Source organism: Nicotiana tabacum, chromosome 6 (assembly GCF_000715075.1).
Source record: "Nicotiana tabacum cultivar K326 chromosome 6, ASM71507v2, whole genome shotgun sequence".
Taxonomy (NCBI): Eukaryota; Viridiplantae; Streptophyta; class Magnoliopsida; order Solanales; family Solanaceae; genus Nicotiana; species Nicotiana tabacum.
In genome coordinates, this window is record NC_134085.1 from 206,419,511 (window position 1) to 206,491,599 (window position 72,089).

At 36.7% G+C, this 72,089-nt stretch overlaps 4 protein-coding genes and 1 long non-coding RNA gene across 7 annotated transcripts; 3 read left to right on the forward strand and 2 right to left on the reverse strand.

Annotated features, from left to right (window-relative positions):
• Positions 1 to 1,613: 1,613 nt before the first annotated feature.
• On the reverse strand, positions 1,614 to 19,684 carry LOC107772884 (uncharacterized). Of its 3 annotated transcripts, XM_075256539.1 has the most exons (5): positions 16,196 to 19,684; positions 7,488 to 11,555; positions 7,172 to 7,211; positions 3,220 to 3,306; positions 1,749 to 2,798 (listed from the first exon to the last, which is right to left on the reverse strand). In XM_075256539.1, exons 2-5 carry the CDS (start codon positions 7,619 to 7,621, stop codon positions 2,727 to 2,729), a joined length of 333 nt encoding a protein of 110 aa, XP_075112640.1. In that variant the 5' UTR covers positions 7,622 to 11,555; positions 16,196 to 19,684; the 3' UTR covers positions 1,749 to 2,726. The 3 variants fall into 3 exon arrangements, 1 of the variants encoding a protein (XP_075112640.1); XR_012711141.1 differs by lacking the exon at positions 7,172 to 7,211 and having other exon boundaries at positions 1,614 to 2,798; XR_001645175.2 differs by lacking the exons at positions 7,172 to 7,211; positions 7,488 to 11,555; positions 16,196 to 19,684 and adding an exon at positions 7,414 to 7,468.
• On the forward strand, positions 3,313 to 20,465 carry LOC142182313 (uncharacterized). Its single transcript, XR_012711142.1, has 3 exons — positions 3,313 to 5,685; positions 5,945 to 6,011; positions 19,681 to 20,465. It is a non-coding gene; the product is annotated as an uncharacterized LOC142182313 (long non-coding RNA).
• Positions 20,466 to 20,840: 375 nt separating this feature from the next.
• LOC107764895 (glycine--tRNA ligase, mitochondrial 1-like) lies at positions 20,841 to 25,876 on the forward strand. The gene is made up of 9 exons (XM_075256550.1): positions 20,841 to 21,314; positions 21,545 to 21,927; positions 22,051 to 22,168; positions 22,685 to 22,879; positions 22,987 to 23,211; positions 23,429 to 23,488; positions 23,599 to 23,679; positions 23,768 to 24,173; positions 25,530 to 25,876. Exons 1-9 carry the CDS (start codon positions 21,135 to 21,137, stop codon positions 25,745 to 25,747), a joined length of 1,866 nt encoding a protein of 621 aa, XP_075112651.1. The 5' UTR covers positions 20,841 to 21,134; the 3' UTR covers positions 25,748 to 25,876.
• A 151-nt stretch (positions 25,877 to 26,027) lies between these two features.
• Positions 26,028 to 32,240, reverse strand: LOC107774346 (floricaula/leafy homolog 2). The gene is made up of 3 exons (XM_016593842.2): positions 31,767 to 32,240; positions 30,578 to 30,981; positions 26,028 to 26,554 (listed from the first exon to the last, which is right to left on the reverse strand). Exons 1-3 carry the CDS (start codon positions 32,227 to 32,229, stop codon positions 26,171 to 26,173), a joined length of 1,251 nt encoding a protein of 416 aa, XP_016449328.1. The 5' UTR covers positions 32,230 to 32,240; the 3' UTR covers positions 26,028 to 26,170.
• A 19,232-nt stretch (positions 32,241 to 51,472) lies between these two features.
• LOC142182295 (uncharacterized) lies at positions 51,473 to 52,045 on the forward strand. Its single transcript, XM_075256512.1, has one exon. The coding sequence runs from the start codon at positions 51,473 to 51,475 to the stop codon at positions 52,043 to 52,045; it is 573 nt and encodes a 190-aa protein (XP_075112613.1).
• The last annotated feature ends 20,044 nt before the right edge of the window (positions 52,046 to 72,089 follow it).

Consider the following 72,089-nt stretch of genomic DNA (forward strand, 5'->3'; position numbering starts at 1 on the left):
CCTGCCACGAGATATAGGAATCAGAATCGGGTTGCACGCCTGCAACAATATGTGTAAAGAAAGTGAAATCTGTCTTTGTTTTTCCTCATTCTTGTTAATGGTTGATTTTGATTCCTTTATAATTCTCTTGATATTCTGTTTTACCTGTTATTCCCCGAAGCATGTTTCCCCTTCCCCAGCTTTAATTTGTTTGTTCCAGTTTATTTTTCCGCTGTATATACATATAATTGCACAAGTTTATCTGGAGTCTGGTCCTAGCCTCGTCACTACCTCGCCGGGGTTAGGCCAGGCACTTACCAGCACATGGGATCGGTTGTGTTGATGCTACACTCTGCACTTATGTGCAGATACCGGAGAAACACTGGGTCACCAGCAGTAGCTTGGGAGCGAGCCTTCAGTCCATCGAGATTTTGAGGTAGTCCTGCAGGCGTTTGCAGGCCCCGCGTCTCTTCTATCTGTTATTTGTTCTGTTATCATTGTATCCGAGACAGACAGTGTTCCTTCTTTCAAACGTTTGTATATAGTAATCATAGATAGTCCGTGAATGTTGTGACACCAGTTTCAAGGTAGAGACATATGTTGATTTCTGAATTATTTTGGTTTATTTTGTTTAAGTTTTCCGCTCAATCTCATATTCCGCCATTATTTAAATGTTTATCACCTGTTAAAGCAGGTTGTTAAAAGGATTAAAACAAAGAAGTAAAGAATTTTCTAAATTTCGTGGCTTGCCTAGCTTCTACGAGTAGGCGCCATCACGATTCCCGAGGGTGGAAAATCCAGGTCGTGACAACTAATGTCCAAATTAATAATCTTACGATCAAGAACAATATTTAGATTAAATTATAAGAAACTTTACTCTCATTATCATGATCTCCATCACAATGTCAAGTCTCAAAATTTAATCAAGGACCTTATCAAGTTAATCAAACAATTAATTATAACTATGATAAAAGAATATCAGATGCCATATATTTTTATATCAAATAATATTCACAAAAATATGTTCAAATCATCAAATATAAAATTAGAAATATTCACAAAAATATGTTCAAATCATCAAATATAAAATTGGATCTAGGGCATATCTACTATATCCGTAACACCCAAACTAGAAAGTAAAGCTAATATATTAAACAGGCACGACATCCTTTAATACAGGTTATTATCCCAACGCCCATGTCCTGTATTGTCAAACTCTTCGGCATTATTTCTATCGACCTTAACAGCTTCTTTGGATGGTAGTTACCTGTTATATTGTTACTTTAAATATAATATTTGTTGTAATTGTTATCTAAATTTTGTTATATCGTATCATTAGATCCGTTGTTAATGACGAAATATGTCACTTCATGTAATGACCAATTTGGTGTGATTGCATCGTTACATTGTCTTTTTCTCTATCTCACCATTTATTATTATTAAATAGTTTTATTTTATCATTTACCTTACCTTTTTATATAATAACTTTATCCCATATCATAATTTTTCTTTATAATATTGCAAGTTTAATCTTCATATTGCCGGTGCGTGATATCATGAAACGACGTCAAACGACACAATCCATCCAAACATTGCATTCATCAAACAATAGAATACAATACGATACATTGTGAAACGATACTCTTCTTCTTAAATTGTGACATCCTAGTCAACTTGCATACCAAACATTCCACCTACACAACAAGTAGCTCTACCCATCAAGATTTGAATAGATTTGAACCTCTTATCCTACTTCGAAAAGCAAAAAATAAAACAAAACACCACGCATTTATCGCTCTAATGCTTATACACGTTGCACAATACCTGAAAGTTCTTCAGCATTTCAAGTAGTACCTAATTTAACTGAAGAAACCAGTCAACCAGATACATAAACTATAAAGTAAGAAAATAAAATTTTACTAATACATGGCTGTCAAGTTTATATCAGGGAGGGAATACCCAGACGCCCAGCATTATACTGTAAATGGAACTACGCCTCTTCACAAGGGTGATTAGAGTGCATAAAAACCCTTGCTATATCTACCCCTGCGTGGGTCATTCCTCAAGCTGCTTCTCCCTTTCTCCTCTCACGTTTCATCATGGACTCAATCGAACAGCTAAAACTTACAAGAGATGAAATCTTACACCAATGACAAATTACCAAGAGGCATTCTTTTACTCTTAATTTTCTAACCACAATTCAAAGTTCCTCCACCAATACCAGCGGACATATCGCTTCATCACACTCGCAAGGTTTTAGCGCCATAAGCACATGAAACAATAATGAAGTGTGGGTTTGAGCCTAAAGAAAACCAGAGCTAAGGTAAATTACACAAATCATTAATTAAAATGCTTCTACTTAAAGTGAAGTAGAGCGTCCACCAGCCAAAATTGAAAATAGATACATATGGAAACTTTTACTGGAAAAATCTGGTGACTGGAGTAATGCTCTTCTGCTAAACATACTCCTTCAAAGACCAGGAGAATCTCTACTAGAAGCAGAGCAAAAATAATACTCCAATTTACTAATTTGGACCCTGTGCTTTACCCTGGCAACTTGTTTCTGAGGACTCTTTGGCACTATGAACATGGAAGATGAAAACTCCAAGTCTTTTGCATCTCTCATACATAAGTAAACATACCTCTGGCGAAAATATAGATAAAGAGAAGAATTCAAGTGCAATGCGCTTCAGACAAAACTGCAACATGTCGTCCCATGATGAATGCTCCGTGAACCAAGAATTTGCCTAGCCTCTGATATTTTGCTTGCTTATTGATATTGTGTATTGCTTCATGGGCGGCACTGATTCTTGAGGCATCTGCCATTAACCAAACACGTTTTAGATTGTAAATTAAACAAGGCAATCAATAAAGAGGCAAAGCTTCGAGCATATTTAATCATCGGGGTAATTGAGTCATCAAGCAAAAATACAATCTACTTAATGGTACTGTAATTCGAAGGTCCAAAAACTTGTTCCTGCAGCTGTGCACCATTAGATGGCAGATGATTTCCATTTGCACTTGCTTTCACTGCAGGAACACCTAGCTGGGGTTGTCAACAAATAGTACCCTACTGGTTTTGCTCAAGTATGAATTAGTAAAGCCCAATAAATTTTTTCATTAAAAAAAAAAACCATTTTTTTTTCCTTTCCTTCTTTTTGGGTATAAAATGCTAATGTAAACTATTGTAAAATTAAGAATCAATTCAACAAATCGGACATATTGTCCATGAAAACTTACTTGCAAGTCCTGATGACATGCCCAAGCAAAGGCCCTTACCACTATTCCAGAACCCATAACAATCACATCTGCAAGAATTCTCACACCCTGCAATTAAGAAGACAGAACAGATGTCAAGCAACCAACAGACTTATGTGAAACATGAGTGTTCTCCCAGATAAACTTAGTTCCGCATAGCAAAGAAACTACATAAGAAAAGTCTAACTGATACCAAAAATTGAAAGTAATATTCCTCCTAAACAATAACACAACTTCTGTTCCAATAGTATAATGAACCTAATAAGTTGTTCATTTTTTCCCCTTTTTGGTTGGTAGTTCTTCTACTTATTTTTCCTCCTTTTTTTGGCAATAGAGGCTCAGTTCAAAACAGGACTCTATCCTCCCAAGAACCTCTGCGAAATGAGTATCAGTAAGCGCATTATTCTTTTTTAACCATCCAAATAGCAGTATTGCCAAACCAAGATATCATATGGTAGCATTTAACTACATTAAGATTACCAAGATCGGTGCCTAGGGGAAGCAAATACAAAAGAATAGGTTGCAAGGCTATGGAAGTCAAAACTGTTTGAAGCCAGCAGGATACCGAACTAGTTAAATATATTCTTTAAATCTCTCTAAAAATAAAATAACAAACTCAGGCGAGAGCAATTCAAATGAGGCTTTTTCAGTATTGCAAAATCATTCAGAGGTTTTCATACATTACTCAACCAGCTACCATGGCACACTCATCATTTTTGTGACAGTTTTTAACAATTTTCTGCTTATTAATTGTTGTAGACCTAAAAATTAATAAAAAAGAGTGTCCTTTCTCTAACAAGTTTAAACTTGTAAACTAGCCGGCCACACAATTCAGTTAACTTTGTAGATTAGATAGTTCATACACTTCAATATTATATTAGATGATATTAGAGCATATCAGAATAGACTGAAGTTCCATGTTCGAGCCTCACCATCACCGATCAAGAAAAACACAGAGAGGGAGTGTTGCAAACCCAAAACTATTAAATCGAAGCTTTTACACGATACAATACACACACTTCAACAGTAACAATCCTATAGATTGCTACAATTTTAAGTGAATTTATGTCAATACAATTTTTGTCTCTTGGAGATAATGGGACAAAAAGTGGGAGATGTAGATACTGTGGAGGCCGGGGCCTTATTAGTAGTATAAATTAAATGAATTTGCTTATTTTCTTTATGACCAAGAAAGATGAGAACAAAAAGAAACACCTCTATGTGTTCATTTCAGGCGCTGAACATTTGGCATAAATTTGCATTACACCACTTGCCTGAAAAACTGATGCAGTTCAACTTATATGATAGTTTACCTATTGCTAAAAAAATTAATCATATGGGACAAGTCTCCACATTTTAGTGGCGCACAGTTCGAAATCCCTGCGGCTAGTGGATAGTGGGCCTGACCCTATACCCATCTTCACCTAAATACCAAACCTTTATCTACGTAAGGGTTTGATTTACTAATTCTTATTCATATTTGCAATTTATCTAAGATCTTTCACTTATATGAACTGTATCCCTTACTTGAAGCCATCCAATGTTAACATTTTCTTTTTCCTTAAGATTGAATAGGTTGATTACATAATCAACAAATTAAATATAGGAATTTTAAGAATGAGAAGAAAGGCAAACGGAAAACAATAATCTCAAAAGGAAAAAAAGACATCATTTCCATTGCCAGAAAAGGGTCCATTCCATTCCATTTCAAAAAGACATCATTTGGTGGTTTAATAGCAGGTTCTGCATCAGTTGGCTCAAATTAGGTATTTTTCCAGGAGAAGATTGAAATGATTACTCTAAGCCAATCAAAGATTAGGTACATGAATCCTTACGAGAAAATGGGAGGAAAAAGAAAAATGGAACATCAGCAACATCAAGCCAACCAAAATCGTCCACCTATACACTAAACCATCTGATAAGATAAATGGAAAGACTAGTCTCGCATGGGTCACAAAAATAAATTGAACTAGCCACATATGAGTAATACAAATTCATAGCTACACATGTTCTGAATCTCCTCAGTCCTCACAAGCATGCAAATGCATTAAGGGGACAACAACTACTTATGTTTAGCGGCATAGTAATGCAACAACCAAATACAGTTTCGCATTCCGACAAAAAGAGTCACGAGAAATGCAACAAGTTTACTTTAACAGCAGATTAAGGCTCGTACGTGTCAAAAATCAACACAAACATGATAGCAATACACGTCATTTACAGCGCATCCTGACAGCTTTCCGTTAATATCTGAGCTTTTTGAGTAATTTGTTAAAGTTAACAAGGGTGATTTAGTAAAACTGACAAAACTGTTAGAGCCTATAAAATCTCGCTTCCAATTGGCAAACCCTCACAGCCGTTCCTGCCCTATCGCTTTCCCTACACATTGGTCTCTCCGCCTACTTTTCTCCTCTTTCATCTAATTCACGGCTGCAACTGAGTCCTCAGGTGACTTTTTCCTTCCCTCTGATGCATCCTTGCTAATCTCAATTATTCTCATATAAAGAGTTAATCTTTTGTCCTGCCGCCATTGGTCTTTCCTTTATTTTTTGACAACTGACTATGTATGTATCAAGCATTTAAGAATGTCAATCTGATATCTAACTTTGTTTTCATTATTTTCCATTTTAAAATTTGAAGTCAAAAATTTCCACTAATAAGCCCCAGATTTAAGCATGTATATCTCAATTCTAATCTTTGTTTTCAGGATTTTCCCTTTCGGGCTGCAAAGCTAAAGATATACACAACAACTTCAAGGAGTAGCGCCATTAAAGGTCAGCGTTCTTTATATCTGTCTCTTCTTTGTTCTGGGATAGTAATCACAATTCCTTTAACGCTCTCTCTATAAAATTATGTATATGTGAAGACTCTGTTGAAGGATGTTGCTGGTTTTATGTGTGTTTGTCAGGGGTTCTCTTGTTTTGATAATAGACCATATAACAAAATGAATTGCCGGCCTTAGATAACACTTGGCTCTTTTACCTTGGACTGTCCAACATTGTCCCTCTGTTGCCTCAATCTCAAACTGACAGATCTCTCATCTCATACAGATGTGAGAAGTCTAAACCCAAAAAGAGGGAAATTTAATTTAATAGGAGAATCAAGAACAGGAGCACACACATTATTAGTACACACATAATTAGTAATGAAGTGCCTTTTTATGTACAGACATAATAACCGTCTGCATATAAATGTTTAACAGACAATAAAATTCAAATTTTATCTCTGAAAAGGAGTGTCTAGACTTTCAAATGAGCATTCCTTAGTAGGAAGTTGCTCACTCAGCACATGTATATGGAAAATAAGAAAAAATAATCAATAACTTGAAGTAATTCATCTTTTTCTTCGGTAAGTAATTAGTATCCGTTTATATCAAGAGAATTTACTAAGCCAGACCCAAAAAATCTACAAGTTGAACACGTCGTCCTTAGCGCTCCAAAATCCACAAAAAGCCAAATAGATCATGGAATGTGCCATGAATCAAAAGAAAATATCAGTAAGAACTATTTCTGAATCACATATACCAGTAGCGAATCTGGTCAGGTGGCAGAGATATACCTACAAATCAAGTCACTTATGACACGATAAGCATGTTGATAAATTTCGTGCAAAGAACAAAATATAGCACGCGAACGTGGAAAGATAAATGTAAATGCATTTCAATACATAGCAGAGAATATTATTTTTACTTTTCCAATTAGAGTGAAGATCATAATTACACAATATATGTATTCCTCACCTAAAGAACAAATCATAACTATATTATAGAGTGCAAATAAAAAAAAATCACTACCATAAAAAGACTCCTCACTAAAAAATTTATGTAGTTAAGTTTCCAACCATATATAGGAGTAGGTTCTCAGCATGTGCTCATATGTTTCTTAAAGAGGTTAGCTTATGCCTATGTTACTGTATATCTATGCAAGGTACTTACCAATTCAAATATCCTATTAAATACAGCTACAAGAAGGTCCCTGTAAAGCAAAATACTAAAATTACAATTAGGCAGGAGAGTGAATTTCAATGTATTCAAGAAAACACAGAGCACTTCGTCTGAGGATTTTCACCGAATAGAAAAAGACATAAAAGGATTCATCAAATAACCAAAAGGAGGTGCAGATTAACAAAATATGTCTTAGTTTGAACAGAATCAAAAGGATTAATTAACAATTTCACCTCATTAAACTACAAAACTTTTAGGTTGTTGCAAGAAATTAGAATCAGATAATGAGAAAGAGGGGAGAAAAAACCTGGCTACGGCGAGGGTGAGACAAGTAAGAAGCAAATACTTGGGAAACAAGCAACCCATGAAAGAGAGTGTAGAATTTTGTTCGACCAATTTACTCAGTATTCCGAGTTCAAAGACGGTTATTTTACAACCCATTTCTTAAACTGGGCCCATTTCTTCGACGGGTTTAGACTGAAGACCCGAACAAATTACTTCAACTGGCTATTTCCGCAAAATCACTTCGAAGGTCTGTATTTAAAGGTTAGCCACGATTTTAATTTTTTGCAAACCTAACATCCTATTCACTCTCTTAACAAACCAGGCATCAGTGATCAGACCAATATTTTTTTCAATGGCATAGCCCCTTTTTTGTCTATTACAAAGTTAATCATTAGTTTAATAGAATTGCAAATATAACAACCTTTTGTTTTAGTTGGCCGATTACGACCTCTTTCTACTTATTATTTTATCTTTACGGTTTCGAACAAGCAATTTTTGTACTTATAATTTAAATTGGTTGATCATCTTCACAGTCAACCTCCTAATTATCCAATTAAAAGGCGTCAGACATTTTATTTATCTAACTAGCTTTTAAGGTAGTTTAATATTTTTCTTTCCAACATCTCTAGTATAGCATATAAATTAAATTAATATATAAACTTTAAAAAGGAAGAAAAAAGAAAAAAACGAATCAGCAAAATGATACGTTTTTTCTTAAATTAAAAAGTTCCTCAATAATCAGGACATCACCTAATTATTACCATCAATATTTGTTGAGCTTTCCCCAGCTTCAATTTTCTTTTTCTTGTTTGACTTCTTATCATTTGAAGGGATCTCATCATCATTAGACATTCTATTTTCTGGATTCTCATTATACTCTTTAATTATAACCTCTTCCTTTACATCTTCAATATCATCATTATTGTCTTTTTCATCAAACTCCTCTTTTTAATTTCCCAATGGCATCCTCCAGCTCTCTATTAACCTTAGGATTTTGCAAAAACTCAGATATGTCAAGTGGGCAAGCTGGGCATTTCATTAAATTCTTCTTTGTCCGAAGCTTTCGCCCATTTTGGCATTCCCTTTCCTTTATAAATGCTTGTCCTTTAAATGCTTTCAAGGCAACCTTTGCAAAAGTTATGAGCGCAAGGAGTTGTCACAGGGAGAGTTAACACATTCTTGCAAAGTAGACAGCTGAACCCTGCATGCGTCAAATTACAAATTAATTAATCTTACTTGCATATATAAGATGTATCCAAGAAATTGAAGGGAAATTAAGGGTGAGATATATACTATATATAGTACTATACTAGTATTGGTTTTGCTTAACCTTTTAAAAGTGTCTTGTTAATAGATGTTTTCTGAGCTTTCTTTGGTGTCTTCCTTGCTCTCTTCCCATCTTAGAGCTTCCTTCAATTACTCTTTGTTGGCTGGGCGGTGGTGGCTTCTTCCACTTCCACCTACCTTCTTCCTCCTGTCCAGACATGATTTTTTTTTTAAAAAAAAATTCAAATAAAATTTTAACGAAAAAATAATCTGCTTACTTTTTAGGTTATAATTAATCCGATTGTTTTATGAACAGTTACGTATAATTATCTTTACATGACTTGATATTAAAAAAAGTCTTTCACATTGTCAGCATATACAAATTAAACTCCTTGAATAGTTGTAGTGTGTACTATATATATAGATACCCGAAAATTTTCTAAGAGTTAAGTTAATTTGTGATGGAGAACTGAAACAAATTAAAATATTGCATGCTAATTAATTAAAGTACCCAAAAAGTTTACTATAAGCAAAAGAATATCATACATCATAATCCCATAAAGGACTGCGGGTCCTCTCAAAAATGTCAAGTGCCTCTTCAAGTTCAGGAATTTCTGGCAAGGGCCGAGGCCTATCCCCAAGCTCATCACTGCATAAGAATATAATTAATCTGCAGTTAAGAATTAAACAGTAGTAGAGTAATCAATTGGGAAAGTAAGAAAACATGTACAAACCTCGTCCACGGGGCAGGTTCATTGTCACATCTCACAAATAAGTACCTACACATCTTGTACCCCTGATGATACAAATACATATGATGTCTCAAATTCAGTCAGCTGAATTAGAGTAATTAATTTTAACAAATAAATGGAATCTTATAAAAGAAATATTTTTACCTGTTTTCCCATTTTCCTCCAACACTTCTCTATCCTGTACACACCATTATAACGAAGACCATCCTGTGGAGCATAGGATGAACGCTTTTCTTTGTGGGATCTGACCACAAAAAATATGTATGAGTCAACTTTAATAAAAAAAAAATATAACATTAATTAATTGTTACTTCAGTTTTAATCGTGGTATTTAAACAATAACTACAAGGGAGTCACTTGCTTAATGAAAAAAAATATATTACTCATCAAATTCTATGATATATTACCTAACAACACGAACTGGATAACCTTCTTGGCAGCTGACTCGCAAAGCTTCGTTGGAATTGGTGAATGTTTGATCAAATGATTGATCCTTAGTCGTTCGTTTGTTGCCACTTAGATCCCTTCCCCCACTGCATATACATTGCAATAAGAGAAGGAAGAGTCTTAATTAAGTTCTTGTAACATTAGAAAGAGTCACAGCAAATTAGATCGAAGAGGGAGTATTCGAGATAAGCAAAGTCTCAATTGCTTAGATTGTTATTCCCTCCTATAGCTTAAGGCGTCAGTTAGGAAGAGTTACAATATAATAAAGTTTTAAGTTAAATACATCGTCAGGAATTTGCAAGGAGAATTATAAATCATACCTCAAGTCTAAAATACTATCTTCAATTAAACCAGAAATGTTGAAAGCTCATATATAGAGATAATTAACACATACCTTCCAGTGTAGAGAAACCATTCTCCATGGTCCTCGTCATCTTCGTATCCACCTGAGAGCACCACAGATTGCGCACCATATTTTGCTTGTCCAGCAATTCCGGCCACATGGGGCCAGTGCACACCCCATTGCCTGCAATTCAAGCGATGTGTCCACGACTCCCCTACTAAAACACCTTGATTTCTCTCCGGATCATTCTCGGCCAATATTGTGCCAAAATGATCCGAAGGGACGGTCACAAATATTCTCCCGCTTGATGCATTAGCCATTCCAGCCCTTTTAGCTGCCCCTTCCCTAATAAATGGGTTATCAGGACGGACTTCCTCGCTCACCTGAAGAAATATATTCAAAATTTAAATTTAATGGGTCAACCTTAAAAGGTTCCTAACACTTCATTATTATTTTATAGTAGTACTATTTAAAATTAATTTTAGCTATTTTTCATATAGATATTTTTGTTATATGTCAAAATATTAGTTTCCGTTGAACTTATAGACAATATATATAACTCCATTCATCATATCTGCTCACCTGATGATAGGCTGGTTGAGACCTTCTGGGGGCATTATTCGTTCTCGATTCCTTCGCCATTCTTATGGCAGTCACTAATGCCGAGTTTATACAAGGCTGATCAATCATTTGGCGACTAATTTGAGAACGGCACCTGACACATTTATCTTTACCTTGACCAATCCATTTCTTAAAGCACTTTAAGCAGAAGTTATGGCCACAGGATGACTGAAAAAATAGGGAAAAAAAATTAACTATTATGACATAGAAGCTTCAGTACTATATAACAGAAACCCTGAAATGATTATAGACGTGTGCATCTGTATATTCTTCTCATGCATACATAGAACCAGCCGCCTAGGTACATGCGGTGAAGGGGTTTAATTAATTGAATCTCTTTCATCGAAAAATTATATTTTGCAAATAAAAATACATATCGATTAACTTTACATAAGGGAAGTTTCTAGTGAAACGGCAAAGGTGGTCAAATTTAAAAATAATTTTAGATTACACAGATTTAAATCCTAAGTATGACATTCTTGCATTTTTTTAATACCCTTGATAGGATTTACCACCTTGGAACTGCATAGAACACATATCAAAATAGTTATATGAGATCTGGAAATGGAAACCTATATATCTAGAAAGGATGGAAGAAAGTAGACATGAGAAGTTAAGGAATCATTTACTAAAAGGTGATTTTAGATATACCGTTACGGGCCTAGGGCTGTATTTTGTCCCGGGCCCGGGCCTTAGTGGGCCTAACGGGCCGGGCCTCGCGGTCCCGGGCTTCGTGGTCCCGGGCTCTGGCGGTCCCGGGCCTGGCGGTCCCGGTCTTCGTGGGCCTAATGGGTGGAACCGGCCCGTGACGGGCCTAAGCCCACATGGTCCTGTGCTTAACGGGCCGGGCTCGTGGGCTTCGCGGGCCTAGCGGGTTTTTTTTTTTTTTTTAAAGACAATTTCTTGTAGTATCATGGCTATATTAATATGTAGTATATATGTATATCTAATTATTAAAGTGCTTGACGAAAAAGAAAATAACAAAACAATAGTAAAACACTAAATTGTCATGCATAAATATCACTTCTTGATATTATATTGTATCTTATGTATATATATTCTCTTATATATTTTCTTTTAGTATATATATTGTATCTTATGTATATATTGTAGCTTATAAATATATTTTCTTGTAGTATATATATTGTATATTATGTATATATTGTAGCATAATATATTTTCTTGTAGTATATTATATTGTATCTTATGTATATATATTCTCTTATATATTTTCTTGTAGTATATATATTGTATATTATGTATATATTGTAGCATAATATATTTTCTTGTAGTATATATATTGTATCTTATGTATATATATTCTCTTATATATTTTCTTGTAGTATATATATTGTATATTATGTATATATTGTAGCTTATAAATATATTTTCTTGTAGTATATATATTGTATATTATGTATATATTGTAGCATAATATATTTGCTTGTAGTATATTATATTGTATCTTATGTATATATATTCTCTTATATATTTGCTTGTAGTATATTATATTGTATCTTATGTATATATATTCTCTTATATATTTTCTTGTAGTATATATATTGTATCTTATGTATATATTGTAGCTTATAAATATATTTTCTTGTAGTATATATATTGTATATTATGTATATATTGTAGCATAATATATTTTCTTGTAGTATATTATATTGTATCTTATGTATATATATTCTCTTATATATTTTCTTGTAGTATATATATTGTATATTATGTATATATTGTAGCATAATATATTTTCTTGTAGTATATTATATTGTATCTTATGTATATATATTCTCTTATATATTTTCTTGTAGTATATATATTGTATCTTATGTATATATTGTATCTTATAAATATATTTTCTTGTAGTATATATATTGTATATTATGTATATATTGTAGCATATAAATAATTCTAAGTATAGACAAAGAAATATTGCGAAAAGAAGCTCATGGGTAGAAGCAATAAATTTTATTACCAAAAAATGACATATCTTTCTTAGTCATCCTTCCCCCAATGGAATGAGCACAACAAGGTACTAATACCACCATTAGAAGGAAAAAAACTAAGGAAGATGTGCCAAAATACAAGTTACATATTATTCTATGTATTATCTCTAACAAATCTCATAAATCCTTCAAGGTTCGGAGGAGGTTGCGTTGGTGGTGGTGGAAAAGAAGCTTGTTCATCACCACTTCCGGGCGAAGCCGAATCCTCCGTAAGTTCCGCTATCATTTCTTCATAAGCTTCATCTATCGCCGGTTGTGCTTCTGCAATTCCAAAGTTTCTTCTTTCCGAGCGGATCCAATCTCTAAACAATACTGATTTTTCCAAGCTATCCCTCATAGACGCTCTATGATCACCTATTTGCAGTCTTGCTTGACTGAAAGCGCTCTCTGATGCAACAGTTGAAGCTTGAATTGATAAAATATCCCGAGCCATCCTTGCAAGAACAGGAAAATGTTTTTCCCTTGCCTTCCACCATTCCAAAAGATCAAAAGAGCCGTCTGGATTCTCCTTTTCAAGTCCCTGAGACAAATAAACTTGAAGCTCATTTAGATGTGAAGTTTCATCATAATTTTCACCTTGAGACCCCTGAACTCCGTCCAAGATTTAAGAGCTTTTAAGCCCGCAACTCTTTTAGAGGATTGTGAGCTAGACGAAGTAGGGGTTGGAATAGTTGGCCTAGCATGCTCTAAGGCAAGTTGATAAGCATTATAAACTGTTTGAGCGTTAATCTTAATTGAAGCTTTTGCATCTGCAAGTGTCGCAATTTCCTCATTTGAAAGATCTAAAGCCTTATAAATATTTGAATACCAAAAATGAGGACCTCCCAATTTCATTGTAGGATTTAGCATTGCAGCAAGACCATAAATAGGAGGGATAGGAAAAAATATTTTTTAAACTTTTGTTTCATTTCATTTATAGCAAGTTCATAAATATCCCCACCCTCACTAAATTCAACAAACAAATCAGATAGTGCTGCAATATAAACTAAACAGTTTGAAATAGTAGGATAATATTGCCCAGAAAATGCATTTGTTGCAATTTGAAAATGTTCTAAAAAATCTAAAAGAATTTTAACATTAGTCCAATCTTGAGTGGTAAGCATTTCATCATCATCTTCACCACCTACCCGAGAATTAAACGTTGCATTAATTGGGTTTCTATATTCATATGCTACTACTAAACTTTCGTACATACAATTCCATCTAGTCGGGCAAGGTTTAGGAACCTTTCTTTCTCTAAGGCCATATTCATCACATTTTTTAAAATACTCTCTAAGTCTACTTCTACGGTTTGAATAAAAAAGCCAATTAAGAGCCATTCTAACCTTTTCAATTTCTATGTTTAATATTCGCATACCATCACCGACAATTAAATGATAAATATGACAAATACATCTAACATGGAAAATATTAGTAAATGCAGGATTTAGTGTTGTTGTAAGCATGCCTATAGCACTGGTGTTACTAGAAGCATTATCCATTGAAATTGCCATTATTTTATCGCTAAAGCAAAAATATCTACAAATATCTGCAACAGTGTTAGCTATAAATTTACCTGTGTGACGCGAATTAATTATTCTATATGCAATTATGCGTTTTTGCATTATCCATTCTTCATCTATCCAATGACTTGTAACAGTTAGGTAATCACAATCATTACCACTTCTACCAATATCAGTAGTAATAGAAATCCGATTAGGTATATGAGTAAATAAATAACGCAAATATTGTTCATATTCATGTTTGAATTTATAAATATCACTCTTAACTGTTGCGCGAGGCCAACCTTTATAAGTAGGATTAAACACTCTTCTAATATAATGAACCCAATTAGGATTAGAAGCAAAAGTATAAGGTAAGCACATAACAGTAATCATCTTTGCTAATTCTTCACGATCTCTATTTGGATCGTAATATAAAATACCTCCAGTGACAGTGTTAATTCCTGGTTGAACTAGATTTGAACCTGTACTAGGGTTAATCGCAGAATCTACACTTGTCCCCTCTAGATGCGCTTTCATTTGAAAAAATCTAGCCTTATCTCTAGGGTGTGTTTTTATGTGCCTAGTCAAACTACCTGTGCCGCTACGGTCTCCTACATATTTATGCGACATTAATTTCCCACAAGTTTTACACTTAGCCTTATTTTTTTCTCTTACTTGAGTAAAAAAATTCCAAACTAATGATGTTTCTAAGCGTTTAGCAGGTTCTCTATTAAAAGTAGGAGTTTCTACAGGTGGGTCGACCGGTGCATCACTTGGGTTATTAAGAGGACTAGTAGGTGTATCATCTAAATCCGGTGCTTGAGTTTCATCATCATCCTCATTTTCCTCATTATTTTCTAAGATGGTTTCATTAGGATAAAGAGCATTCATAATTTCATCATCTAATCTATCACCTGGTGCAACATTATGATAAAATTCACTATCGGTAAATTGAAAACAAGGGTGATCACTATCAAGAATTACGGAAGGAGGAGGACGTCTAGGTTGGCGACTACTTTCAACTTGCTTATCTTTTCTAGGTCGGGGAGCCGGGGGAAGGGTAGTTGGTTGGCCACTACTTTCACCGGTTTTATCTTTTCCTTTACCAAACATTTTTTTCAAAGTAAATGCCATATTAATTATAATTATGCAAACTAAACCACACAAAAATATATTATAAAAACGTAAGAGTTGAAACGAGTTTACCGGATTGCCGAACAACTTCTTGAAAATTGAAAATCGTTGAACACTTGAAAACTTCAATTCAACAACTTCACAATTTTTCACGAAATTTCAACAATAAATTAAGTAATTGTAGTAGAGAGATTGAGAGAGATTGAGAGATATTGAGAGATATTGATGAATTGGTGAATAAAAATGAAAGAATGAGGGGGTATTTATAGTTGAGAAATGGGGAAAAGTGTAATTATATAAAGTTTGGGGTTAAAATAAAGTTTGGGGGCCAAATGGCCATTTTTTTAACTTAAAAAACGGTCATATTTTCAGCCCAAACGGCTAGATTTTAAATATGGCCGTTTGATTTTTTTTTTTTTTTTTTTTTTTTTTTTAAAATAGCCGTTGGGCCCGCCAGGCCCGCCAGGACCGGCCCAGGCCCGCCTGCCGGTCCCGGGCCAAACGGTCCCGGGCTCGTGGGCTCAACCATGGAGACCAGCCCGTGACGGGCTCAGAGGCCCACCAAGACCGGCCCACCCAGGACCGGCCCACCAGGCCCACCAGGCCCGTTAGGACCGCGGGCCCGGTCCGGTCCGGTTCAGGCCCGGCCCACCGAGCAGCATTATACGGGCCTATCTAGAAGCATATAACAAAAGGGACATTTGATGCTTTCATCAAGCACAGCCAACACATCTTTTTCTTCATTCTCATCTTCTTCATTTTCGTTATTCTGATGTTGTTTTCCACTGACTATCTCTTGTCTCCTTTTCGCCTTCTCTTCTTCCGTCATCGACGTATTCGCCTCGATCTCCCGAATCTTCGCCACTAGTTCTCCGCCGGCGGAAGCAGGCGGCGGCGCAGCCGCCCCTGTTAGACCTGTCCCGGCACAATCAGGACACTCAAAGTTAACGACGAACGATAACGTAACAGGTGGATTTTCCAGGCAATCCATGTGCCAGGGCGTTACACACGTAACGCAGGTGACTCTCTTCTCCTGTGACGGCGTTTCTTTACATAGCATGCAAACGCCTTCGCCGTCAATCGGGAGTTGATTGATGGACGCCATTGGAGTAGCTAGGTTAACTGAAGATAGAAATGAAAAGGAGATAGTGATAAGTGTGAAGAAATCACAAAAACGTAAGAAGATTTTAGGTAGAAGAAGTGTTAAGATTAGCTCTATTTATAGTGGTGGGACAGGTTTTGGAGCAAAGAAAAATTTGAAATGAAGTCCACTATATCTACACTAGATTACCTTAGAAACCATTGCTGAAAACGTAAAGTATATTTAGAGGAGACTTAGTTTGACTATTTTTCAAATTCTACCTAGACGCTACCTTCCTCAAACCCACTAAGTGAGATTATACTGAGTTGTTGTTGTTGTTTTAATTTGACTATTTTTCAACTAAACGGATGGATGAGATTGATTTTTAGTACTAGGTGTAGAAGATTTTGTCGTTGTTCCTGATGATATTTTAATTTACCGTAATTTGACTTTGATTGTAAATTAGATTCTTGTAATATTTCTGTTTGTCTTTTAGGAAGAAATAATTTTGGAATAATCAAAGTATTTTCAACAGAAGGTATGCGTGAGGGACATGTACTCCTCTACCCTCAAGTCCACTTTCACTGCTAGTAAGAATACTAGCAACACTTGGGGAAAAAATATCATGCAATTGGTTCTTATGGAAAAAATTTAAAAACATACAGATTTTTAAATAAATTATATGTCAGGTATTATGAAAATTTGTGTATTTGTAGGTGGTTTATCAAATGTACAGTCAAACAGCCAAGTAAAGATTCATTTGATATACGAGTTTAGTAACATAATAATCTATTTTTTTGGGGGTAAAACATTTAAATAAGATGTAGCAAATTTTAGAACGAGAAGTTCGACAGCACGTTTAATATCTTTAATTAAACTGGGAAAATGATGAATTTTCTCTATATACAATAGAACTAACTACAAATACAATTGATGAGTAGATCTTTAAAAATTGGTATTATCACTTTCAGGGTGCGCTAGAAACTATTTACGTTCAGTAGCCAAAAAAATATATAAAATTTGTATAATTTTTATATATAACATACAAAATGTGTGTGCATATATATATATATACACACACACATATTTTTTAGGCTATTATTTTGAGAGCAGCTATATAGTATCATTCCTTTTAAAAACTTGGATGCTTATTAGTTATGTCCATAATCCCTACATTAATTGAGTTAATCTTAATAGGAATCTATTCTAGATTTTGAGATATTGAATTAGTAAATGATAAGCTTAGACAGGGTTAAAAGGATTAACTCGTCTTATATATACTCGTAATAGAAATTATAGAAAAATAAATCTGTAAATTCTAAAAAAATTCCATATCCTATATATTGCAATTATGTCAATTAGTTTTGCTATTATTCACACTAGCAGGACAACACTAATGTATTAGCCTTGAAGGTCGATCGATGGACAATTCCCTTAGACGGCTTTTTTGTTGAAAAACTTTGACTTCTAGAAATTATCTATTGTTAGAGGACAAAAAGAGAAATTACAATAATCTAATTTGCAATAAAAACAAGAATCAGATTACTGTATATATCATTCAGGAATAACAAGAAAATCTGCTATTTTTCCTAGTACATTAGGAATCAATCTAATCCGTACGTCCATTTGGTCGAGACGTGGTCAAACATAGTCTCCCCTAATTAAATTTACTTTACATTTTCAGCCAATGATTTCTAACTTGCTTCAATATAATACCATCAAATTTTTTATTTCCTCCAAATCCAGTCTTGCCACTATATATAGAGGTAACCTTAACACTCTTTCTACCTAAAATTTTCAAGCTTCTTTGTGATTTCTACACATCATATCACCATCTCCTTGTTCGTATATCTTTGCTATTTCTAATTAACCTACCTACTCCAATGGTGTTCATCGACCAGCTCCCAATATAATTGACGCTCAAGGCATTCCTTTGCATTAATTATGCAAGGAAATGCCAGCACAGAAGACAGACACATCTCCTTGTTCACATGTGTCATGCCCTGACACATGGATTAATTATGTCAGTTGTGACGGGTAATCAAGTGTCATCGCATAAAATACAGTCATAATGATTACTGCAAAACTGACTTCAGTTTTCAAAAAAGAATTGAAACGGTCAGTTTATATAATTTAAATCCTATCGAAAAATTAAAATTATTGAGATTGTCGTGTATGTTACTCATTTACCTACGGAAGAAGATAAAGGGAATGTCATGGCTAATGCATCAGTTAAGGGTTAATCTTTGTCGTCATTAGGAGACATTATTTTGGTCTATTATATACCAACAAATTAAGATATATAGAAAGAGAGATCATTTTGGTCACACATTGGTTGAAGGGTACATTGGCCCTGTGTTGCCGGGGATTGCTGGACAGGCATACTTAGATATGTTGATGCACAATTTATATCATATGGTGTTCTCAGGATGTTATGAGGATGACGGCATCCATATAGATTGGAGCTCTATATAGTATACATGTATATTATGAATCTCCTCGATGTTCTGATGTTCTGTGGTTTAGTTCTAGTATTTCAGACTCGAGGCATATACATAAAAATCAAGATATTAATAAACAATAAATAATTCTCCAAATTTGTAATATGAAGTGCTCCTCCTAATTCTGTTTGCTTCTTTCTTCTTATATTGCACTTATATGCATTGTGGCGAAAAATCTAAGCTGCAACGAAAAAAAAAGGTGTAAAATCAGTCATTTGTTCAAACATTCAGGAATTGCAACTGAACTTTGCGAGCCAGCTACCAAAAAGACTAAACGTTGGTCCTTATTCGTTGCAAAAGCTATTTTCGTTAGTTGTCCTGCCATCACTTCTCTTTTCTCCCATTTTTTTTGGAATAGAAATATAAAGGGAGAAAAGAATATTGAAGGAACGATAAGTGGTAATTGGCTTATTTAATTTTATTCTTATGAATATAACGATATTAATTGAAAAAAAATTGTTGGGAGAAGATAAAATTATAAATATAAAGCTTATTTATCAAAAAAAAAAAAAAAAGCCTCTTTACTAATTCGCTTTGTTTTTTTGTTTCTTGTCTTTGATATTCATCTTGCAAGTACGACTTCTTCACAATTCGAGAAGCACAGATGCGATCTTAGAATATTGATACAAACACAGACGATCAGAAAGAATGACATATCATTTATGTTATTGACCCCTCAATCCGAGTAAGTCACCTGGCAACTCCAGTTCTAGTTCAATTGTGAACACTATATCACTTACTAGGAAAATGAATCATCTTTCTTGTGACTACTATGCTAGGAGTATTAGATTTTTTTCGTCGTTGCTAATGATCAGGAACGATGACAAAAATCTTGTACTCCTAGACTAACTTTACATTTTCAGTTGAAACGTAATTATCAAACATAGTTTCCCCTAAACTAACTTTACATTTTCAGTCACTGGTTTTAAGGTTCAGTGGGGAATAAGATACTGATAGATATTGCCAAAAGATCATTAAAAGAAATCCATTGCTTTCTGAATTTATTTTACAGTTTTATTTTTTAGTCAATGACTGTTAATTACTTAATTCACGTGCTCTTGCAGGTTTAACACTACTTCAAAAGTCCAACTTCGAAATTAGTGATAGTATCATACGATTTTCATTTGCCAAAAGTTGTCACTTCTTTAAAATGTATTTCAAAAGTCCAACTTATTTTTACCTATTTGTTAGACTTGACTATATGTCTATATGACAAAGATTACCACAAGACTTTCAGACTTATGAATTAGATAATTAATCTATGCAACTCCTATGGGCAAAGATAGTAAGTGCGTCCAAAAATATTTTCATTTATATAATAATGTATAATATATATATATATATATATATATATATATATATATATATATATATATATATATATATATCTATATATAATAAAAAAATATATATATTTCCGTCTATTATTTTAAAAATGGCTATACAATATTATTTTTCTAATTTTTATCTTTATTTACATCTTATTTTGGCAAATGACATCCATAATTCCATATGAGTAAAAAATGTACGATGAAGACATATAAACTTGGGCGGGGCATTAAAAAACAAAAGTAGTAAGGGGTAGAAGAGGGGGGGGGGGGGACATTGAAAGAGAAAGCAGTAGTACTGATATTAAGGTTGGCAACTAGCACTAAATAAGTAATTTTGAAAGTAGATATTGATATTGGCATCGCAGTCAAAAGGCACGCACTTTAGAGTTTAGATACTGCGGACTGAACATATACTTACAGAAAATACAAATACGGAGTAATAATTGGCAGCATGAGACGCGTGAATTAGCAGCAACAACCCTAAGAAGCAAGGGGCGACCTGAATATTAAATTCACAACTAGCCAAAACAACATCAAATATACGTTATCCACTGTGCTGACAGAGATTCAAGCCTAAAAATATCTTTACCTCTGATATTTTTCTTTCTTTATCAAAACAAAAATCCATCAATTGTGAATATTCTTATACATAAACTGATCTGAATTCTGAGTGAATTTCTTGGTGTTTGTCTGAAAAATGGACCCTGCCCAAGAAGCCCAGAACAGAGAAGCTTTTCGGCAAGCTGTGATTAACACACTCGAACGCCGTCTCTTTTACATCCCCTCTTTCAAGATCTACCGTGGCGTTGCTGGCCTTTACGACTATGGCCCTCCTGGTTGTGCCGTTAAATCCAACGTCCTCTCCTTCTGGCGCCAGGTATTTTTCTTTCTCTTACTATCAAAATTCTCAATTGCTGATTACGTTTTTGTTATATTGCTTTCCAATTCAGTGACTCGAGTTTATATTAGGGATATGTTCGTTTACCCAATTGAGGTTATTCACTAGATAGTGAACATTAATAATATGGGTTTAATTAGACAAAATTGGGGTTTTTCTTTCATATTTATATGATACTTCAAATGGTGACTTGTTATTCTGTAATTCAGCACTTTGTTCTTGAGGAGAACATGTTAGAAGTTGATTGCCCATGTGTTACGCCTGAAGTTGTGCTAAAAGCGTCAGGTCATGTTGATAAGTTCACTGATCTTATGGTGAAAGATGAAAAGACGGGAACTTGTTACCGAGCAGATCATCTGCTCAAGGACTTCTGCAAAGACAAGCTTGAGAGAGATCCTAATCTTCCTGCTGAAAAGGCTGCGGAATTCAAGCACGTGCTTGCTGTTTTGGACGATCTCTCTGCTGAAGAGCTCGGTGCTAAGATTAAGGATTATGGCATTACTGCTCCAGATACCAGGAATCCTCTTTCTGCCCCTTATCCTTTCAACCTCATGTTCCAAACATCAATTGGGCCTTCAGGCATAAGTCCTGGGTAAGAATATCATTTGGAGGAGAGCCTATATATAACCATCATTGTTTTTGCTTAGTTTGAAAGAGATCTTTTTTTCTATTATTTTGATTATCTTGTTTATGTCTGCTATTGATTGGCATGCAGTTACATGCGCCCGGAGACTGCTCAAGGCATTTTTGTCAACTTTAAGGACTTGTACTATTATAATGGAAATAAGCTTCCTTTTGCTGCTGCACAGATTGGTCAAGCTTTTAGAAATGAGGTTAAAAGGCCATATCTTACTGTTGCCTTTATTTTTCTGATGCATAACCTGATCATATTTGTATATTTTCTAGTATCTATTTGGCAAAAATTATAATTTGAAGACTTTGGATTATTGCATCTGATGACTTCTGAAGGTGGGAGGGTGAATAAGTAGTTATCTAGGCACTAAAATTTCTCCACATATAATAATAAAAATGAGATTTATAGCTAGGTGTTCTTTTTCCATAGAAATCATGACTTAGCAAAAATACTTCGTATGTTGAAACTTTGAGATGCTAATATATTTTGTGTAGTTGTATTATTCTCTCTTCATATTCTAAGGACAATGTAGAGTGTATGACCTAAGAGCTTTCAGGGCTTAGGTACCATGCCTTAGGGATAAAGCTTATTGCTATAATTTAGTAAAAATACAATATGAAACTCAAGCTTTCTAAATTTATTTAACCTCTTTAATTAACTCATAGATGGAGCATGTTTATGTTCAAAACGATGTTTGCTTTTTTGGTATATGCAGATCTCACCACGTCAAGGTCTCCTGAGAGTCCGTGAATTTACACTGGCTGAGATTGAGCATTTTGTTGACCCGGAGGATAAATCTCATCCAAAATTTCCTGATGTTGCAAACTTGGAGTTCTTGATGTTCCCGAGAGAAGATCAGGTTTCTGGAAGATCAGCTAGGAGAATACGTATTGGTGAAGCAGTTGTCCAGGTTAGATAAATTCAACGATTAACTTCTCGGTTTCTTCCTGCTCCCCTGTATAAATCCTCTAATTCCATTATACATGTTTGATTGAGTCATCACTGTTGCTTCTGCAGGGAATTGTCAACAATGAAACTCTTGGATATTTCATAGGGAGAGTATATCTATTTCTTACTCATCTTGGTATTGACAAAGACCGGCTACGGTTTCGTCAACATCTTGCAAACGAAATGGCACATTATGCTGCAGACTGTTGGGATGCTGAAATTGAATGCTCTTATGGATGGATTGAGTGTGTTGGTATAGCTGATAGATCTGCGTATGACTTGCGTGCTCACACGGTGAGGCTTACATAAAATAGCCACATACTGTTAATTTTTTATATTCTTCAACCCACTCACATATGGTACTTCATCAGTTGCTTGGTGTTTCCACATTCACTATTTTCTTCTTTCAGTATCTATCTGTTAACTTATGGTTCACCTAGCGTTTCATGCAACACGAGCATAATTTTTTCTTAGTATACTATCCTACACTGAACTAAGTCACCCATTGCAGGATAAGAGTGGTGTGCCTCTAGTAGCCCATGAAAAGTTTCCAGAGCCCAGGGAAGTAGAGGTGTCTCTCTTTCTTTCAACCTGTGCACAAGAGATTGCTGTCTATAATCTAACCCTGAATAAAATACGTAAAACATGCTTACTAGCTTAATGTGTTATCTCTATTTTCAGAAGCTTATTATAACTCCAGCTAAAAAGGAGTTAGGTCTTGCTTTTAAGGGTAACCAAAAGATGGTTGTTGAAGCACTGGAGGTACACAGCAGTATTGCATCAGTTTACTCGTTTATGCCCTTCATGTGAGGGTTAAATTAATAAGATTATTGTTTGCTTCTGTCTCAAGGCTATGGGTGAAAAAGAAGCAATGGAAATGAAAGCAACATTGGAGTCTAAGGGGGAGGCCGAATTTCATGTTTGCACCCTCGACAGGGCTGTCACTATAAACAAGAATATGGTGTCCATCTCTAAGGAAATGAAGAAGGAACACCAGAGGGTTTTCACTCCATCAGTCATTGAACCATCTTTTGGTATTGGGAGGATAATATACTGCCTCTATGAGCATTCTTTCAACACAAGACCTAGCAGAGATGGTGATGAACAAATGAATTTTTTCAGCTTCCCTCCTATTGTAGCTCCTATAAAATGCACTGTGTTCCCATTGGTTCAGAATCAACAATATGAGGAAGTTGCCAGACAAATTGCTAGGTCGCTGACTGCCTATGGGATCTCGTATAAGATCGATATAACAGGTAAGCTCGGCCTCGAGAGTTATTCGAAGCACTAGCTTTGGCCACAATAATGTTAAGTTCTGAGTAAGTCACAATTTTTCTCTCTAATTCCCCTTAAAATCTACCTGGATCAAGGGTGTTTTAATATTTATTTCCATCCCTTTCATAATCATTACATCTCACCCGTCTACTCATTTTACCACTTCTGGAGTAAATAAGTTGAACTTTAAGCTGCTTGCTAATTATTTTCTTATCCTTTCTCTTTGGACAGTGATAAGAAATATTGACATGTCAACATTACTTAAAATTCGTAAGAAAATGTGCTTTCTACTTTGTCCTAAAATGAACATACATAGGTTAATCAAATTCCAACATTGGTTGCAAATTGGGTTAAAGTTTACTGGGGAATTGCAGCCAAGGGTGTGACCTAGTAGTCGATGAAGGGGGAATGAGAGATTAGGCTTTGAATCCCACCGTAGGCAAAAAAGGTTGGTGATTATTCTCATCTGCCTAAGCATTAGTGAATAGAGTTACTCAATACTTTTGGTGTTTGTGGTCCGGCCCTTCCCGGACCCCGCGCATAGCGGGAGCTTAGTGCACCGGGCTGCCCTTTAATACTTTTAGTGGTGGGAGATGTAAATAACCAATGGAATAGTCAAGGCGCATGAGCTGGCCTGGAACACCACTAGTATTAGAGAGAAGGGAGAAAATTCACCGGGGAATTATTGAGTTCACTACATGAATTTTAAACAAATATTAAGTTATTGTGTACACTCCTGACAACTACTGGGTTCACATGGTCTCAATGCAGAAATTTGAGTTTACTTCATCTTCCTTTTGATTTACCATGCACGAGGACTCCAATTTATCCTTGTGCTTGTATCCCATGCGGTACTGATCTCTATAGGATATATGGATTTACCATAACCTGAACATGTCTGCATCGATACACTGTTATCATATACTAATATGCTAAAGTTTACCTTGTATACCACTAGATTTTGACTGATGTAATATCTGGTGGGCATATCATCAGCATCCATATTAGCAATGATTACCTGTCTTTGTCATTGTGCTACAATATGTATATTTTGTTTTTTTGGTTAATGCTTTCTTGCCTTTTACACTACTGTATTTCTTTTCTATAATGTTGTGATTTGCATGCTTGCTTGAAGTCGAGTGTCTACCGGAACAGCCTCTCTATCTGCATAAGGTAGGGGTGAAACTGCGTACATAATACCCTCCCCAGACCCCCTATTTGTAGGATAAACTGGGTTTGTTGTTGTATGTATGTATATTTTGTTTTTGGTTTTGATGGACCGGTGGTGCTTAAACTATTTGATACTTAGCTGTGGTCCTTTTGATTTTATGATATAGGTACATCAATAGGGAAAAGGTATGCAAGAACAGATGAACTTGGGGTCCCCTTTGCCATTACAGTGGATTCAACATCCTCTGTGACAATCCGTGAAAGGGACAGCAAGCAGCAGATTCGCGTGAATGTGGACGAAGTAGCATCTGTTATTAAGGAGGTAACCGATGGTCCAAGCACTTGGGGTGATGTGTTGTGGAAATACCCTACTCATTCTTCTTGACCCCCATTGAGAATGTTTACTTAATAGCCTGAATTGTTTATCCGAGATTGATGCACCAATTTGGATGTACTATTCTAATTTGCATTGAAGCATCAGTAAACACATGCGACAACTTACTTGTACCTGCTACTTCGTGGTCTATTCTCATTCTCTTCTTGTGTCTTTGTCCAGTACTAAGCTATCTCTGTTTCCTAGGTGAATATTTACATGACAATAGTAGACATCAAGATTACCAAACCATTATATGTCACAAGTTCTAAACTTAAGCAGTTACAGAATTTGCAGAACTGAATTGAGGGACACCCATGTTATGCAGATATTTTCATCTCTAAGCCGAAAAGATTACATTACCAGTAGAACAAAGTAGGATGTAGATATAGGGGCAAAGTCAGAAAAGAGTAAACTGAGTACTCTACCCTCAACTTAGAAATGAGGGAGGTGATCACCACCACCACCACCACCAGAAACCGAGCTAGAAGCAGCAGCAGCAGCAGCATTGCTCCGTTCAGAGTGGCAAAGCTGGCGGAGCTTGGTGGGAACATACCAAATGGCGAGTCGAGGATGTGCATTAAAGATGGTGTCGATATCCCAGCCTTGTCGAGCAGCTATGGCCACAAGGGGTTTGTAACATGCCTGTCTCCACGCCCCGACGTTCTCTCCTCGCTCCTTGAAAGCTCTTCTTAGCGCATTGGAGGCTTCCTCGTCAAGGCAATGAAGTGCGTAGCAATGCACGTAGTGTCGCATTTTTGGCTTGTTTATGTAGCTTGCCCCTGCCTTCTTCGCGTACCTGAACACCTGATTTGTTACCTGCAATTTTAAAACAATCGATCATTCAACGCCTGTCCATTTTCATTCGACGGGATAACATTACTGTAAGGTGATTATCTTTTGCACCTTAATTATTTCAAAAGACAAAATACGTTAGTTTGATAATTGCTTTTCGTAATTTTAATTGCCAAAAGCTAACTTCATATTGTTGATTTTGGACGGAGAGTACTAAAGGATTGCTTAGTTAATGAACAACATATGGTGGAACAGTAACACCACTTAGGTTACAGTGAGAAGAGTTCATGATTCCCAAACAAAAAAATATTACTGGCAGCATTCACGAGTCGCTAGTTTAACTCTCCCTCGGAGACAAGGACAAAAGTGTCACGCATGGTTGCCCCCGTCCTTTCTTCTATCAGTCTCACCCAACAAGATAGGGCATAAATAAGCGCCTAGGGACAAAAAGACCATATTCCCTTCGGTTCACAATAAGTGACCAATTTGCTTTTAGCACGCCCATTAAGAAAATATTAAATTCTATACAAAAATACCTACTATGACTAAACTACCCCTAATTAAATATTTAATGTGAGGAGTAAGAAAACTTTTTAGGGATATGTGCATAGGGGTTATTTTGTAAAAACAAATTGAATTCTTTCTTGATTACATAACTGGCCACTTATTTTGAACCAAAATAAAAAAGCAAATTGATCACTTATTGTGAAGCGGAGGGAGTACATGGTTGCCCCCGTTCTTTCTTTCTATCAGTCTCACCCGGCAAGATAGGGCTGAGCCCAAAAAGGTAAGTGCCTAGGGGCAAAAAGACCATACATGGGCGCCCCATCCTTTAGGAATTTTTACGTTCATATGCCATATAGTAAACAACATTACCCTCTATTCTTAATTTTTAATATAATTACCTTTTATATACCTAATTACCATTTATGTACATTTTAAGGGTTTTAATGGTATTAATTAGTCTCCTAATTTAACTCTACCGTATATTCCCACTCCCTCCAAATTTCTCTCTCCAAATCTCACTCCCTCACCCACGTATCAAACCACACCCCACAATTTCCTCTTCAATCACCCATTATTTCCTCTTCTAAAACCAGCAAAAATTTGTAATCCGTCCACCATTAACCATTAAAAAGCTTTGAAGCAAAGAATTGAAAATTCTCTCTACGTCTCTCTCTATCTCTCAATCCCAAATTTCAGTAATATAAAGCAAAGGAAAAGAGAGCAGCAATTCCACTATTGACAACCACTAAAAAGCTTTAAAGCTTTGAATTTTAATTTGGGTTTTCAAAAATCATTATTTGTTAGGATTAGGTGTTGTTGCAAATAATTGGGAATATGGTTTGGAGTTTATATATCAATTTTGAGGGGTTTTAGTGAAGATTAGACTTGGTTTTGGCTGAATTTCAAATTGAAACTCGAAGAAGAAGAAGACTTGACATACATTATATTACAGAAATTGTAGTAAAATTGTAGAAAATTGTAAAAAAATTATTCTGTTGTTTATTTATTTTTCTTTTATACATTTAACTATTGTATGAAAGTTGAACAACATTGTATAAAAATTATATTTAAGTTGTATGATATTGTAGTTGTATATAACTGAGTAGAAATAATGTACGAAAATTGTAGATAAGTTGTATAATATATAATTAGTTGTATGAAATTTGTTTTTACTATGTATAAATCAAATACAAAATATACAAAAGACATATTGTATAAAGTTTGTATTTAAGTTGTATGTAATTGTAGTTGTATTTAACCGGGTAAAAATAGTATGTGAAAGTTATAAATAAATTGTATAATACAGTATATAATTAGTTGTATGAAATTTATTTTTACTATGTATAAATTATATACAAAATATACAAAAGACATATTGTATAAAATTTGTATAAAAATTGTATTTAAGTGGTATTATATTGTAGTTGTATATAATTGAATAGAAATAATATATGAAAATTGTAGATAAGTTGTATAATATATAATTAGTTGTATGAAATTTATTTTTACTATGTATAAATCAAATATAAAATATACAAAAGAAATATTGTATAAAAATTGTATTTAAGTGGTATCATATTGTAGTTGTATATAACTGAGTAGAAATAATTTATGAAAATTGTAGATAAAGAAAAATTGGGATGGGATATAAACAATACGAGGTTAAAAATCAACACTAATTTTGAAAGAAATGTTTTGCGAATATCTGGTAATGATTATGTGGTCTAACTCTTACATTTCTTCATGCGGTGTTTGTTTTAAAATACTTTTAAAAAGATTGTGGAATCATTTTCTAATTTTTTTTTTTGTGAAAAAGCTGTTTTTGCAAAAGAATAATTTTTTTTGAAAAAATCTTCTTCAAATATCTGAAGATATTTTTGTTCCTTTTCTTGTCTGACTCAAGAGAACAAACTCTTTAAACTTATTTGTACACTAAAGAATAATTGCTGCACTGAAGAATAAGTAACGACTAAATTTCATTGGTTTCCTTGACATAATTTTTTCTGTTCATCCGAAATAAAATATTGTGATTTGGTAACTTATACACCTAATGAATTTAACAGTGATTACCGAATATTAAGGTGGAAGAAACATAAGGAAAGAGAAGAGGAGGAAAAAAAAAAGGAAAATGGTGTAACTAAATCCCTTAATTAAAGGCACTCATAATGGATTGAGAGCCTTTTAAGGTGGAATGTATATATTTTGTAAACAAAACTTGTATAGGTAGGGTAATTTACTAAACATGAATAATTAGGGTAATATAGTTTACTATATGACATAGGAATGTAAAAATTCTCATCCTTTATGTCTATTACTCTCACCCAACAAAGTTGTTGTCATGTGACCAAGAGGTCACGAGTTCGAGCTATGAAAATAATCTCTTGCAAAAATACAAGATAAGGCTGCGTACGATAGACGATTGTGATCCGATCTTTCCGTGGACCCCGAGGATAGCATAAGCTTAGTGTACCGGACAGTCTTTTTACTCTCACCCAGCAAAATATGTCTAGGCGAAACAAGTAAGCGCCTAATATGAGCCTTATTTATTAAAATCAAGCTTTAACTCTCTAAAAAAACTAAAAACTAAAATGGATAAGAAAATAGAGTTTTATTCCTAATTCGCGAAAAAAAAACACGTTGCTAGTTTTATGTCATTTCTAACGTTGGTCAATGTGTAGAACTTCGATGTGGCAAGGACAAGCTTACAGGTGGAACCACTTGAGTAAAAGTACAAGAGGAGTACTGGGCCGAGGGAGAAATTCATTAAGCTTTATTATGGTTCAGCCCATCAATTCCGTACCTTAGCTGTCGAATTCTCTTCCGGACAACTAATGGTTTCCTTGACCCAATTAACGAGGTCTTCTGAACCCACATTCATTTTTACGCCCAACCTTTTCCCAACAACTACTACCTAAGTTTTTATATCCTTCCAAAAATAAAAATAAAAAGAATTCATGTACTAAGCTCCATTTATTGTATAAAGCCAATATATTTTAGTAATTAAATACAAAAATTATTGTTGCTTCTTCCTATCTTTATCGACTATCGGAACCAATCTGTCCTCCTATAGGTAAGAGTAAGTTTTGTATACAAACTAGACCTTACTGGTGTAACTTCACTAAATTTATTATTATTGTAATTAAATAAATACAAAATTTAAATAACAGTTAGAAGTTATAAAAGTGAGACTTATATGACATTTAGTGGGTTAGGAGCACGAGAGCAAGATAGGAGTATTTTATTAGTCTGATGAATTCAAATATCAATTAGATATTCTTTTAAATATACTTTACAAGATAGAAAAACATAAAATTTTTATACGTATATCAGTTTCATAATTAAAAATATATCTTCATAAAAAAAATGTATAACTGTATTGATAGAAAATAGAAGATTTGTGTTTATGTTAAGGAATCCAAATAACAAAAGATGTGTCAATAAATTACTTAGTATAACGAATAGGAATGATCTTTTACCTTGTGGAAATAGTTAAGTGGCGTAAATTGTGAAAAAAAAAAAGGAAAGAGAAAAGAAAGTGACCTTAGTGGGGCATTTTTCACCACGTTCCTTGGCAATATTCTGAACTTGGATCAAGAAATCCCGGCATTGCTCATAGAGGTGGAACAAGTAATCCAAGCCGTTCTTTTTCCCACGCGCCACCTCACCTGGCTCCGTCACGATAAATGGATGCTCCCTTTGCCTCTCGCTTATTCCTCCACTGGCGTCGTTAATGTTCCAGTCATCTTCTTGACCTTCCTCCGTTTCTTCATCCTCCTCCGCCGACGCTCCTCCCCTTTTCTCCCTCCCCGCCGCCACCACCTTCTTCCTCCTCCTTTGTTTCATTCTCCCACCGCCAGCTGCCGCCACCACTTCCCATGTCGTCCCCCCTCCGCCACTTCCCACTGCTTCTCTCTCTTGCTGCTGCACTGGTTCCTCAGACAACCCTACTTCACCATATATATGATAGATACATACAAATTGAGAACTTATATTATGTGAAGAAAAAAGTGCCAGTCTTACCTATACCTTTTTACTTCTACACACGTTTAAAAATCGTCATAACTCGTTAATGAGTACATACAAAATATATCTAATTACTCCCAATGTCTCATTTCATGTGACAGAACATAAGGTCAAAACACTTGGTACTAATTTTCATGTGTATTTGAATATTTATTTTTTATAAAATTGAAATAAAAATATAAATTCAATTTGAGTGAGAATCATAGTTAACAATTCAAAATATCTATAAAGACTTCGAGAAAATTGTAATAAATAAAATTATTTAACTCTCAAAGTAGGGTAGTAATGTCACATAAAAATGAAGTAGAGATAGTCAAATATGGAATGTGCAACAAGAACCCTAATACCTTATAGTTGCTTGGTTGCATGCATCCGTAAAAATAAATTATTTTCCTATAGCTAGGCTCGTGGGTTCGTGTTCAATATAACAGTGGTTCCACAAGAATCATGCTATTTCTAAAAAGTTACGCATGTTATTATCTACTAAAAATACGTCAATTAACTTCAAATTGTTCGTTCACTAGCTATTCTTAAACATTTAAATACCAACTACGTTCAATTTGATCTTAGAAATCACTCGAACTGATGATACATTCATATGTCCAAGTGCAAATATATACTCTAGTTATACTGTTAATTCAAAAAATCAATGCATATATAAAATAACAGGGGTGCGAAGGAGGTTTCAAATTCAAAGAAAAACAACCTTCTTGTGAGAGAGCGTCAAGGGCATTAGTTCCACCATCAGACAGAAGGTGGCCACGCCGCCGCAGTTCTTCCTCCTCAAGCCTCCGCCGTTCCGCCCTGATTGCAGCTTTGATACCGTACCTTTCTCCGACGAGTAGTTCCCATCTGAAAATCTGTGAAAGGCTATTCATCATATCATCAAGTTCCTCATCTTTCATGTCCAATAGAGTGTTCACCGTAAAACCTAACTCCGCTATTTTAGCAGCAGTGTAATATCTTATACCGTAAGCTTGAAATAACTCCTCTAGTCCTCCTAACTCCCTTGTCTTAATGGAATAAGCCGCCGACAGAGGCTGCGGCGGTGGAAGAGCTGGCGGAGGAGGAGGAGGCGCCACCGCTGCTTCCAACAGCCGGGTTGGCGGTGGCATTGCACCTCTAGGGTCCCACTTGAACAAACTCGCTGAGAAAGCCTCTGGGTCCATATGCTATAACAATGGACACACTTGGGTTAAATGGAATGAAAGGGTTAAAAACTATTGCTACATATAAGAGTTTACCTTCTGACAGTGTAAAAAAAATATGGTAATTACACAATTTACAACTAAAACTGTTTTATGGTAACTATTCTACTAATTTACGATAAAATTCACTTAAAGTGTATTTTTTTTAACACTATCATCGTATAAGCAATTAACTTATATAAACCGATAATTCAAATAAATTTTACACTATAATGTCATTGTAGAGCAGCCTTGGAGCAACAGTATTTGTTCAAATGATCTATAGGTTACGGGTTCGAGCCACCTCGTTCGAGTATTGCCCTTCTCCGGATGCTTTGTGCTATATTCTTACTATAATGTCATTCAAAAATATCTTCAAATAATTTTCATTAATGAGATTTGTAATCTTCAAGATAAAGCAGATTACCTAGCTAATATAACATATAAAAGTAACTTGATATTGTTGAAGTTTTTATGTCGTGTATATGATATAGTCAAACTCTATAAATAAAAGTTTTACATAGAGTACGTTTTCTTTTTTTAAAATTTTAACTTGAAAATATTCTGTATTTTTTCTGGGAATTGCATCAGAGATAATTGAATACGGAAAGTTTTATTTTGTGTTTCATACAACTGACACTAGTTGTATGAGTCAACTATTTTGTCTTACAATTTTGTGGACCCAAATTTCTGTGGACCCAAAAGTGTAAGATTGGGATCCACAAATTTTTAAGACAAAAAGAAGGTTCGTACAACTAGTGTAACTTGTACGTGATACAAAATAAAACTTATCATTCAATAGCAATGTGCTTTTCTGCTTTTGCATACTGAGGAACGTACGATAGAGGACTGTTGCAAGGGACGAAGAATTATTTGATTTTTTCTGAAGAGGGACTAACCTAGCTAGTTCCAATCAGACTAGATATGGGCTTTAGGGGATTGAGAACCAACTAGTCAGAGAAACACGTTGAGTATCTAGTTTTCAACTCTTTCAGGACTTTATGAAACCATTTTGGGACGACTTTTGGGACTTTACTCATTTTAGAAAGTTGGCCTAACTATGGTTGTGACACAAATTATGCACCACTCCAGGATAGATTTAACTTATATGTGGTTACAGCATAAAGAATTTTCGCACCCACTAGCTTGTCTGAATGGTCATCTATTAATTAATGTTTATCTTTTAATTCGCTTGAGGATAATTTAAAATTTTATTTACACTCTTATGGTATAAAATTTAAACTCTTCCCTGGCACATGTTTATTTATATTTTGAATGTCAACAAAAAGAACCGAGGGTTTATCGGAAAAAGTCCCTCTGCCCTTTCAGGGTACGGGTAAGGTTGTGTACATCCTACCCCAAACAAGTGGGATTACACTAGGTACGTTGTTGTTGTTGTTGAATGTCAACAAAAAGTTTAGCATTTATCTTTCAGATTTTTTAAACTTATATATGTATTGTTTTTAACAATTAAATTGATTGTCTGATCTATCACGTTCTTATTATTACTCCTAAATAAAGGTAATATTGTCACTAAGTTTCGTGATGTATTAGCTAGGGGGCTCTCGGTTATCACTATTTTACGTAGTAAAATGGACAAATTTGTTGTCTAAACTCCAACAGGGAAGAGAGAGAGTAATTATTTGTCCATATATACATTGTAAAACTCAATTTTGATATGTATATATTCTTCTACTACAAATAACAAACCTTAATGATATATTAGGAGCAGTAAAAATTAAACAACATGGGGATAGAGTAAATATCTTATACCTTAACAAATATAAAAGGTTATATAGAAACCAGCAGCTTAGAGTAGATAATAGCATGGACTCCATGACAAATCAGAAAGGCTTCCTTGTTGACAATAGTGGATTCAAAATTTAGATGTTATCACTTTTAGGTTGAGATAGAATAGATTCGTAAATATATATCTAACTCTATTATACTCCTTCACCTTAACTACGTAGGAGTAGATTTTTTTCATAAAAAACGAACTTTCTGCTAAAGTGAGGAGATTGTAAAGTTCAGTTGAAGGGGGAACAAAGTTAGAGACATTTAAGAAAGACTATTACTACTTGACAAAGTTAAAGTAGGATGCAGGAGGGGAAGTACGTACAGAAAGAAGCGTCAGATGGAACAGTTCAAAGTCTGATGATATATATATATATATATGCCAAAGATGATCAAACTGAGCTCCAGGGGGCTAACCCTAATATTAATCTTTCTGTAATTTAATAAGGCTGTTCCCTTTGTACTTTCCAAAGACTAAATAGAGGAGTCCGGAACCAAAATGTGGTGCTTTTGGATTCAAATTACACAAATAAGTGGTAAAAAAAAATGACCTTTTTATATATAGCGTCATAATACCTGGTGCTATATACTAACAGTAACGGTACCGTTAAAGTATAGCGCCAGGTATTGTGGCGCTATACTGTAAAAGCTGACATGACCAGGTATAGCGCCACAATACCTGGCGCTGTACATACATCATTAATGTATAGCGCCAGGTATAGTGGCGTTATACATAGATTTTCCTGGCCCCACCAATAATTCGTGATTTCAATAATTCAAAAGCGTATAGTGCTAACTTTTTGGGCGCTATACCTATATAAAAAAAATTCTCGGCTAGCCATTTCCTATATAAAGAGGTTAGGATTGTATAGAAATTCGTTCAAATTTTTTTTACCTCTTGTTGAAACGTTTATTGTTCTTAAATTCTCCAGCATTTTTTCATTATGTCTGAAGAGCATAGAATAAGAGTTTCATTATATTGGGGGCTGAGGTTGTGATGGAGAATAACTCCGTGAGCTACAGTTTACCTGCTCAGTGTCATGTTAAATTGCCACTTACAATAGAGTACGATAAATTGATATCGTTGTTATGCAAAAAACTGAGTGTGAGGAAACGTTCAGTGATATTTAAAGTAACCGAAAGATATCCATATTCCGTCACTCCGCAAGGGGTTGCTTTTTACTCGGAGTTTAACATCGACGATGATGAAACTTTGAGTGATTTTCTGGGGACTCCGGACGAATGCCGGGAATTTCTTGTAATCACAATGTTGGAGATGTACGTGAAGGTCGAAGACATTCCAAAAAACGAGGTTGTGCGTAGCAGAGATAACCCCTAGTCATCGGGTGGTTATTATGGAGCAGTTTTTGCCGGACAAGTTTCGGATGAAAGAGTTTTTCTTGATTTAAACTTATCACCGCCGGCGAATGAGCAGCGAGAAAATAATTTATACCATGCTTTCCATAATTCACAAGACGAGTGGTAAACTTCAATTTTCATTTGTGTTATTTATGTATATTTTTGGCGTATTGAATTTGTATTAACGCTCATATATTTAATAGGGGTACCGGCCGGATATGAATTTTACAAGTGGCCCATCCGGTAGTCATCACTTAATTGAAAGCGTCCATCATGAAATTTTATCACATTACGACTTGTAAGTGAAGTGATATAGCCATATGAAAATCATTTATTAATTTAGTAGCTTATATTTTTGTTGGTTGTGCAGTGAAAACGAGCAAGTTGAACCACCCGTACTCACTCAATTGACCGAAAATGATGTATTACATCGGGATCTGGCAGATGCACAGAGTGAGGAACAGAACAGTGATTACGATAACAATGTCGATAAATCCGGAGACGAGACACCCTTTTTTCGTGAGGATGGTGTTGAGCAGGATGAGGAGGAAGGACCTGATTTGAAGAGAGACCCCCCTAGACGAAGAGTGTATGAGTTCGAAGTGCCGTTTCATTCAAGGGAGATTCCTTACATTGATAACTTGCCAACTGTGCCGGATGTGGAAGCTCTAACAAGGGATTTTGATGAAATCCGGGAAGCAATGTGGGATGAGTCTAGACCAACGGTGCTTGCAAAGGGAATGCTTTTTCCTGATAAAACGCGCTTAAGCAGGGCTTGTAAAATGCACAACGTAAAAGAGTGTCGTGAGATGCAGGTATGGGAGTCATGTCCGATGATATACAAGGTTGTTTGCCGCAGGTGGTTTTGGCCATGTAATTGGATGTTGTGTGCGACCAAGAAAAAGACAAGCGCGCGTAAACAGGGCTTGTAAAATGCACAACGTAAAAGAGTGTCGTGAGATGCAGGTATGCACAACTTGGATATTGACTTGATTTCTCTTGTACTTATTCCGCACCTCGAAGCGTCCATAAGATATAAAATCAAAGAGTGCATTACATTAGTCCACCAGGAATATGGCCATACCATTACGAAAAGAAAGGCATTTCTCGGGCGCAAACGAGCGTTTGAAATTGTCTACGATAATTGGGATAAGTCATTTGCATCTCTGCCAAAGTACATGGCCGCACTGCAGCACTTTAACCCCGGGACAGTTGCTGAATGGAAGCTTGAGCAGAGTTCGGGAACACCAGAATACATATTCAATTACGTGTCCTGGGCGTTTAAGCCAGCAATTGATGGTTTTTCGCATTGCCGGCCAGTAATATCCATAGACGGAACTCATGTCTATGGAAAGTACAATATCAAGCTATTGATAGCTGTGGTAGTAGATACTAATGGACAGATATTTCCTCTAGCTTTTGCTGTTTGTGCCAATGAAAGCACAGAAACGTGGATGCTGTTTTTGAACCACATAAAAAAGCACGTTGTCAAACAGCGTTCAGGTATTTGTCTAATATCTGATCGGCACGGTGGTATATTAAGTTTTGTGGAGAACTTGCCTGCATGGCAAGAACCTTATGCATACCATCGTTAATGTGTGAGGCACTTTAAGGTCAATTTTCAGAAGGCACATCCCAATAAGGATCTACATGATTTGATGTGGATGGCAGCAACAGACCACCAACAACATAAATTCCGGAGGCATATGGATTCTATCAGGCAAGAAGACGAGGCAGCCTATCGTTGGTTAATGCGACATGACCCTGAAAAGTGGACGTTGCATGTGGATAGTGGAATACGATGGGGAATTCTTACTACAAACGTGTCAGAGTCCTTCAACGGGTTATTGAAGTCGGCAAGAGGATTGCCCATCACAGCCATGGTGCGGATGTCGTTCAAGCAGATGGCGGAGAGGTTTGTTCAATGGTCTGCAGCTGCAAGGAATTGATGGAGAGGGGTGTCGAACTGAAAAAGCTGACCAGCTGACATAAAGTTGTCTTGTCAACATCATGATATTTAACACGCAAAGTATAGCGCCATTAGATAGTACATTATGTGGGTGTTGTCTCGCCTATAAATAACGGGCTCATTGTAGTTATGTTGTGTGCTCAAAATTTACTAAAAGCAAATATTTTATTAAAAGTAATGTTTTTTTTACTAAAAGCAAATATTACACAAATGGCTCAACCTCTTCGTCCACCTAAGTACAATTGTGGAAAAGCATGCTTGATGCAAAATTGTTGGGCCGGTGGTGAAGTTGGACGCCTCTACTGTCACTGTATGAACCAGTTTTACAAGGTTCCTGGCGAACCTATTTGTTATTTTCAAGAATGGGTTGATGAACCATGTTATCAGGAATGTTACAGAGAACAACTACAGTTTCTTCATAATATGTGTTTAAGACATTAGGAACATGAAAAAGAAAGCAATAGAATTATTGCAGACTTGAGGGCGAACCTGAAGGAGGTGGGAGAAGAAAAATGGAAAACACAATGGAATTGTGAACCACAAAAGGATCGAAAAAAAAATATAAACTGGAACTTGCGGAGGTGAAGGCGAAACTGAAAGAGGTAGAAGAAGAAAAAGAACAATTGGAAGAACGATTTAAGTGGTTGGAGCGGAGAATAAATCGCAACCGGGGCTAAACATTGGCATGTATGTGTTCAGTGTATTTTTCATATTTCATGTATTTTTATTATGTTGGCCTGCTGTATTTGTGTTTGTGATTGTGTTTGTGTTGTAGTAATGTTTTCCTTGTGTGTTGTACTAAATTTTATTTTAATTGAAGTAGAAGTTAAGTTTAAGTGCTTGTGTTGTACTACATTTTATTTTAATTGAAATGGAAGTTAAGTTTAAGTGCTTGTGTTGTACTAAATTTTATTTTATGAAACTATCAAACGAATGGAGAACTAAAAAAAGTAATGCACATATTCGATTAAATAATATTGTTAATGTATACAAAAATATTATTTACACTATGTTAATGTGTCCCGCATCCGGTGTGTCTCAATGCAGCCGCTGGCCTGAGGCGCATCCCCTCCCGTCCGGGTACGCTATCAGGATCATCATCATCAAGTTGTCTCCTTATAGCCGGATGCGGCGCATGATGACATATATCGGTGGTGCTGTCAGCTTCAGTAGAAGGCTACATAATAATATGAAACTTAGTATAGAAAACTACATAACAATTCACAACAATTTATATTGTCTTACCATCATCGTCTCTAGATCCTGAATGTAGTCATCTGTCGCTGCATCGCTTGAAGCCTTAAAAAGGAAATTAATAAAGTTAAAGAAAATAAATAAGTTACAGTTAACACAAATTCAAATTAAATACTAATAAACTCATACCTGCGCATGTGATGTGGAGCCATAACTTAGTCGGCGCCCACTATAAAAATCTCGGGTCGGTCGATCCGCAACAGTGGTAGACGGGCCTGGGAAGTATCTACCCCAATCCACTCCTTGAATATCCGAGCTCGTGATCAATAACTGACCCGATGGGGTCACCTGCGATGGCACTGGAATGCGATAACTTCCAAGGCTGTAAGACGGCATGTCCGTCTCATGTATGCCACCTGCCATATCAGCAGCAACATCGTCCGGCCCACGACCACCTGCCATATCAGCAGCAACATCATCAGCAGGAGCCTCAACGCCCCCTTGCTGGGGACCACCTCCTCTCCGCCCACGACCACGTCATCCGACACCACCAGCTCGTCGGCCACCACCAGCTCATGGGATACCACGACCCCGATGGTATTGCGCTGGGTCCATATAATCAGCCTCGTGTGCCAAACGTTGATCCGATCGGGCTCACCGCAGTGTCTGGGTAGCCACATCCATGAATCGACGACTATACTCCTGCATGGCCACAGGATCGTGGACATAACTCTGTATCTGCTGCCCCATATTATAGACGGTATGCAATCCAATCGCCTGCACAAAGTAAAAAATATAAACGACATATTTGGTACTAAATTATAGCTATATAACTAATAATAACAGAAAACATACTAGGGCCTCATGTCTCCCGGCGTATGGGACGTACCGACCGTGTGCCTGATGAACTGGGTTCCCGATAAAAAGTCGGGAAACAGTGCGGTACCATGCCATATAACGTGGAATAGGAAAGTGCTGCGGAGGTGGGGTCAAGTCCCCTCGCCTGTCCTAGGTACGCAACTGCTCGTTAAGCCATGCCATAAATGTGTTGTCCGCCCTGGACCGATCATCCCTCTCATAATGTAAAGCATGCCATGCAGGCGGAGTCGGTATAGGTTGCGGCAGGCCAAACTGACGAAATACCCGCTCGGAGGCATGGTGCTCGACAATATCGAGGCATATGAGCGGGACAGAAGCCCTCCAAATATGTCAGCCGAACGTGCAATACGCTGGCAGGGTACCTATCACCTCATCGATGTACGACGTCCAGATGAACTATCAAATAAGAACACAACCCACTAGTATGCACAACACTAAGTTAATCTATAACAAGTAAGTTTAGTTAGATATTCACCTGTGCGTCTTCCAGCAGATCCAACACATCCATGCAGAGGGGGAGATTATGATGGGCATCATACTCTCGTGCAAGAGTACGATGCATAACCCACCTACAGGCTAGAGGGAGTTGCAGAATTTCTACATTAGCCGGTAGTTGTGGTAGAGGTGGCTGAAAACTGCAGAAATCGCTCCCAGACCCAAACCTAACATACAAAGTTGACGTAAAGTATAAGATTAACTATAACTAGGTATAATTGTAACTAATGGACATATTATTTGAATATGTTGTCACATGTAGAAGCGGCAGAAAGCCACCAACGTCTCTCTGTGTGCCGATGCAAGCCCGACACATCTGCCTGTACAAATATGAGATGACAGCACCACCCCAGCTGTAAAAAGATGTATCCACGAACCGGGCAATATGATGCAGAAAACGGAGGCTCACTAGGTTCCCCGAAGTGTTCAGGAACAAGACTCTCCCAAATAGAAGGAGCAACAACAACCTCGTATATCGCTGTACATCCACCTCCGCAGACTCATCGGTGATAGTATGGTGGATCTGCACCAGGTGGTCTCTAATGGGGACCAACTGTATACGACTGGACCCAGACGCTACCGCCTCGTCCTCTGGCATGAAACCCGTGAGCATGTGCAACATATCCCAATATTCCTGCCGTAACTTAATTGGACAAATTATATATATATATATATATATATATATATATATATATATATATATATATATATATATATGTTTTTATTATAATTTAAATTTATATTTTTAATAACTTAATTGTACAAATTATATATATATGGATTTTTATACAATTATTAACTTAATTGTACAAAGTTTGCATTTTCAACAACCAGTATAAGTTACTTAAACAAAAGGAATTCTAAGTTAAAATACTACACATTACTACGCTACAAGGCTCTAAATTTTCCTACGCTATAAGGGTCTACGTTTTACTACGCTAAAAAGGTCTGGATTTTACTACGCTAAAAAATAATCTAAACTAACCATAAACAACAAATAAATTTAATTGCAAATAAAATACAAAACGACATGAAAACACACATATATAAATCAGGATATTAACAGACAAATTTATTTTACTAATTTATAATTTTTTAGAAAACGCTAATATTAAATCCGGATAAATTTAACATGCTAGTTTCGAAAAAAAAAATATAAACCGAAATAGAACACATACAAATCAAATAATATACATTATTATAAATGTTTCAACTTAAAATAAATCGAAATATCTCGATTTAGAATTTTGGCAAAGCAAAAAAATTGAAATTTTGACTCCGGAATTGTGAATCAACAATAGCACGAAGCTCTACTCGAATGTGAGACCCTTTTTCTTCGAGTTTTATGTGTCGGGGGGACCCAAAATATTATTTTTTTTAAAAAAAAATGGCAGAAACGGGGTATTTGGTGGGGGACCAAGAAAGATGGGGGGTTAAAAATGGAGGATGGATCGAGATGGAAGACGGAGGGGTATAAATTATCTATGTATAGCGCCACTATACCTGGCGCTATACATTAATGATGTATATATAGCGTCAGGTATTGTGGCGCTATACCTGGCCATGTCAGTTTTTATAGTATAGCGCCACAATACTTGACGCTATACTTTAACGGTGTCATTACTGTTAGTATATAGCGCCAAGTATTATGACGCTATATATAAAAAGGTCATTTTTATCACCTATTTGTGTAGTTTGAGTCTTAAAGAACCACATTTTGATTCCGAACTCCTAAATAGAGTAGTTTCACTCTCTTTCATTCACATTCTCAGACTAATGCTAGAGTCAATCCATAACCACAATAATCTTCTTCCAATAATAGTATGAGAAAATGCTAAAAATGGTCTATTCTGTTTGAATATAAGTTTAAAAATAGTCCTTTGAATATAATCCTATCAATTTTAGTCGTCTGAACTTGCCAAAATTAAGCACTTTTAGTTTTGATCATATATTTAACAAACTGATTGGATTGTCAGATTTTATGGGAAAAACAAAATGATTTAACATGAACTATATTTGGAGGTGCTTTTTTTGTAATTTCAACTATTTTTTATTTATCTTCTAGGGGTTGATGCAACTTTTTGAGGTGCAGTTTCTGCTATTATTTGTCGGAATTTTTATGGTATTTTGTTTCATTTTTTTTATAGTTCTCATTAAATTTAACGGTTAGAATTTGTTAAATATTTAACGGTAACAAATTTAAAAGACTAAAATCGCTCAAAAGTACATTTAAAAGAATATCTCAAACATACCCCAAACATAGGGGATGTATGCATATTGGTGATTGTTGTATGAGTTGATGATTGATTTGTCACAACTAATCAAGATTGTATTCTAATTCACGAAGTTTATGTACATCTTAACTCGTGTAATTGTTACATAATTTATCTATAGCAATCCTCCCAAGAGTTTATTTCATTTGATTTAGGAGAAAAAAGCATTTATCCGCATCGTATGATGTTCATATTTTTTATTCATTTACTGTATTAGCCATCGTTTTTGCTTTGCATTTTTCTTCTGCATTGTATATTCCTATTTTTCCTATGATATTTGTGATAAATCTAATGTTCTCTTCTTTTGTCTTTTTATTATCTTAAGCCGAGAGTCTTTCGGAAACAACCTCTCTATCCTTTCGGGGTAGGGATAAAGTTTGCGTACACACTACCCTCCCCAGACCCTACTTGCGAGATTTTAGTGGGTTGTGTTGCTGTTGTTGTACATCAACCATTAATACTAATTTATATTAGTCTCTCAAGTCTGACTACTTCGCTGATCTGAATTTATATGCTTATTTCTTTTTAGAATATTACATTTTGAAATGACGTCATTTTATACATTTTTATATTTCTAACAGTATAATACATAAAATATTTCTGGCAGAACTACAAAGATCTGGTCAACCTTAGGACTATAACTTTTTACCTATGAAATTGTGACACGTAGTAACACAGCAGTGTACGGATTCTATAAATTTTGTCGCATGGCGAAATGAGAGCTCTGGTGCAGAGAGTCGCTGCATAGCTTCTCAGAACTCATTGTCCAGCTTTTCTTTCTTGGACTTTATTTGCTTTTGTCTCTTCTGTTTTACTTGGTAACCAGAAAAATTCTTCGAATTAATATTTTTTTCATCAAGTTAATTGTTTTACCTATTAATTTGGGCAAAATACCTTACCCCTAAACTTGTCACGAATTATTAGTTATAGCGTTAAACTATTCGTGTTCTTAATTACCTGTCTCAACTAGGCCTTTTGAGAGCCATTATCCCCTGGACGCTGATGTGGCAGATTGTGTGGGTACACTCGCCTGCCATATAGATTTTTCTGTATATGTGGCATTTATTTGAAAAATAAAATATATTTTTACCTTTTTAAGTATGTTACTTTTTTAGATAATTTTTTCGAATATAATTTATAATAAAACTTGGATAGAACCACATTATTTAGGCTAAATTTTTTTATTTGGCTAAAAATAATAAAGTTTTAGTTAATCTTTTTTTGAATTTGACCTGAAAATAAAATTTATACAATTGAAATAAATAGTCAATTCATCTAAAAAGTTATAAAAATGCATGGTTTGAAATTAATTATTTTGGCTACAATTTTTTATATAGATCTAAATTATGGTGTTCTAAAAATATTTTTTTTTCTTCCAGATTTTACCTGAAAAAAGTAAAAATATAAAGTTGAAATAAATAGTCATTGTATCAAAAGAAGAAATAAAAAAAGTGTACACTTGCAAAAAATAACTTACTCTATGGAAACATTTTTAGAGCAATAAATAAAAGGACATCCCAATGCACTAAGTTTCCGCTATGCGCGGGGTTCGGAAAAGGGCCGGACCACAAGGGTCTATCATACGCAGCCTTACCCTACATTTCTGCAATAAGTATGTTAGAAATAATAAGTTATTTCTTGCAGTTGTTCACTCTTTTTATTTCTTCTTTTGATGCAATGATTATTTATTTCAATAATGTATTTTTGAGTAGGACGAAGACGGAATACCTCGAGTGCAAATTTGGAGTTGAGCCGACGGAAGCGGGAGTTGAAGTAAGGCTTGACTCTCAAGTCATTCCCAAGAAAGGTAGTTTCAAGTACCTTGGATCGGTTATTCAGGGGATCGGGGAGATTGGCGAGGATGTCACACACCGTATAGGGGTGGGGTAGATGAAGTGGAGGTTAGCGTCGGGAGTCTTGTGTGACAAGAAAGTGCCACCGTTACTAAAAGGTAAGTTTTTTAGAGCAGTGGTTAGGCCTGCCATGTTGTATGAAACTGAATGTTGGCCGGTAAAGAACTCACACACCCAGAAGATGAAAGTAGCAGAGATGAGGATGTTGAGGTGGATGTGCGGGTATACAAGGATGGATAAGATTAGGAATGCAGATATTCGAGAGAAGGTGGGTGTGGCCCCCATGGAGGACAAGATGCGGGAAGTAAAACTCAGATGGTTCGGGCACATTCAGAGGAGGAGCACTGATGCACCGGTGAGGAGGTGTGAGCGACTGGCTGTAGTGGGCACGCGGAGAGGTAGATGGAGACCTAAGAAGTATTGGGGAGAGGTGATCAGACAGGACATGGCGCGACTTAGGATTACTGAGGACATGACCCTTGATAGGGAATTATGGAGGTCGAGCATTAAGGTTGTAGGTTAGGGGAGAGTGTGAATATTTCTACAGCACAATAGAGGGAGACTATCTAGTTAGGAGTTAGACTAGGAATGTCATTGGTCGTCTATTGATGCAGGGCTTTACCTTCTAGTTGTACTATACCAGCCATCTATTTCGTATTTCGTATTTCGTATCCTGTATTTCATATTTCATATCTCTTATATATTGTTGTTATTTTTATTACGCATTTTTACGGTAATAATATATCATCCCCTATTGCTTTTTTGAGCCGAGGGTCTCATGGAAACAGCCTCTCTACCCTTCGGGGTAAGGGTAAGGTCTGCGTACATATTACCCTCCCGAGACCCCACTTGTGGGATTATACTGGGTTGTTGTTGTTGTTGTTGTTGTAATGTATTTTTGCTTTTTCAGGTAAAATATGTAAAAAGTATATTTTTAGAGCACCATAATTTAGAGCTATATTAAAAATTATAGCAAAAATAATTAATTTCAAACTATGTGTTTTTATAACTGTTTAGATGCCTTGGCTTTTTATTTCAATTATATAAACCTTTATTTTCAGGTCAAACTCAAAAAAACATTAACTAAAACTTTATTATTTTTACCCAAATAAAAAAATTTAGCCTAAATAATGTAGTTCTAGCCAAGTTTTATTATAAATTGTATTCGAAAAAAATTATATAAAAAATTAACATACTTAAAAAGGTAAAAATATATTTTATCTTTCAAAACAATGTCACATATACAGAAAAATTCACGTAGCAGGCGAGTGCACCCCGTGCACCCACACTCTTTGCCGCATCAACATCTAGGGGGGTAATGGCTCTCAAAAGGCCAGGGGAGAGGATAATTAAGACCACGAATAGTTTAAAGCTGTAACTAATAATCCGTATCAAATTTAGGGGGGTGTTAAGGTATTTTGTCAATATTTTATATTGCACATAATAAACATAATCAAATATTCAAAATAAACTACATACATGACCAGGGCACAACACAAATAAATCAAGCAAGAAATCTAAGCCTAAGTAACTTTTATATTCCAATTCATATTAGGGGTCAATACTGGAGTAGATGGAGGAAGTCACTTGAGAGTTAAGTTCTTATCCTGTCTAGATGTGTCACGCCTCAAACCTAGGAGCAAGATCGGCACCCGGTGCCTCACCTATTCTTGCGTACCAACTTACGACTAAGAAACTCTGAACATGTGATTTCATACTTTGGCCATGGGCCACATTGCAGGACAACTTCGAATGCTAACTAAATATCAATATAAAGCCGGGCCGACAAGGCCGTCATAATTATTGCAGCTGACAAACCAATCAGATATACATACAAGGCCTACAAGCCCAACATATTGCACTAACTGACAGGATATATCTACAAGCATCTACTGATGGATATACTGTGATCGGAATAGCTTTGCGACCTACTCGTAACATGTATACATATATATACAACATGTACATAGGGTTCTAGACTCGGCAACTCCGAAAGGCATGGAGCTTACCGATCAAGCTGAACTCGAGCAACACTTAATAAGGAGGCCTACCGATTTTTATGTCTAAACCTGCACGCATGAAATGCAGCGTCCCTAGAAAAGGGACGTCAGTACGAAATAATATATCGAGTATGTAAGGCAATATACTGAAAGCTAAAACTGAGCTGATAATACTGTAACTGCAAGTAGCTGGAAGTCAAAGATAATCTGAAGGTATGCTTACCTGCTGATACTGACTCAACTCTCGCAATACAGTAAGTAAAATAGCTGTCCGGCCCTATAAGTCTCGGTATATATATAATTGTTCTGCCGTAGTAGGCTTGCTCATAGGCGCTCAGCCATACTAGGCTTTGTATCTCGACCAACTGGGCTTACTCATAGGCGCTCGACCACAATAGAATCGACATATAACTTACCATCTAATCAGAGGTTGCCCAATAGGGGCCTGCCCATCAATTATAACTTGATAGTAATTAAAATACTTTAATACTGTATATATAAACTCTCTTCTCTCTTGATTGGAAGAATAAAATACTCAAATGAATATGAAGTCCGATAAAGGGAATATTGTAACTTGCGAGACTAGCAAAATATACGTAAATTACGGGATATGAATTTTTCTTTATGCTTCATTATCAAACTTATATAATGAAGAGATCATGCCAAAATGAAGAAAGAGCTTAGCCTTAACATACCTAGAGTAGGGAAAGATTCGTATGATGTTCTTGAAAAAAGTTGCACCGTACTTCTTTAGAACCGCAAAATTTCTCCGTTGCTAAAACATTAAAAATCTTCGTTGGATTGTTGAAGATTTGCGTTGCTTTATGATAATCACATTACTAAATGCATAAAATCTGGTCTTTGGAGTGATTTTGGAGAATGGTAGGTTGAAGGAATTAAGGATAGCTCACGTTTTGTTTTAGTTTTTAATGAATGACTTTGATTAGGCAAAGTCTTGGAATGAAAGATATTGTGACTTTATGACACCTTAGTAAGGAATGTTATTAGTCATTCCTTTATAACATGGCTAGCTTCTACGTGGGGATGGGGGCGGGATATTTAATCTTTATCCACTTATTAGGTAATTAGGTAATGTCCTATTACCCGGTAATTAACTAATTACCCGTAAAATTAAGAATTGTCTCAAATTACTTAAAATTCTACTCATTTTAATATACCTTATATATCATATTATCACAGTCATATGGTACCTTGTATGGTACTAATCCATAAATACCAGGTATTTTAGCTCGACCATATTTTATCCCAAAATATCAAACTTCGACGAAATTTATTTTCTTCGACTTGCTTACCCTCTCAACTTCACGAATTTACTCATCACTTGTTTGAAATAGCATAATCCTTACAATCTTAAAATAATCTTTTCCTTGGACTGATATTAATTACCTTACGAGAAATTCATCGTACAATACTACAGGGTGCAACATCGTCGTAATTTAATATTGTGAAGCGTAACATCTTCGTAATGTAATACTGGAAGGCGTAACATCATCGTAATATAATACCGCAAGGTGTAACATCATCGTAATATAATACTGCAGGACGAAATATCGATGTAATATTACGGGGCGTAACATCATTCTCCCCTTTGGAACATTCGTCCTCGAATGTTGACTGATGCTCTTACTATTTTCATAACTTATAGCTCTTGTGAATACCTTAATACTCTCCTTTCCATTTAGGTTGTTGTAATGTGAACAAATCCAAAGGCCAGGTCATTCCCCCCTTTAAGCCTCTTTCCCACGCCATGACTTGTGATCGAATTCCTTCCAATCTTGTAACTTTTGCTACCTCCTATCATGCAGCCTCTACGATACTTACCTTGTAAGTGTGCCTATACGACTCTCATCTCTTTTTTCCTCCAGCTTTTAGCCAATATCTAGGCCTTACTTTGTAAGCATATACAAGGCTTAATAGGATGCCTCTCTGGGCATCTATAGGTGTACTAAAATTCTTCGCTCGGTACTTTGTAGAACTTGCGAATATGGATATATCTTATTTCATAGACCTGGTTATCCATTCATATGACTTTACTGCATCTATGTAGGTTACTATACCATATTTCTTACATCGATTTATCATTACTGAGGTATGCAACCAACTCCAGGTTACTCTAGTTGCTTATCCTTAAGACTGATGGTCAAATTTCATCTCATACTTTTAAACTTTTATCCACCTATTCTTGATTTACCTTAATGTTGATTCCTCATCTACCACTAATAACTTGATCTTTTCTGTAATACCACAGCTAGGGCTCGCGTCTCCTCGGGGACATCTAGAGTAATTAGGTTGATCCACCTAGGGGTGATGCTATACTATACTTCCATAACTGTTTTTTCACAGCATCCCAATGTAGTTTACCTTATGTGTGTATTTTAATCATATGCACTTCATGAAATTATTACTCAATCGAAGGCCCAAACATCATCCTTTATCTATCACAATTACACCCTCAGGCAGCATTCCATCTTTTCTAAATGCTACTAGTTTTAGACTCCTTTGAGTTCATTCAGGCTATATTGAGCTTTCTATAACTTAGAGGGACCATCAACTCCTTTGTTTTCATGGGTTTAATCCCGAGGACTTATCCATTGTTGTCACCTTCTCATTTGCCTTCTTCTTATACTTACTCTTGTCTTTTTAAGACCTTGTCGTTCTATCATACTTTAGCTTGTGATCGATTCCGTTATGCTTTTCTGGAACATCAAGCGATACATTGCATCATCTCTAACTCTCATTTTACTCTCTAATTAAACCTTTCGGTACTTAGAAACCATAGGCTGGAAGGTATGCCACTGATGACGCTGCTATCATTCCTGGATACTGAATCCCAGCGCTTCTAGTCTTTTACCTGAAGTATGGACCACTCTCGTCCTTCTATACTTGAGTATTTCATACGTTGTTTACCTTTACCTTACTTACTTTAAAATATCACCTCATATTCTTTTATTTCTCATTCATAACCTCTTTTCCACATAGGTATAAATCACATCTACCGTTTGAAATTCTATTATAATACTTGCACCTCTGGTGCCTATACAATTCGGTGGGAGTTCCATACTGAATTCTTACGAGGTTGGTATTTTTCTAACTGGCTTTATCGTAGAGCCGTTATAGAGTATGGTTGCTGTGCTATCTCTCTTGTACCTATAATAGTAAAAGTGATTCTGCTATGTTCTCAATCATGATTCCTATAACTTCTGGGTCCAATAATCGAATTTCTGATTTACTTCATTGATGTAACTCTCTAGTTTCCTTCTTCTTCTGATCGGCTTTATGTCGGCTTAAGTTATTTCCCTATCTGGGGTTTATGGTATTACTTATTCTATTTAGCCTTTCGTGGGCGCTGAGGAATATGCATGATATAATCTTTTTACAATTTAATCATTCTTTTATGACCTGGGCTCAATTCTTTCTCTTAACGTATACCCGAATCTTCTACGGCCGTATATACTGCGTGTATAAAACTCCAAACCCTTAAGTGTGTTCATAACGTAAAAAACTCTGGATCATTGATCGAATAATTTTTTCCGTTGCATCTTAGCTTTCTTTCAAAGTAAGCTATTACTTTTCCTAGTCTTTCTGCCCCCATGTTGCGTCCATGCATAGCTTATTTTAGTGTCTACACATTCCAGAGTTTTCGTGCAACTCATATGATCTCGAATATCACTTCTAATTTTACTTCTTGTTTATTAGCCATGGTAGGTGCCACTTTCCTTTGGAGTGCCTCCAATGTTGTTGTGAGAATGTTGTTACATGACTGTTCCCTCTTTAGGTCGTTGTGCTTAGGTTGAAGCCTTCTTCCTTGTTTCCTCAGCTAGTCTTTCGTTGTAGTACTTAGGGAGAACCCTTGACTCTCGTAAAGATGTGAGCTTATTACAGATCTTTTGATTCCCTTCTTTGCCTATAATCATCCGTAGTTGCTTACCTCCGTGCCTTTGTGCTTGTAGGGTTGCTTCTGAACTGATATTTTGACTGCCTTCTGGGTGACACTTTCTTTTATCCCCATAACACTTATACGGTACCTTTAACTACCCTGACTCCTATTTGAATATATCTCAAATATTATAACGACATTACTGCAAGGCTAAATTCTCCATGTTAGGTTTCACTACCTTTATCTTGCATGATCTGCTGATTTGTTTGCAACTTCTTATCTAGTCATGACTAGGCTCTTCCTGAATCAACTACCAACTACTTGTCGGCCCATTCTTATATCCATATTCCACGTAATCATTCTCGGATTATTTCCTTGTCTTAACTTACCTCATGTACTGGCTCCTTATTCATCAATAACTGTTAGATCTAATTTTAATGATGCAAATAATATATCTGTGCAGGAAATCAATTAGAGAAGATCAAGGAATCAAGGAGCTACTTCAAGATTGCTGAATTCAATTTGGATACTTAAGGAAAGAAATCAACTAGCAAAGATTACGAATCAATCAGCAAAGATCATGGACAACTACGATGGAAAGAATCAAGCAAGCCTAAACTTAAAGCATCAATCAAGGCCAACACGTTCAATCCGAAAGATTGAAGCAGTCAAAAAGCATCGAAGATTCTGTAAGAAGATTAGCGGAGCTGCTAATTTTGGAAGGACCAACAATCAAGGAGTAAACCCTCATCATCAACAACTGTAGAAGGAAAGCTGTCAATTTCCTCTCATCAAGGAAGAGCAACGACAAGCAATCTTATTCTTGGAAAGAATCAATCTCTTTCCAAGGATCAAATCTCTTGGGTTGTCAAGTCTCGTAAGCAAACGACCTTCACCAAAACATTTATACTCAACATCAAGCCTTAGACACATATAATTTGATCGAACCAAAAATCCTCTCTTTATTCTACTGTAAACAAACATTGTAGTTCTCTAAGTCCTGCTGTGTAACAAGTCAGAGAAAAAAAGAGAGTACAACACTGGTGAGACATTGTATCAAAAGAGATGAGTGTTATAGGAACTGAGCTATCACGTCATTTCCATTATACTCGAAGAAACACATTACTAAAGAGAACTCCCTTACAACCCAATGGGACTGGACTAAGATTCACATTAAGTCCGAACTAGTATAAAATTTCGGTGTCTTTAATTCCTTTACTTACTTTCTGTGTTTTATATTCTGCTATTATAACTGTTAGGTTATTACATCTAGTCAACTAATTGAAAAACCAGTCGACTAATAGAGATTAAGAGTAAAAAATATACAATTCACCCCCTCTTGTACTTTCAATTGGTATCAGAGCAAGGCTCACATTCTACTTTTGCTTAACAGTTTGTGAGAAAAGATCATGGCAAATCAAGTTATCGTAGGAGTTCTCTTCCAGGAAGGAACTTCACAAGTTAGACCACTATACTTCAATAGATAACATTTTTCTCACTGAAAAGTGCGTATGGAGATCTTTGCCAAGGCTTATGACGTTAAAGTTTGGAGAGTCATCAAAAAGGGGAACTATACCTTACCAGCTGCTACTCCACCACTTGCTAATCCTGAAGATATAGATTCGTATATAAAAGAGAAAATAGAAGTAGTACAAGTTAACAATAAAGCGAGAAATCTACTTCACAATGCTATAAGTGGTGAAGAATATGAGAAAATCTCTAACTGTGATACAACCAAAAAAATGTGGGACACGCTTGAGGTTGCATACAAAGGAACCAGCAATGTAAAGGAAACACATATCAACATGTTGGTTCATGATTACGAACTCTTCTCAATGAAAGAAGGAGAATCTATTGAAGAGATTTTTGCCAGGTTCAGCAAAATAATTAGCGATCTAAAAGCATTTGGCAAGTCATATACTAGTGGAGATCAAGTCAGAAAAATTCTCAGAAGCCTGCCAACCACTTGGCAGACCAAAGTAGTCACACTTGAATCTCAAGATCTAAACAAATTATTATATGATGAACTACGAGGAGAACTCATAGCCTTTGAAAAGACGCATCTCAAGAAGACTCATCAATAAGAAAAAAAAGAAGATAGTCGCATTCAAGGCTTCAACTGAAATAGCTAAAAATAAAATTGATGATGATCCTGAAGCTCTACAAGAAGAGATTGCTATGCTGTCAAGAAACATGGATGACTTAATGAGAAGATTCTGAAATACAAAGAAAGGAAGAGTTCCGCCCAGACGATCCAAGCAATACAATGAACAGGACAAAAATGATGGAAAATGCTATGAGTGTGCAAGATTTGGACACATTCAAGCTGAGTGCCCAGAACTAAAAAGAAAAATTTCTAGAGGCTTTAACAAGAACAAATCTTTTGGAAGCTAGAGTGATGAAAATAGTTCAGAACACGAAGATATAACAAATCTTTGCTTCATGACGATTCTGGAAAACGAGATGAACAAATCCTCAGGATGCTGGACAGATGAGGACACTTCAGACGACGAAGGCAAAGATGACAATGAAAACTGTTTCATGGCACGAGGTGAAACAAGTGAGGTAAGATCTTATAACTGTGAAAGATGCAATGAATTGCAGGATATTCTTGATTTAACTTTGAAAGAGTCTCAAAAAATGATGAATGAGCTTAAGAGACTAAATAGAGAGATTAAAAACTGGAAACTCAAACATGAAGTATGTGAAATTGACAAAGAAGTACTTCAAGAAGAGTTTGAGGAATTGCAAATGCAACTTAATGGCATGAGCAAATCCACCAGTCACAGCTCTGTCAGGTCAAACTAGGCGAATTACAAGTCAAATGGAAAAGGACCAGCCAGAATTAAGTCTACTAGTACTAACACTAATGAAAGACCTAAAGGTGGGTTAGAAGTTACGTGTCACTACTATAACAAAAGTGGCACTAATATTCTTTCTGTCGCTTTCGTAAAGCAAACATTTCACGATGGGTTTGGAAACCACAAAATAATTCTGAATCTAGCAATACTAACCCTCCAGGACCAAAGCAAACTTGGGTACCTAAAAGAAAGTAATCACTATATTTTGCAGGAATACCATAGAATAAGCCGCAAAGGAAAATGGTATCTAGACAGTGCGTGCTCCAGCCACATGACAGGTAACAAAAACATGTTCAAAGAAGTTACAAAAATTGATGGAGGAGGTGTTAAGTTTGGGGATGACTCAAAAGGTAAAATAATTGGTACTGGAACAATTCCTTTCAATAACCACTGTGACATCACTAAAGTTTATCTCGTCGATGGACTCAACTACGACCTCCTGAGCATAAGTCAACTATTTGACTTAGGATATTACGTAAACTTTAAGAAAACAGATTGTGCTATTGAAGACGAATCAGGTAAAATAGTCCTCCCTGGAAAAAGATATGGAAATGTTTATATCCTTGATGGTTTTGAAAAGATAGATGGTCATATTTGCTTAACGTCCATGTCTGATGATCCATGGTTATGACATAGGAAATTTGGTCATGCTAGCATGAATTTGATAGAAAAATTGTCCAAACATGAGTTAGTTGTTGGCCTACCCAAACTGAATTTTTCTAGAACTCATATCTGTGATGCATGCTAAATTGGTAAGCAGACCAGAAACTCTTTCAAAAAAAAGGATATTGTATCTACTTCTAAACCCTTGCAATTGCTTCATATGGACTTATTTGGGCCTACTATAACTGCTAGTATAGGAGGAAAAAGATATAATTTTGTTAGTGTTGATGATTATTCACGTTTCACTTGGGTAATTTTCTTATCTCATAAGGATGAATCATTAAGAAATTTCGAGGTTTTCTGCAAAAAGGTTGAAAGAGAAAAGGGATATCTGATCTCAACAATTTAGAGTGATCATGGAGGAGAATTTAAAAGTAGAGCATTTGAAGATTTATGTAATGATTAGGGATACACTCATAATTTTTCTGCACCACGATTACCACAGCAGAATGGGGTTGTAGAAAGAAAAAACAGAACCCTCCAAGATAGGCAAGAACCATGTTACTAGATCATTCACTGCCAAATCATTTTTGGGCAGACGGTGTAAGTACAACATGTCACATTCTTAACCAATGTCTCATAAGGCTTGTCGCACCTCCTTTTTCCGCACCCGCGGGGCGCTTAGGGAGTTTTCTCCAATTGAAGGACAATCGAAACGGGATTTGTTTATTTGTTTCAGAGTCGCCACTTGGGAATTGTAAGGCGTCCCAAGTCACCAGTTTTAATCCCTGAATCGAGGAGAATATGACTCTGTTTGTTATTCTGCGAACCAGAAATCCTGAGTAAGGAATTCTGTTAATCCGGAAGAAGGTGTTAGGCATTTCCGAATTCCGTGGTTCTAGCACGGTCGCTTAACTGTTTTTATTCTTGGCTTATCTCGATTTTACATTTTTATTGCAGGATTTTGTTACCGCTTCTGTTTATTGTTTACAATTATATAAACGAATTACGCGTACGTATATTCGTATTATATACCTTTTATAATTACAGAGAATCGTGCCACGCATACGTGTACACAAAAGGTTGATAATATTTTTTTATATTTTTATTATATAAAAAAAAATCATACGTTCGAAGTTAGAAATAAAATTAAGAACACCGTCGCCCTTGTATGATTAAACAGTGAACTGCACATCTCGGGTTATATGAAATTATTTTAACATCCTTGGAGAAATCCCTTTTATTAAATATTCGCTCGAAGTTGCGCGAACGCATAATCCGAATTTGCTTTTAAAAATATAATCAGGTTACGCGAACGTATCCCTAATCGCGCAAAATATTCGTAATGGTATTATGGATTTTCCACAAATTGTTTATTATATCTATACATTTTTATGTGAAAATCCTGAGAAATTCACATTTAAGGTGCCCTTAAATTCTTTGAAAAGAATTCACAATTTATTAAATTGTGACCGCTGATTATATTTTTCGCGTATGAATTATATTCCTCTAGACTATTCAAATTTAAAGAAAAGAATAAACATAGGATTAACACTATTTTGAGTAAATACAACATATATATATATATATATATATATATATATATATATATATATATATATATATATATATATACTATAAATGTGAATAGCGTATGAAACTTTAAAAAAAAAAACAATTCTTGAAAGGAAATGATATTTTTTGAAGAATTCTTATTATTCCATTTTTTTGCAACGAATGTTATTTTTACATTCTTAAACTTGTTACACATTATAAATCTAATCACTCTCTACATTGCTTGTTCCTAATCTAATAGGCCTAATTATTTTGATTAATTGCTATTGATTGAATTCGAGATATACTTAATCAAACCAATTTTTATTCTCAATCTATGTGAATTATTGCTAAACACTAACTTTCGCATTGTATAAATTCCTAGGCCATTTGTTATTAAGAAAGAGAACAAGTCTACCTGTTGACTTAATAAAATGATATTGCATACAACATTATTCGCCATATTTTGACATTGTGAACATAGCGGATTTTACTAATGCATCTTTCAACTATTGATTATAAACATAACCATTGTTATGCCAAAATATAGCAAATTGCAACCAACATCATCTAGCTTTAAACAACAACTAACTAACTAACAAAATAAACTAAACGTATTTTTCCTCGATATTTCCATATTATGCTATACCTAACTAACAATACCATAAAGTTTAAATAATGGCCAACTTTCTGCCATGTTCCCTATTTTTGACAATTCAAATATAACTAAACTAATGAGATTTCGAAATGGATAACATTATTACAAAGCTTTTATACGAATTTCAAAATAAGACAATTAACTTATAGCCATCGTGTCGAGTTCACTACTAGTTAACCAACATGAAACAAAGCTGAAATTTAAACTAATGAACTTAAACGAATAGAAGACAGAATTACAATTCAAGCTTCATTTATTTGTCATGTTGAAGCTCTTCACAACATGAGTTTTAAAGATATGTACCTGGAAATGAAGGTAGAAGGAGTAAATTTTAGCAGTAATAGCAGCAACAAAACACCGGCAGAATATACCAATAACACAGCAAGTCTGAACAAGACCCGTTAACCCAAATGAACAGTGACAGAAACTTGAGAAAAATTTCAGATTTAAACCGAACAATATCCACAAACAAACAACGGACAGATTCTAGAAAAATAACATTTCAGATTTCAGTTTCTTTCCTCTATCTGTTTCAGATTCCTATTTCTAATTTTTCTGTTTCTGCTTTTGTATCTGTTTCAGATTGTGTGTGTGTGTGTGTGTGTGTGTGTGTGTGTGAATGTTCTCTTTTCTATTTCTTTTTCTGTTTTCTTCCTCTCTTTCCTTTTCTTTTTAAAAATCTGAGTTCCTTTCTTTTCTTCAAAATCTCTTTCTAAAACTGATTTTTTCTCTCTTAAAATCTCTCTCAAAATCTCTCTTAAAATCTGATCTCAAATCTCTGTGTGTATTCTCTAATGCCTTCAAAATCAGATCCCTTCCTCTAATGTCTGTCCCTGTATTTATACAGGTCTGCCCCCTCTCTTAAGTGCTGCCTGGACCCCTTTCTTCTTTTAAAAATCAGAAAGTCCCATTAAAATCTGCTTTTAAATACTTTAAATCCCATTAAGTGAACTTTTCCTGATTTCCAGCATTCCATTACCCTTTTGCTTCCCATTATCTCATTAAGTAATAGCCACTAACATTCCATTATAACACATTAGCACTAACACACTATTTTTACTGTTTCATTCCCAGAAATGCCCCTGAATCCTACTGTTATTACTGTCTTTAAACTAAAATCAGAATCTGATACAAAACAGATTTTAAAATCTGTTTAAGCAGTTATAACCAATCCTATGATTAACCTCCTAATACAATTGTATTTACCCAACCTTTGTAAACTTGAATTCAACTCAACATCACAACAACATTACACTGAATTTCAACATAATAAATTAAACTGAACTTCAACATTGAACTAAAATCAAGCAAACACAGGAGCATTGTCAATATACTGACAATGCCCTGAAACTTGATGTTCAGAAATCAACATACATACATCATTTATTTTGACAGACTTATTGATTTACAAATGAGTATTAATCAACTGACTGTCAAATACGAAACAACTGATTACAACAAAATAATCCATCCAAAACAGGTTGTTTCAATCAACATTTTCAGAAACAGGATTTATAACACATCTAATCGACGAACTTAATCGAGTCGATTACACACATTGTAAATAATCATAACCAACATAAACAATTCACATTTTGATCAAGTAGACGGGTAAGAGACAGAATCATAGAATTAAATAAATAAAAATATGAAAAATTACACAGGTTATTAAAACAAACAACTATACATACGTAGGAAACAAACGAAATAAGAGAATACCTCTGAATCTTCAATTTCATACGGACTCAAACTCAACTTGGATTCGGACTTTTGAAATCAAACAGACCTTAGTCGAAGTATTTTCAACTGAAAATACTTCGACTAAGGTCGATTAAACCTCAATCCCTCGCTTGAATTGAAAAAATTCCAAGATTGGAAATTTTTTAGGTTTTCAGATTCGAGGATCTTAAATTTGAAAACTTCTGGGCAGATTTGAAGGGAACCAAAGATGACACAAGGGTGAGGGAAGCCTAGGGGTCATTTGGTGTTAATTTGGAAGGAATCTGAGTGAGTTCATATTTGATTCGAACCTTCAAAAGAAGATTCGAAGAGTTCTGAGGGGATTTGAACCAAACCAACACTAGATCCATAGCTAGGGTAGTTAGGGGAAGCTACTGTGTGAATTTGGAGACCATCAGAGGGTTTAGTTTTCAGACCAACCTTCAATTTAAGATTCGAAGAGTTGGGGTCTGATTCGAAGAAAACTAAGGCCAGATCCGTGAAGAGGAGGTTGTGAGGAGTCTGGGGTGTTAAGGTGGTGACCGGCGGCGTTGTTGCCGCCGGGTTTCAGGCGATGGGATGCTAGGGCGGCTAGGGTTAGGGGTGTGTTTGAGGACGATGATGAACAGGAGAGGAGGGGGGTGTTTAGTTAGGGGGTCGGGGTAGGGGTTTGGACTTATATAGGGACGGGGTGGATTGATGCTGACCGTTAGATCAGGCAGAATGAATGGCCAGGATCCGTTCATTAAACCAAACGATGTCGTTTGGCTTAATGCCAGGGTCGGGCTGAGTCGGGGCAGTGGGTCGGGTAAGGATCACGGGTTAGGGTGATGAGATCTCAGCCGTTGGATGGATTTGATCCAACGGCCATTGATGAAATACGACCAAAAGCTGTCGTTTTGGTTCGTTTAAATTGGACCGGACCTGGGTTGTTTGGATTGGGCTGTGGGGGGGTAACTTGGTTTGGGCCTGGATTTTAATCCAGGTCCGATTTTTTATTTTTTTCAACCTATTTTTCATTTCCTAAATTTATCCCTAATTATAAAAAATCCTAATAAAAATTATAAAACAATTTCAACCTTACAAAAATATTAATTACCTTTTAACAATTATTTAACACATAGACAAAGCGTTAATCACATAATGAAACATTAAAACTAGAACAAATGCATATTTTTGTGATTATTTAAATTAATGCATAATTAAATCATAGATATGCATGCAACATGTATTTTTATTTTAATTTTGTTTAATTATAACAAAGCAAATATTTACGTACAAAACACAAACAATTAATAAACGCAACACAAATTCTAAAATTGCACACTAAAAGAAATTAATTTTATTTTTGATTTATTTTGGAGTAGTTTTCGTGAGGCAAAAATCACGTGCTCACAGCTGCCCCTCTTTGTGCGGAAACTCGAAGAGTTTTTCGTGCAAAGATAAAGTGAGCAAATACAAGCGATTTTTGCCCGTTCAAATACTCCGTGGGAAGCATTTTTTGAAAGATTTGACCGAACCTCTGCTTCAAAGGTTTCCTACATATCCTTGGCTATAAAGGAATCAGGTCAATATAGTTCGGGAAGTTTTGGGTAGCTGGGACTACCATGGGACTGTGATGCTACTGCTGTTTCGTGCTGCTTTTACTGCTTGCTGACCTCCTTATTACACCTTGCTTCAAAGGTAATACAAAAAGCTAAACTAGACTATGATACATGAATTATAAAATCTTATCTAGATCATGCCCTTGCGTTTCTTGTTGTCTTGATATCTTGGTGACTCTTGGGCATTTGGCTTATTCCGCATTCCCTTTCATTGTCTCCCATATTTTCTTTCTCTGTTTGGGACTGTTGTTGTTTCCTGCTGGGACTTTGTTGGACTCCTCTGCTTTATTGACTCTATGTGTGCTCCTTTCTCATATGAGCGGGCTTTTGATTTCAATATTTCGATTATATTCCCTTGTTCTCCAGGGGGCGCCTGACTTTCTTCTCAAATTCTTCATCCTCATTCTCCAGGTGGACGCCTGACTTCTTCTTAATTCTTCATCCTCATTCTCCAGGTGGACGCCTGACTTCTTCTTTAATTCTTCATCCTCATTCTCCAGGTGGACGCCTGATTTCTTCAATTCTTCATCCTCATTCTCCAGGTGGACGCCTGACTTCTTCTTTAATTCTTCATCCTCATTCTCCAGGTGGACGCCTGACTTCTTCTTAAATTTTTCATCCTCATTCTCCAGGTGGACGCCTGTCTTCTTCTTTAATTCTTCATCCTCATTCTCCAGGTGGACGCCTGACTTCTTCTTAATTTCTTCATCCTCATTCTCCAGGTGGACGCCTGACTTCTTCTTTAATTCTTCTTCCTCAATCTCCAGGTGGACGCCTGATTTCTTCAATTCTTCATCCTCATTCTCCAGGTGGACGCCTGACTTCTTCTTTAATTCTTCATCCTCATTCTCCAGGTGGACGCCTGACTTCTTCTTAATTCTTCATCCTCATTCTCCAGGTGGACGCCTGATTTCTTCAATTCTTCATCCTCATTCTCCAGGTGGACGCCTGACTTCTTCTTTAATTCTTCATCCTCATTCTCCAGGTGGACGCCTGACTTCTTCTTAAATTTTTCATCCTCATTCTCCAGGTGGACGCCTGTCTTCTTCTTTAATTCTTCATCCTCATTCTCCAGGTGGACGCCTGACTTCTTCTTAAATTTTTCATCCTCATTCTCCAGGTAGACGCCTGACTTCTTCTTAACTTCTTCATCCTCATTCTCCAGGTGGACGCCTGACTTCTTCTTAACTTCTTCATCCTCATTCTCCAGGTGGACGCCTGACTTCTTCTTAAATTTTTCATCCTCATTCTCCAGGTAGACGCCTGACTTCTTCTTAAATTTTTCATCCTCATTCTCCAGGTGGACGCCTGACTTCTTCAATTCTTCATCCTCATTCTCCAGGTGGACGCCTGACTTCTTCTTTAATTCTTCATCCTCATTCTCCAGGTGGACGCCTGACTTCTTCTTAATTCTTCATCCTCATTCTCCAGGTGGACGCCTGATTTCTTCAATTCTTCATCCTCATTCTCCAGGTGGACGCCTGACTTCTTCTTTAATTCTTCATCCTCATTCTCCAGGTGGACGCCTGACTTCTTCTTAAATTTTTCATCCTCATTCTCCAGGTGGACGCCTGACTTCTTCTTAAATTTTTCATCCTCATTCTCCAGGTGGACGCCTGACTTCTTCTTAACTTCTTCATCCTCATTCTCCAGGTGGACGCCTGACTTCTTCTTAACTTCTTCATCCTCATTCTCCAGGTGGGCGCCTGACTTCTTCTTAACTTCTCATCGGGTTTTTCTGACACAAATGTTGTTTTTGCCCCTGTTTTCAAATCAAAGAAAACTTTGTTAGTTTTAAAACAGGATGGTTAACATGGGCATTCTTGCCGACGGTAGGGCTTCTCTGTCTTGTTTTGTTGCCTTGAAATGGTTGAAAAGACTATTTGTCCTTGTAATTGATCCTTAACTATAGGATTCCCCTCTGTATGTTTTCCTTCAAACCCTTTTAACCGTAATCATATGTTCTCCTAACATTGCTGATCCGCTTTTGATTCCATTTTTCTTACACCTATATCTTATTATTTTTTATTACCTCTTGCCCATCATGGCCGTATTTTTGTCCTATGCAACCTTGAACCTTGGTAGTATACCTTGACATTCTTTCTTATTTGTTTGGAACAAAACTCATCTCAAAAGCTTTAGAAGAATAAGATTATTAATGACAAAAACATGATGATTTCGACAATCTAGAATGAAAAGAAAAATCCAAATTTGGATGATTGTTGGAAAAGGAATAAAGGACTTATCTGATTGGAGTCACTGGCGCCAATGATCATGGCATGCAATTTGGATTAATCAACCTAGTCTTTTAATCAATCTCCTTTCAATTGTCTCATTTTTGTTTTCCCCAAAATTTCCATAACCCAACTTCATTTTTCATTTTACAGACCTGTTTGACTTGCAATATCTCAAAGAGTTTTCACCGACAAACCTTCCTTATTTGTTCATTTCTTACTTCCTTTTCGCCTTATGGTGCCTGCGAAGGTTTTCACCAATAAGACTCTCTCATTTTACTTTCTCTCAACTTCTGTCATCTTATGGTGCCCGTGTGGGTTTTCACCTATAAGACTCTCTCATTTTTACTTTCTTTTCTTGTTTGTACCAAAGTGTTATGAACCATCTTCATTTGCTTGACTCAGCATTTTTCTAAGATTGATCGAAAGGTCTTTTTGGTATGTGGTTGGAAATGGAAAGGTATCAAAAGCTAAACAGTTTTGGTATGGGTTTAAAATTACAACTCTTGGAATCTTTTTCTTATTTCTAATACAATTCTTGCCCCAGTTTCTTGATTGGGGTCTCTTGATGTTTCTTTTTGTGCACATTATGTATATTGTGCACCCTATGACCGAGCCGTGAGGCGCCTACGTATCCTTCTTTGAGGAATCAGGTCAAACATAGTTCACAAAATAATAGTGATTTTTTATTATTATTTCATATTTGATTTTCATTGATTCCAAGAGAGGGTAAGAAAGAAACAAATATGACTCAAAAAGGGAAAGCAAAGGGTATAGTGTTTGGATAACAGAATAAATTGCCTTTGTCATTCCAATCTTCGAAATAATGCTAAATACAAACATTCAAAAGTTATGCATAATATCTTTTTACCGCGTCAGAATTGATCGGCATGTCTATGCATTTGCCTTCAATATCTGTTAAGCATAGTGCACCATTCGATAATACTCTGGTCACAATGAATGGTACTTGCCAATTCGGGGCAAATTTGCCTTTTGCCTCAACCTGATGTGGAAGAATACGTTTCAGTACATGCTGACCCACTTCAAACTTCCGTGGACGCACTTTTTTATTGTATGCTCTTGCTATTCTTCTTTGATACAATTGGCCCTGACAAACTGCGGCCAATCGTTTTTCATCAATCAAGTTTAACTGTTCCAGATGGGTTTTGACCCATTCATCATTATCAATCTTTGCTTCGGCGATGATCCGAAGGGAAGGAATCTCAACTTCTGCAGGAATTACTGCTTCATTGCCATATACCAACAAATAAGGAGTTGCTCCTACTGAAGTGTGAACAGTAGTGCAATATCCTAATAATGCAAATGGTAGTTTTTCATGCCATTGTCTTGAACCTTCTACCATTTTCCGAAGTATCTTCTTTATGTTTTTGTTGGCTGCCTCGACTGCTCCATTCGCCTTGGGCCGATATGGGGTAGGGTTGCGATGTGTAATCTTAAATTGTTGACATACTTCCTTCATTAATTTACTGTTAAGATTAGCACCGTTATCTGTGATGATCACTTTTGGGATTCCAAATCGACATATGATATTTGAGTAGACAAAATCGACCACAGCTTTCTTGGTCACTGATTTGAATGTCTTGGCCTCAACCCATTTGGTAAAATAATCAATGGCTACCAGAATGAACCTGTGCCCATTGGATGCTGCCGGCTCAATTGGTCCAATCACATCCATGCCCCAGGCAACGAAGGGCCATGGTGCCGACATTGTGTGCAACTCGGATGGTGGAGAATGAATCAAATCTCCGTGTATCTGGCATTGATGACACTTGCGCACAAAACTGATACAATCTCGCTCCATGGTAAGCCAATAGTAACCAGCTCGGAGGATTTTCTTTGCCAACACATATCCGCTCATGTGGGGTCCGCAAACTCCTGAATGTACTTCAGACATGACAACTGTAGCTTGTCTGGCATCTATGCATCTTAATAATCCAAGGTCTGGTGTTCTTTTATACAAAACTCCTCCGCTTAAGAAGAATCCATTTGCCAATCGCCTAATGGTCCTCTTTTGATCTCCTGTGGCTTGTGCGGGATATATCCCCATCCTGATATACTCCTTGATGTCGTGGAACCATAGTTCACCATCAAATTCTTCTTCAACCATATTGCAATAAGCGTGTTGATTGTGGACTTGAATATGTAATGGGTCCACATAAGCTTTGTCTGGATGGTGCAACATTGATGCCAAGGTAGCCAATGCATCGGCGACCTCATTATGGATCCTTGGAATATGCCGGAACTCCACTGATCGAAACCGCTGACAAAGATCATGTAGACATTGTCGGTAGGGTATGAGCTTCAAGTCTCGGGTTTCCCATTCTCCTTGAATTTGATGTACCAGAAGATCCGAATCTCCCATGACTAAGATTTCTTGGATACCCATGTCTGCGGCTAGCCTTAACCCCATAATACAAGCTTCATATTCAGCCATATTATTGGTGCAATAAAATCGCAGTTGAGCCGTAACAGGATAGTGATGCCCTGTTTCAGAGATGATTACAGCTCCTATCCCGACTCCTTTCATGTTAGCAGCCCCATCGAAGAAAAGTTTCCAACCAGGTTTTTCAATTTCGCTCCACCTCGTCGATATGCATTATTTCTTCATCAGGAAAATAGGTTTTCAACGGCTCGTATTCCTCATCGACCGGGTTTTCGGCTAAATGATCGGCCAGTGCTTGGGCTTTCATTGCAGTCCGAGTCACATAGATGATGTCAAATTCTGTGAGCAATATCTGCCACTTTGCAAGTCTACATGTTGGCATAGGCTTTTGGAAAATATATTTCAATGGATCCAGACGAGAAATGAGGTAAGTAGTGTAGGACGACAAATAGTGTTTCAACTTCTGAGCTACCCACGTTAGGGCGCAACATGTCTTTTCCAGATGAGTATACTTAACCTCATAAGCTGTGAATTTCTTGCTAAGGTAGTAGATGGCCTGCTCTTTTCTGCCGGTGAGGTCATGTTGCCCCAATACACAACCAAATGAATTTTCCAAGACCGTTAAGTAAAGAATTAGAGGTCTTCCTGGCTCCGGTGGGACTAACACGGGTGGGTTTGACAGGTATCCTTTTATCTTATCAAACGCCTCCTGACACTCATCGGTCCATTTGACCGCAGCATATTTTTTCAACAATTTGAAAATAGGCTCACAGGTTGTCGTACGCTGAGCAATAAACCTGCTGATGTAATTCAACCTTCCCAACAAACTCATTACTTCAGTTTTGTTCCTTGGAGGTGGCAATTCTTGGATGGCTTTGATTTTTGATGGGTCTAGCTCGATGCCTCGCCGACTGACTATGAATCCCAGCAACTTTCCAGATGGAACTCCAAATGCGCATTTGGCAGGGTTAAGCTTGAGGTTGTACCTGCGAAGTCTTAAGAAGAATTTCCTCAAATCCCCAACGTGGTCGGCCTGATGCTTTGATTTTATGATCACATCGTCCACGTATACCTCAATCTCCTTGTGTATCATATCATGAAACACTGTGGTCATTGCTCTCATGTAGGTTGCTCCGGCGTTCTTCAAACCGAATGGCATTACCCGGTAGCAATAAGTTCCCCATGGTGTGATGAATGCCGTCTTTTCTGCATCCTCTTCATCCATTAGAATTTGATGATACCCGGCATAACAATCCATGAAAGATCCTATATCATGCTTGGCACAATTATCGATCAAAATATGGATATTGGGTAATGGGAAATTATCCTTCGGACTTGCTTTGTTGAGATTGCGGTAGTCGACGCATACTCTAATTTTGCCATATTTCTTTGGACAGGAACGATATTAGCTAACCAAACAGGATATCGAGTGACTCGAATGATCTTTGCTTCCAACTGTTTGGTGATTTCTTCCTTAATTCTCACACTCATATCAGGCTTGAATTTTCTCAGCCTCTGCTTGACAGGAAGCACCGTTGGATCGGTGGGCAATTTGTGAACCACTAAATCAGTGCTCAGGCCCGGCATGTCGTCATATGACCATGCAAAAACATCTTTGAATTCTATAAGTGCTTTAATTAACTCTTCTCGGATCTTTGGTTCGAGATGGACACTTATTTTAGTTTCCCGGATATTACTCGTGTCCCCTATATTGATGTCCTCGGTATTACTCAAGTTAGGTTTGGTTTTTTCCTCAAAGTGAATTAACTCTTTACTAATCTCTTCAAAAACCTCATCTTCATCATATTTTGATTCATAATCACAATATATTTCTTGAATTAATATTTCGGAACCAGATTGATTTTTAAGACTGGGCTGAGGATTCCTCATGCATGCCATATCACTAGAGCCAGCGTAAAAAGAACTGTACAGAAAAAAGAAGAAATGGAAAAAGAAAACTATCAGGAATGATAATGAAAAAGGAAACTGTATTTTATTGGATGATGAAAGATAACAAGGTTTGCACACTTCAAACAAACTGTAAGATAAGCATTGGGATTACAACCCTGAGGTAACCCAAACAAACTGAAAGAAAATCAAAATAAACTACCAAGACTCCTTTCGAATGGGGAGAGGAGTGGCTTTCCAATTATTAAGCTTTGTTTCTGGCCCAACGAATTAAACTTCTGCGTTGCTACACCCTTCCCCGCTTTCCAACATATTCACATCATTAAACAATTTCTTGAATCTTTCAATTAATTCCTCCTCAGGATTGACCCGGGATTTAGGAATTGTTGTTATCGGGCGACTTTTAGCACTGGTCTTGACAAAAGACTTTGACAGATGTGGGACTGATTTTGGAAGAACCCATGCCTTGTGTTTCAGCTTTCTGGCCTTTTTCACATCGGTGATAGTGGGTATAAATCCCAAACTAAATGCTCCCCAGTTCTCGGGGAGAGATACTGATTGTATAATTCCTTGCAAAGATGAGCCCAGACCTTTGCCGGGTATAAAACCATTTTTTAACATTTCATAGGCTACCATGACTGATGCAGAGGTTATCTTTGGATTCGGAAGGTACTTCCCCTCTGGAATTTTCTCTACCGACACTGTATCAGACACTTGGTATACCCATGGTCCCTAGTCATTTTCTACTCCCTCGACCGGTACAATGGCACTGCTGTGAGCATTTAAACTTTCTTCCCCATGCACAACTATTTCTTGATGATCTCATTCAAACTTGACCGCCTGGTGTAGTGTTGACGGGACTGCTTTAGCAGCATGGATCCATGGTCGACCCAACAACAAGTTATAAGAAACAGTTATGTCCAACACTTGAAATTCCATTGTGAATTCAACTGGCCCTATTGTCAGTTCCAACACTATGTCGCCACATGAATCTCTGCTTCCACCGTCAAACCCCCGTACGCAAATACTATTCTTCTGGATCCTCTCCTCTTTGATTTTCAATTTGCTTAAAGTAGAGAGAGGGCAGATGTTTGCACTTGACCCGTTGTCAACCAATACCCGAGTTACTACGGAGTTTTCACATTTTACGGTGAGGTAAAGAGCTCTGTTGTGCTTGGTACCTTCCACAGGCAATTCATCATCAGAAAATGTAATTCTGTTTGCCTCAAAGATTCTGTTGGCTATTTTTCCCAAATGATTTACAGAGATTTTTTCAGGAACATGAGCCTCATTCAGGATTTTCATCAAAGCCAGACGGTGCTCCTCTGAATGGATCAGTAATGACAACAATGAAATTTGAGCGGGCGTCTTCTTCAGTTGATCCATAATAGAATAGTCATGGAGTTTCATTTTTCTTAAAAACTCTTCCGCTTCTTCTTCCGTCACAACTCTCTTTATTGGTGTTGGATTATTTTTAGTTTTTTTAACTCTTTGGGAGTAAAACATCTTCCCGAACGAGTCAAGCCTTGCACCTCACACACTTCTTCCTTGACTTCTTTTCCCTTGTACATTACAGTCACCCGTTCATAGTTCCATGGAATGGCCTTGTTGTTGATCAGTGGTAGCTGGGTTACAGGTGTGATAATAACCCGATCTGTACGGGCTCCTTCCACGAATACAATGGGTTTGTTGGCAACCCCTGGTACTACCACTTTCGGCCTTTCTTGCTTTGTGTCAACTTTGGTCGGAGACCCCTTTTCGACTACCACAGATGGTTCATCACCATTTCTGTTCTGCTTAGGTACCGGCTTCTCCTCTGTTAACTGCTTATCTAGCTTGGCTTCATGAGACCTGATTATCATGACAGTTTGTGACGGCTTCTTTGTCTCCCCATCAGCTTGTACGATTTCTATCATATTGGCCTCCTGATGGGCTGGCATTGGATTTCTGTTGATATTGGGAGCTTCGGGGGTTTGAACCTCGATTTTATTAGTATCAATCAGCTCTTGTATTGCATTTTTCAAATGCCAGCATTTTTCCGTATCATGGCCTGGTGTACCGGAACAATACTCACAGCTAATGGTGTAGTCCAAATTCTTTGGAGGAGGATTGGGTAGCTTGGATTGTATTGGTCTTAGCATGTCCAGCTGTCTCAGCCTGTGGAACAGACTGGTGTAAGACTCCCCCAATGGAGTGTAGGTCTTCTTTTTCTGTTCCCTTTCTCCCCTGAATGCTGGCCTAGGCCTGAAACCCGGTCCGGGATAGGCTCGTGGGTAAGTACTTGGTATGGCAGGAGCGCGCCAATTAGCGTGAATAGGTGGCTGATTGTATGCTTGTGCGTGGTTAATGAAAAAATGAGACTCTGAAGGGTGATAGTAGTGTTGGGATGAATTGTGGTGGTAAGTTGATTGGCGAGGTCGTTGTTGATTATAGTAAGGCGGTGAACCTCTGGGTCCCAACCAAATTCCTGAATCAACTACCGCTGCTTCCTCTTTCTTCTTTCTTCCGATTCCTCCTACCCCGCCTTGAATAGCTTGAGTAGTTTCCTTAATTGCTGAATAGCTCATAATTTTATTTGTCTTGAGGCCTTCTTCTACCATATCTCCCATCTTCACTACTTCGTTGAATGATTTCCCTACCGCTGAAACCAAATGGGCATAATAAGTTGGTTCCAAGGCTTGGAGGAAGTAGTCTACCATTTCACTCTCCTTCATAGGAGGATCCACTCTTGCTGCCTGTTCTCTCCATCGGAAGCCATACTCTCTGAAACTTTCATTGTGTTTCTTCTCAAATTTTGTCAAAGATAGTCGATCTAGGATGATTTCCAGATTGTATTGGAAATGGTATGCGAATGCCTGTGCCAGGTCATCCCAGGTGTACCATCTCCCATGGTCCTGGCGTGTATACCACTCCAAAGCTGATCCGCTTAAACTTTGACTGAAGTAAGCCATCAATAATTCGTCTTTTCCCCCAGCTCCTCGCATCTTGCTGCAGAAACCCCTTAAGTGGGCTACTGGGTCGCCGTGCCCATTGTATAGGTCAAATTTAGGCATCTTGAAGCCAACTGGTAATTGTACATTTGGGAACAAGCACAAATCCTTGTATGCTACACTGACCTGCCCACCTAGACCTCGCATGTCTCGGAACGATTGTTCTAGACTTTTGACCTTCCTGAACATCTCTTCTTGTTCAGCATTTTTGGCTGGTTTGTCAGTTTCGGTTGGGAGGTCAAAACGAGGAGTAGTTGAATGGATTTCGGAGGCTTTGAGGGTGGGCTCCGAGGGGTAATATTGGTTGTCCTAGGCCTGGAATGTAGGCTCACTAGGAGATTTGTGGAGTGTAGTTGTGGGAGGTGCCACAAAGACAGGAGTTACAGGTGGAGGAAAGTATGGAACTGGTTTAGGAGGTGGAGACTGCGGTGTCTGAGAGGTGGTTCCTCGGAAATGTTGGTAAATGGGGAAATTTGGGGATAATTCAGTGGTAATATTATCCTGAGTTTGGGTCATTGATGGAGCAGGGTTGGTTGGGTAAGATGGGGGTAACTGCCCTGTAGACCAGGCTTGGTACATCTCAGCCATTTGCTGCTTGAGTTTAAACATCTCTTCTTTCATTTTCCCGACATCCATCTCCTCTAGCTCAATACCTGTGTCAACATCTGGGATAGACATACTTTCGGGTATTGGTCCTTTTGATCTCGTGTGATAATGATAATATGCCAGTATACTCTTTAGAGAAACTAACTGCTTGAATTCTGGAAATGAGCAAACTTGTTAGTTTTGAGAGTTTAACACATATATAATTACACGTTGAGATGCAATGCTCCTAGACAAATAACCCCTTTCTATTATGCATTTGCTCGGCTGCTTGTGTCGTCCTAGCTTTCTTGAAATTTTTACTCACTTTTATTTTATTTATTATATTCTTTATTGTGGTCGAATCTTATAGAGATTGCCTACGTATCATGCCCCCGCATGAATCAGACCTTGCGTAGTTCGGACCTTAAGGCAAACACTTTTATTATACAAAGATGGAACAGACATTACATTTGAAAAACCTTATAAGAAAATGGTTTGAAACATACACACTTAAATCAAAATAAAAGATACAACTCTTAACATCTCACAATATGCCCCACTTTTCACTTTTGTTATCAATCATTGGATTATCTGCTCAATGTGGGGCTTGACCTGGATGACCTCCCAGCGTACGATACATCCTTTCCAACTCCATTTCTAGATGACGGGAAAAAGTGGGTGCATGCTCTGTAAACCTTTCATAATCCATTCCTTGGCAATTTACATAACTTTGAGAGGTGTAGACCGCCAAGTCGTGGATTTGTGCCCTGAAATCTTGAAGACGTTGGTCTTGGTTCTGCAATTGCTGCTGGCGAGTGGTAGCTATATCTCTGACACGGTCTTCATGATCTAGAGTTGACTCTAATAGAGCTCAGAGTCTGGCCTGCTCTAATCTTGCCTGCGCTCTTTCTCTGTCGATGTCTGCTTGTTGATGCTCTTTGTTGTATCTTCTTGCCTCTTCTAGTTGTGCATGAAGTTGGTCTTCTGATCATATCCAATGGTCTTTTTCCTTCTTGAATTGTGCCCTGTCTTCTTCGGATTGCCTTACTTGGCGTTCCTTATTAGATCTGGCTTCTTCGTTTAATTGTTGGATTCTTTCTTTTGCTTAGCTCAACGCCTTTTCGTTTGTAGCAAGAATGGAATCATAATCTTGCATTCTTTCAAAAAGATTGGCGATGGTTTTTTGATCCTTCCAACTCCTCATTGGTGTTTCAGAAGCTTTTTTCATTTTTTGAAATCGAGCATGAAGATTTTCATTCTCACAAGCTAGACTCTTCTTCTCGCCTTCGGCTTCTTGTGCTTGCAAATCTTTCTCCAGACTGAGGCTCCTCAGATTTTCCTTTAGGGCATGGATAGTTGCTTTGTACCCTTTTTCCTTTTCTCCCCAGATCAACCGCTCTTGGATTTTATCATTAAAGCTTTGAATGTGGGGTCTTTTTGTTGGCCTTCTTAGCTCAGGTTCTGGTACATCATCCACGCGAGACCGTTTCTCAAACCACCTTGCATATCCAGGATTTATCTCACCCTTTGTAGTGTCTGGGACTTGAGTATCACTTTTCAAGTATCGACATCCATTCCACATCTGCTGAATTAGAGCCTCGGGAATAGTGGCTTCTGGGTGTAATTCGATTACTTGCATACTCAAATCTTCATCATCAGGAACTACTTGGTATCTCCCTAGTTGCCTTAGGACTCTTAGGGGTGCATATGGCTGGATGCTTCTCAATCCCAATAGTAGCAAATAACTATTTGAGGTTGATATGTGTCTCACTTCCCTCATCGGGAGCCATCCCAAAGTCCACTCAATTTGATTTGTCGTTAAAGCCCTTAGATGAGATACCCATGCTTCTATCCCCTCTGGAAACTTATAATCTTTTATTCTTTCCTCATAGCTCTCGATGCAATTATCATTGTTGGGCCCATACTGTATGATCTTGGGCTGTTGTTGGAGATGTTCAATCACCCACATTTGCAACAAAATTTTGCATCCTTCGAAGACTTTCGCTCCTGATTTACATAAAGTCAACGCCCGATAAATGTCTGAGAGAATGATGGGGACAAGGGTGTGATTTTCCTTGGTGGTGAGGATTTGCACAACTTTTGCGGTGCGAATATCAATTGTTCGCTCTTTGTTTGGGAAAATCATGATTCCTAGAAAAGCCACCATGAAGGCAAAGCGACGGTGAATCTGCGAAGTGTCTTTGTTTTGCTTGTTAGTAAGGTCTTTCTCATGAATTTCAAATCCAGCTGGCTTTCCGAACCTTGAATATAAGAAGTTGAAAGAGCAACATCCGTTGATGACATTGCTTTTCCTGATTTGATTACTGATGTTCAGAAGACCGAAGAATCGATGTACTGAGGGAGCCTTTGTGAATATCAGGCTCTGATTTCTTAGACTTCCGTCAAAACCAGCATATCCAGCTATCTCCTCTAATGTAGGAGTAAGCTCGAAATCAGAGAAATGAAAGACATTGTGAGCAGGGTCCCAAAAAGTTACTAACGCCGCAATCAGATCATCACGGGGTTTAACTTTCATAATATCCGTGAGATTTCCCAAATGCTTGATGACCCATTTTTGACCATCTTCGCCTAATTCATACCACCACATTTGAAGCTGAAATAGAAACTCTTCTGTATTCGTGGATGGGGGGTTTTGTGTGGTGCTCATTTTGTATCTGAAATTTAATTTTAATAAAGTCAAGACTCATTTTGAAAATATACACTAAAAAAATCATTTTCAAATTTTTATTTATTTATTTATTAAACACCTTTTTTTTTCAAGATTTAAAACTATTTTTTGGGAATTTCTTAAAACAACCCATTTTATTCCTCGGTTCTCACAATGATTTCAATTAAGCTGGTCAACAAGCATGTTCGAAGCAAATGAATGCACAGGTAGCAAGTAGGATGCATCAGGATGGTCTTTTTATTTGGGGTTCACCTGTCCTAGATAGACCCAACCCCTGTGTTGAGTCTCCAAGGTCAGATGTACATGATGCAAATAGACG

What these genes read in the sequence shown, in the direction of transcription:
- LOC107772884 (XM_075256539.1), bottom strand. Translation starts at nt 7,621, where the DNA reads ATGGGTTGTAAAATAACCGTCTTTGAACTCGGAATACTGAGTAAATTG. An exon ending in TTAATAGGATATTTGAATTG is followed by an intron (nt 3,307 to 7,171) that starts GTAAGTACCTTG and finishes TCTTAATTGCAG; the next exon opens with GGTGTGAGAATTCTTGCAGA. An exon ending in CATGTCATCAGGACTTGCAA is followed by an intron (nt 2,799 to 3,219) that starts GTAAGTTTTCAT and finishes GGTTAATGGCAG; the next exon opens with ATGCCTCAAGAATCAGTGCC.
- LOC107764895 (XM_075256550.1), top strand. Translation starts at nt 21,135, where the DNA reads ATGGACCCTGCCCAAGAAGCCCAGAACAGAGAAGCTTTTCGGCAAGCT. An exon ending in ATGACTTGCGTGCTCACACG is followed by an intron (nt 23,212 to 23,428) that starts GTGAGGCTTACA and finishes CACCCATTGCAG; the next exon opens with GATAAGAGTGGTGTGCCTCT. An exon ending in TGGTTGTTGAAGCACTGGAG is followed by an intron (nt 23,680 to 23,767) that starts GTACACAGCAGT and finishes TTCTGTCTCAAG; the next exon opens with GCTATGGGTGAAAAAGAAGC.
- LOC107774346 (XM_016593842.2), bottom strand. Translation starts at nt 32,229, where the DNA reads ATGGACCCAGAGGCTTTCTCAGCGAGTTTGTTCAAGTGGGACCCTAGA. An exon ending in TGACGCTCTCTCACAAGAAG is followed by an intron (nt 30,982 to 31,766) that starts GTTGTTTTTCTT and finishes ATGGTGAAGTAG; the next exon opens with GGTTGTCTGAGGAACCAGTG. An exon ending in GTGAAAAATGCCCCACTAAG is followed by an intron (nt 26,555 to 30,577) that starts GTCACTTTCTTT and finishes TTAAAATTGCAG; the next exon opens with GTAACAAATCAGGTGTTCAG.
- LOC142182295 (XM_075256512.1), top strand. Translation starts at nt 51,473, where the DNA reads ATGGAGATCTTTGCCAAGGCTTATGACGTTAAAGTTTGGAGAGTCATC.